Raw genomic sequence first — 72,089 nt, 5'->3', positions numbered from 1 at the left:
TTGCATGGATGTTTAATGTTTGGATCCTGTCGTGTTATTGTCTCAGAATCAGTCAGTTGCCATACCCACTTATTAGCTTGGGCCCCTAGGGGCTGTGTGTGTACGTGCCGTAACATTTCACATTTGTCATTAATAAACATGTTTCTATATTTCAACCAACCCTTTGAATGACTTTTTATTGTAGTTCAATCATTCTTCACTTTTAATTATTAAAATGTGAATCAGAGTAAATTGTCATAGATTTTTAATTTCTATTAAATAAAAAATTTTATTTCATTGAAATTACGTTGAACCAATGTGGAATAGACGTTGAATTGACATATGAGCCCAGTGGGATGTGATTTATTTATAATCATATCAAGTAATATGCTGTCCACAAGAAACCGCAAGAGAACTGATATTTAAAAATAATTGTATAAACAAGGTAACGGGAGTATAGTACAGTAATAAACCAACGTCATTATGATTATACTAATATAATCGCCATAATCGTTATTAACTCAGGTGATCTTATGTTCACCAATATGACGAAGAATAACACTGAGTGTAGTGATTGTTTAGAAATCTTATTTCTGGCAGAGGTGGGATTTAAACTGGGGACCTCCGGGTCCACTCGTCCCATTCCTCAAACATACAGTAGGAAAAAACATTGGTTGTTTTTCAGCTAAATAATGAATAATAAACACATATCATAAAGAACCCAACATTTCTTCCCCCCTAACATGCTATTTTTCTCCAGCTTTGCCACTTGCAATTATGGCGCTTGTGATTAAGATGACTTATAATATTTGAGAGGGCGAAACAGGCATAAATGCTTGGACCCCAGGTCATTGCTGCTTGCAGCTATATTTATTATCATTTTAACAGGCTCCAAGTTTTTTAAATGTTGTGAAAACTGACTTCAAGTGATTGAGGGATCTAGTTCTAGATTAAACTTCAAAAAAAAGTTTTATTATGTGGAGGTTGTCACGACCGTTGTGAGGAGGAGACCAAGGTGCAGCGTGGTATTCGTACATTCCTCTTTAACGAAGAACGAATCACTGAACAAACTGATACATGAAGCTAATATGGATAGTGCAGACAGGCAACTAAACATAGAACAAGAACCCACAAATACCCAAGTGAAATGGCTACCTAAATGTGGTCCCCAATCAGAGACAACGATAAACAGCTGCCTCTGATTGGGAACCATAATCAGGCCACCATAGACATACAAATACCTAGACCTACTAAACCCCTAGACTTACAAAAACCCTAGACAATACAAACTAGCATACCCACCCTCGTCACACCCTGACCTAACCAAAATAATAAAGAAGACAGAGATAACTGAGGTCATGGTGTGACAGAGGTTTTATTCAGGTATCTCTGTTTATCTAAATACTATGTTTGTGTTCAGTAGGAGAGAGACCAGGCTCTTGCTCTGACAGCGGGAGGAGTCCTTCAAAGGATCCAGACTCAGATACATCCAAACCAGCAAAACCACACCACTGCTCCCACTGTGGAAAGAGTTTTACTAAGATATGGAACCTAAAAGAGTGTGATAGGATATACACAAAGGAGAAAAGCCTTTCCAAAGTTCCCAGTGTGGAAATAGTTTCATCCGGTTTAGAGCCTTAAATGGACATGACAGGACACACACAGGAGGGGATAAGACCATTAGGGAGCCTGAAAATACATAAAGGCATACACTCCGGAGAGAAGCCTTACCCCTGCTCACTGTAAGGAATTACTTTTACCTGGTTAGGGAGGATGAAAATTCACAAGGTCACACATACAAGAAAAGCCCTACCATTGTTCCCACTATTCAAAGAGTTCTACCTGGTTAGGTGGCCTGAATGAGCAGGAGAGAATACCCTGCGGAGTGAAGCCTTACCACTGTTACCATTGTAAAAAATAGTTTTAAGTCGTTAGGGACCCTAAAAATGCATGAGAGGATACATACAAGAAAAACCCTACCAACAGACAAACACAACACATTTTCCAAGTCAGAGGACCTGCAATCACATGCGATTAGAGAAGCTGTGTCCTGACTTGTGTTTTAGACTGAGAATGTGTTTTTGTTTGTGCCACATGAAATAAAATTGTATGTATGAAAGCTTTTTCAAAAATAGGTCTACTTCACTGGTGTACCAGACACCTCCTAAAGGGGGGGGGGGGGGGGGGGGGGGGGTCCACGTGCTCTGGGTGCCGTGCTCCTGTCATCCATGTCTATTTTGATTTATTTAATAAATCATTGACAGTAATCCTCCAAAAAGGCATTCATAAAGTTTTTAATTTCCACATGTACTTGGGCTTCAGGACTGTGACTGAAAAGGTGAAAAATAAAAAAGAAACTGATTGAAAGTATGAGGGGCTATCAGTGAACAAATGCCTGTGATCCAGGCTATGCCAGCGCCAGTGCAAAGAGTGGAGCATATTCTGGTATTTTAAAGCGCAGCCCGAGAGCCTAATGCTTATTATGGTAGTTCTGTATGAGTTTTAGCTTAGAAAACAATCTCTCCAAGGAAGCCACAGTTACAGAGATGGAAAAAAAACAGCTTGATTACCGTGGCAACATCAGGGAAATTGGGCAGAAGGGAGTTGTGCTTAAAATACAGCAGTTCTCCTTAATTTCCGGCCTCAACACCTTATGGACAGATAAACTGTATGAGAAGCTGTGGGGTCGTCTGGATACTGGACAGCTAATAAATTGGCAGATTTGAACAAAAAATGCCGTTTGCGATTTCGTTCATACATGATGAACCCGCGTTTGAGTTGAGTGGTTGCATATCAACAGTCCTTTATCGCTGGTGTAGTTAAAATGTTGTGCAGCGCAATACAGTCGGGCTCGTAACCTGGACCTTACAGGACCTTACAGGTCGTGGTGAAAACATTTGAAGCCTATTTGTGTAGGTTATTAGCCAGACAAAACCCGCTGAGTTCAACAATTTTTCCCCCTTATTGTTAGGCTATTTGATGTCCTTTTTATAAAAAGTGTATAAATAGTAGCCGTATACTGTAGGTAGAAGATCCTCCCGTGTATGATAGTTTTTAATTAAATAGTGTGTGATAAGGACATACAGGTGTGTGTGAACAGGTGATTAGAATGCAGGTGATTGGGATCTGGAGAGTGAGCTGCGTTCAGGGGATCTACGTGTTTGAGAGTGTGAGTTGGAAGCAGACGTTACAATATAGGAAAAAATAATAATCCGCTACTGCTGGCTGGGTATTCCTGTGGTTCACCTCAATAGTCTGATTTGTCTTACTCTTCTCGTCGTTGCATCCATAACTCTGGACTGATTAACACATGCTTCATTTTGTACGTTTCCAAATAATAATTTTAGTTAATGAAACACTTTTTGTCAGAAAATAAATACATATAAATTACCAACTGCGTTACCCACTCTAGTCAGCAGATGGCAATGTGCGTCTTTCAGGCGATGCTGCTAGTCTGACGTATAATCTAGTGGACGGGACGATTGTTCAACAACAACAAAATCTGGTCAACCATCTCGGTAGCTTGCTAGCCAACATAGCCGAAATATTGGAGCTCTTTAGACGCTTTCGGTGATTATTAGCCACTGTGTTTGAAACATTTCCGTCTTATCTACTAGTTGCCCCATTTAATTGCAATTGTTGTTGTTAGTCAGCTAACTTTACTGTCTGGTTACAGTAGAACTAGGCTAGTCGCTAGCTAACTAACATCATCGACCATGAGCTCACTAATGTACTACCCCCCTGCTAAAGAAGAGGTCTGTTGGACGGAGAAAGAAACTATCGTGAAAGTGGAGAACGAAGAAGAAGCCGTCACCGTAAAAAAAGAGGTAGAGGGTGAGTCTGTTACAGTGAAAGATGAAGAGAAAGAAGTTGCAGTGAAAGAAGAGAACGAAGCTTTCCAAGTGAAAGAGGAGGACGTTACTGTGAAAGAAGACAAAGAGGAAAAGAGAAATGAGGATGCCGTTTTTGGAGTTAATGAGGAAGAGAATGATATGACTGTCGCAGTGAAGGAAGAGCAATACGTTTTTGGAGTGAAGGAGGGGGAGATTACTGTCACATTGGAGGAGGAGACTGGCGATCTGATTAGCACCAGTAAGTACTGTCTCAAAAACTTTGCAGTTGTTGAATGTGTGGTTTAAAAGGGTCATTCTACTGACGTTTTACTGTACTATTTTGTTAAAGCTACAAAGAGTGGGGACCACCAACAAAACATAACAATGTATCAAATACATACAAAATAGCACTTTATGCTTTCTATGATAAAGGTAGCTATCATATTTGAATTCCTGCACACTGTATGAATATAATAGTTGTTTATTCATACTAGTTTAATTTCTATGTACCAAAACGAGGGTAATGTTCATAGAATATTACACATGCTACGTGTTAGAATAGAGCCAATACCAGACTTGGTTTTCATCTGTTGCAGTTTGTCTTTGTTGTAGTGAAAAAACTGGCCTCAGACTATTGAGGAATCTGATTTGGATTAAACCTCACAGGAAGACAGGTTTATCATATGAATGTTTCATTCAGGGTCATATTCATTAGTGCACAACGTAGCAAAACGTTTTGCAACTTAAAAGGAAAACAAGCATTTCTTATTAGACAAGATCAGGTAGTTGCCCCCCCTCCATTTCGGTCTGTTTGCTTCCGTTTACACAACCCTGATCTCTCTGGAGTCATTCTACCTTACAAAAGCACAAGAAATAGGATTTCGACCCCCACCATCTCAGATTGTTCTGAATTATGTTATGTTGTTAGAAACAGACAAGTTTAGCATTCCTGAAACCATTTATTTTGTTTAAATATAATATGATCTCTGAGGAATCAAATCAAATGTTATTGGTCACATACACATATTTAGCAGATGTTATTGCGGGTGTAGCGAAATGCCTGTGTTCCTAGCTCCAACAGTGCAGTAGTATCTAACAATTCACAACAATACACAAATCTAAAAGTAAAAGAATGGAATTAAGAAATATATAAATATTAGGACAAGCAATGTTGGAGTGGCATTGACTAAATACAGTTGAATAGAATACAGTATATACATATGAGATGAGTAAAGCAATATGTAAACATTATTAAAGTGACTATTGTTCCATTCCTTAAAGTGGCCACTGATTTCTAGTCTATGCCTATAGGCAGAAGCCTCTAATGTGCTAGTGATGACTGTTTAACAGTTTGATGGTCTTGAGATAGAAGCTGTTTTTCAGTCTCTTGGTCCCAGCTTTGATGCACCTGTACTGACCTCGCCTTCTGCACGATAGCGGGGTGAACAGACTGTGGCTCGGGTGGTTGATGTCCTTGATGATCTTTTTGCCTGTGACATCGGGTGCTGTAGGTGTCCTGGAGGGCAAGCAATGTGCCCCCGGTGTTGTGTTGTGCAGATCGTACCACCCTCTGGAGAGCCCTGCGGTTATGGGCGGTGCAGTTGCTGTACCAAGCGGTGATACAGCCCGGCAGGATGCTCTCAATTGTGCATCTGTAAAAGTTTCTGAGGGTCTTAGGGGCCAACCTGAATTTCTTCAGCCTCTTGAGTTTGAAGAGGCACTGTTGCGCCTTCTTTACCACAATGTCTGTGTGGGTGGACCATTTCAGATTGTTAGTGATGTGTACGCCGAGGAACTTGAAGCTTTCCACCTTCTCCACTGCGGTTCTGTCGATGTGGATAGAGGCGTGCTTCCTCTGCTTTTTCCTAAAGTCCACAATCAGCTAATTGATTGCACCCAAATTGATTCCACACAAATTGGCCATATTAATTTATGCAATTCTTATCTTATAATCTTAAATAAATATAGTACCTAACATCTGATTTGCCAATGAGTAAGACATGAGGAATCCAATAAAATGATCAATAGCCCTCCCCCAACAACCAGTATACAGTATCAGTTCTCTATCTCTGACAAGTAGTATGGAGCTCCAGCTTGAAGTATTGCTTTTTCAACCTTCGTAATGTATCCCCTGTGAATCTGGTGATGTTTTTCCCTCTGTTCAGAGAAATTAGCCATTGAAGTTGCTTGCATTCTTTACCGTAAATATGTTTGAAAGTACCATGTTTTGCACATTAGAGGCCACTGTTCCTTCTACTGCCACCACACCCTTTTATCCATTTAGCTTGTCTCTTGTGTTTATTAAATGGATCATCACATTTTCTTTGCAACTTTGGGTGAAAAAACAATAGCTTTGGCTCATTTCTCAGAGATCAAATTATATTTAAAAAATATATGTTTCAAGAATGCTAAACTTATCTGTTTCTAACCACAGAAACGATTTCAGGACAATCTGAGATGGTGGGCGACATGGCTTGCTGAAATGACATGGAAAGACCCTCTGTTTAACTAAATACTCTGTTTTACTTTGGCAGGGGAGAGACCAGGCTCTTACTCTGAAAGTGGGACGAGTCCCTCAGAGGAACCAGACCCAGAGACGTCCAAACCAGCAAGACCACATCACTGCTTTCAGTGTGGAAAGAGATTTATCCAGTTAGGGCACCTGAAAGAACATAAGAGAATGCACACAGGGGAGAAGCCTTACCACTGCTCCCAATGTGAAAAGAGATTTTCCTCATCAGGGTCCCTGAAATCACACGAGAGAACACACTCAGGAGAGAAGCCTTTCCAATGCTCCCAGTGTGGAAAGAGTTTTACCCGGTTAGGGAGCCTGAAAAAACATGAGAGAATACACACAGGAGAGAAGCCCTATCAATGTGCTGAGTGTGTAAAGAGTTTTAGCTGGTTAGAGCATCTAGAAGAACATAAAAGAATACACTCATGTGAAAAGCCCTACCAATGCTCCCAATGTGGAAATAGTTTTACCCGGTTAGGGCATCTGGAAGAACATACAAGAATACACTCAGGAGAGAAACCCTACCAATGCTCCCAGTGTGGCAAGAGTTTTACCCGGTTAGGGAGCCTGAAAAAACACGAGAGAATACACTCAGGAGAGAAGCCCTACCAATGCTCCCAGTGTGGAAAGAGTTTTACCCAGTTAGGGAACCTAAAAGACCATAAGAGAATACACACAGGAGAGAAGCCTTTCCATTGCTCTCAGTGTGGAAAGGGTTTTACCCAAGCAGGGTACCTGAAGTCACATAAGAGGACACACACAGGAGAAAAGCCTTACCATTGTTCCCAGTGTGGAAATCACTTCTCCACATCAAGTAACCTGAAAAAACATGAACGGATACACTCAGTAGAGAAGCCATTCCACTGTTTTCATTGTGAAAAGACTTTTAAGAAGTTAGGGAAACTGAAACAACATGAGCAAAGACACACAAGCGAGAAACCTATTTCAACTGCTCCTCCTGTGGATTGAAATGTACCTGTTTAAAGCAACTGCAATCACATAAAATAATCCACACTAGAGAGAAAATGTATCAATGCTCCCAGTAGCTAGGTTTCCATCCAATTTGTGACAGATTTTCATGCGAATATTCAAAAATATGCATGAAAATATTCACATTTTCCCAACAGAGGTGCATTTCCATCAAACTGACTTGTTGCAAATAAAAAGCTATATTTGATGACATAGTGCACATAAAAAGCACTAAGTCGTATAACTTTTAATTTAGGCCTACCAAATAAATAAAAAAATGTAATGTTTCCATCCCATTTTTATCTCTATCTCAAGATCATTTTTATTTGTCAATTGGCAGCCAAGCACCGATCATCATGTCGCCAGCATACAAATTAAGACACACAATATTTATTGGACAGCATCAAGCTCATCACCGTGCACTTTCACCACCATGGTAATTCAATCATAACTTATTTCATGTGTAGCCTAATAAATTGCATGCTTTTTGAAGTCGTGATGCACAACATATCATCATGTCACTGCAACTTTGCTTCGACATGATGGTTATTCTATCAATATTTGTGCATAAAAGTGTTTTCACCAGAATTGTTCCGTAGTTAATTTTACAGACACAAAAAATCCCACCAAGTTGAACAAACAAGTTGTCCATCGGAATTTATGAAATTGTACCAACACTCCCTGTTTCTATCACATCTGTTTTGAATTTGTTTTTATATGGCATGACTTTACTCGCATAAAAATATTGGATGAAAACATTGTTAGTGTGGAGTTATATTTACCCAGTTAGGGAACCTGAAAGACCATGAGGTAATAAACACAGGGGAGATGCCTTACCACTGCTCCCAGTGTGGGATGGAATATATCACATCAAATGGACTTCAAGTTCATGAGAAAACACATATGCTGCTCCCACACTTATCACATATTTTTGACTGAGAAATTGTGCTTTTGTTGATGTCACATGAAATCAAATTGTATAAAGCTGACTTAAAAATGCAGCTGTATTTTATTTATTTTTTAAACATGAACTAAATATGGAGTATGTCAGTTTGAATGTCAGTTTGAACGGCCTCCCGCTGTCTTATTTTATTGAGTTTCAATGGACTGTGTCATTCCAGTGAGTGTGCATAAAGTCGGTGTAAGAGAGTTAGTGCAAAAAAGGGTCAATGCAAATAGTCCGGGTAGCCATATCATGAACTGTTCAGTAGTCTTATGGCTTGGGGTTAGAAGCTGTTCAGGTGGCTTTTTGTCCCAGACTTTACACTCTGGTTCCCCTTGCTGTACGGTAGCAGGGTGTCACGGTCTTCCTCCTCTTCATCTGAAGAGGGGAGGCGAGCAGGATCAGAGGACCAATACGCGGCGTGGTGTGTGTTCATAGTGAATTTTAATAAAGAGAACACTGAACACTATACAAAAGAGTAACAAAAAAACAATAAACCAAATACGACCGTGAAGCTACAAAATGAGACCTGTGCTGACACAAGCCACTAACATAGACAATCACCCACAAACAAACAGTGCAACCCAGGCTACCTAAGTATGATTCTCAATCAGAGACAACTAATGACACCTGCCTCTGATTGAGAACCATACTAGGCCGAAACATAGAAATGCCCCAAAACATAGAAAAACAAACATAGACTGCCCACCCAACTCACGCCCTGACCATACTAACTAAATACAAAAACAAAGGAAATGAAGGTCAGAACGTGACACAGGGTGAACAGTCTATGGCTTAGGTGGCTGGGATCTTTGACACCGTGTGGTATAGAGGTCCTGGATGGCATGGAGCTCGCCCCCAGTGAAATACTGGACCATCCACACCACCCTCTGTAGTACCTTGCGATCGAGGGTGGTGCAAGCGGTATTATACAATGCATTCGGAAACTATTCAGACCCCATTTCTTTTTACAGATTTTGTTATGTTAGTAATATTCTAAAATAGATTTTTTTGTTTTAATTCCTTATCAATCTACACACAAAACCCCATGATGATAAAGCAAATGTTTTATTTTATCAAATATTCTGAAAGTCAATAACACTGAATTATCACATTTACATAAGTATTCAGACCCTTTACTCAGTACTTTGTTGAATCACCTTTGGCAGCAATTACAGCCTCGAGTCTACTTGGCATACATGTATTTAGGGAGTTTCTCACATTCTTCTCTGAAGATCCTCTCAAGCTCTGTCAGGTTGGATGGGGAGTGTCATGACAAAGCTATTTTCAGGTCTCTCCAGAGATTTCGATCTGGTTCAAATCCGGGCTCTGGCTCAGCCACTCAAGGCCATTCAGAGACTTGTCCCGAAGCAATTCCTGCGTTGTCTTGGCTGTGTGCTTAGGGTTGTTCTCCTGTAGTTGGGTGAACCTTCGCCCCAGTCCTGAGCACTCTGGAACAGGTTTTCATCAATGCTCTCTCTGTACTTTGCTCCGTTCAGCTTTCCCTCGATTCTGACTAGTCTCCCAGTCCTTGCCGCTGAAAAACATCTCCACAGCATGATGTTTCCACCACCATGCTTCATCGTAGGGATGGTGCCAGGTTTCTTCCAGACGTGATGCTTCGAATTCAGGCCAAATAGTTCAATCTTGGTTTCATCAGACAAGAGAATCTTGTTTCTCATTTTCTGAGAGTCCTTAGGTGCCTTTTGGCAAACTCCAAGCGGGCTGTCATGTGCCTTTTTACTGAGGAGTGGCTACCGTCTGGCCATTCTACCATGAAGGCCTGATTGATTGGTGGAGTGCTGCCCTCCAGGACACCTACAGCACCCAATGTCAGAAAGGCCAAAAAGATCATCAAGGACAACAACCACCCGAGCCACTGCCTGTTCACCCCGCTGCCATCCAGAATACGAGGTCAGTACAGGTGCATAAAAGCTGGGACCAAGAGATTGAAAAATAGCTTCTATCTCAAGGCCATCAGACTGTTAAACAGCCATCACTAGCACAGTAGAGGCTGCTGCCTACATACAGACTTTTAAATCATTGGCCACTTTAATAAATGGATCATTAGTCACTTTAATAATGCCAATTTAATAATGTTTACACATCTTGCATTACTCATCTCATATGTATATAGGGTATTTAATACCATCAATTGCATTTTGCCTATGCCGCTCGGTCATCGCTCATCCATGTATTTATATGTATATATTCTTATTCCATCCCTTTACTTAGATTTGTGTGTGTTAGGTAGTGTTGGAGAATTGTTCGATTACTGTTAGATATTACTACACTGTCTGAACTAGAAGCACAAGCATTTTGCTACACTCACAATAACATCTGCTAACCATGTGTATGTGACCAATACAATTCGATTTGATTTGTTCTGATAACATTGAAAAGTTTACATGAAAAACATTCACTAACTCATGAATATTCCCATCGTTATTATTCCACTATGTCAGAGAAAACTTGTGCTGATTGTAAAAAAGGATTTGAATACTGGAGTATTTTTATCTGAATATAAATAAATGCAATATTTTTGTGTTAGCCACTAATCAATGTTTATTTTATGGTGATTTCCATGTAAAAGGACCCATGAGCACCAACGTGAAGTTTATAGGAGCATATCAAATTTTGTGTCAAATGACAGCGAAGAGTCTATATTTTGGGGGGTATTAGAAATGCCTCAAAACATTTTGAAGTAAAGGCCCCTGCCAACTAATATCAACATTTATATTTAATTTTGCATCAATTATTTGCCTTCTGTAAGTTTAAGAAATATTGCGTAGTGTCTTGTTACCAAAAACCCACATATCTTTGAGATATTCTCTAATTTATGTCCCTCATGAGGGAGGATTTCACAGAAGTAACAAGTAAAGATAGACCATCGAATTAGTTTGTGTTTTTACTGATAACAATTTTGTTTATGAATTATAAAGTGATTCAAATGTGTCATTCTGGTACAAAATTGGTAACAGAGTGACTGAAAAATCTGTAACAGAATGACTGCAACTGAATTGGACGCAACGGGTATTCACAAACCACAGTTACAGTACAGTAGAGTACAATTTAGTAAAAAGTAGAGTATAGTTAAGTACAGAAGACTAGAGCACACATGAGTAGAGTGCAGTATAATGTAATATACTCTACTCGTCTGTACTGAACTATACTCTTTACTGTACTGTACTCTACTGTGCACTACTGTACTTTTCTCTACTGTTCTGTACTGTAAAAGAGACCTTGGTCTCAGCATGACTACTTGTCAAAATAAAGATTAAATAAAATATTCTACTCTATTTTACTGTACTCTACTGAACTCTAATATACTTTGCTGTGATGTCCAAACTTGTGAAACATAGATGTCTATGATTGGTACAGATTTGGTCCTGTAATTACAATAATAGCCAGTGTGTAGAGTAATACCTAAACATGCAAAAGGAGGATATTAAATTGTTCTACATTTGTGTACCTATTCAGGACACATCACCATGAAGAGAAGGGCATTCATAATTATGCATCTCTGTTTAGTACAGATCAAGGACCCATGACGTGAGTCTCCGCGTTACTCTGGTACCGTGAAATTGTCTACATACTATGCCTTCAGAAAGTATTCATACCCCTTGACCTATTTCACATTTTGTTGCCACAGCCTGAACTCAAAATTGATAAAATAGTTTTTTTCTTACCCATCTACACACAATACCTCGAAGTGAAAACATGTTTTTAGACATGTTTGTTAATTTATTGACCATGCAATACAGAAATATCTCATTTATATAAATATTCACACCCCTGACTCAATACTTTGTAGAAGCACCTTTGGCAGCGATTACAGCTGTGAGTCTTTCTGGGTATGTTTTCCACACCTGGATTGTGCAACATTTGCAAAGTATTATTTTCAAAATTCTTCAAAGCTCTGTCAAATTGTATGTTGTTCATTGCTAGACAACCATTTTCAGGTCTTGACATAGATTTTCAAGTAGATTTAGTGTAACTTGGCCACTGACAAACATTCACTGTCTTCTTGGTAAGCAACTCCAGTGTAGATTTAGCCTTTTGTTCAATGTTTTCATCCTGCTGAAAGGTGAATTCCTCTACTAGTGTCTGGTTGAAAGCAGACTGAACCAGGTTTTCCTCTAGTATTTTGCCTGTGGTTAGCTCCATTCCGTTTCTTTTTATCCTGAAAAACTCCTCAGTCCTTAACGATTACAAGCATACCCACAACAATATGCAGCCACCACTATGCTTGAAAGTATGAAGAGTGGTACTCAGTAATGTGTTTTATAGGATTTGCCCCAAATATAACACTTAATATTCAGGACAAAAAGTTAATTGCTTTGCCACATTTTTTGCAGTATTACTTTAGTGCCTTGTTGCAAACAGGATGCATTCTTTATCTTGGCCAGGTCGCAGTTGCAAATGAGAACTTGTTCTCAACTAGCCTACCTGGTTAAATAAAGGTGAAATAAAAAAATGTTTTGGAATATTTTTATTCTGTGCAGGCTTCCATTTTATCAATCTGTCAATTAGGTTAGTATTGTGGAGTAATGACAATGTTGTTGATCCATTCTCCGTTTTCTCTTATCACTGCCATTAAACTGTAACGGTTTAAAAGCCACTCCGGCAACTGAATTAGGAAGACATATATATCTTTGTAGTGATTGGTAGTATTGATACACCATCCAAAGTGTAATTAAATCTCCCTCATTCACTTTCATTTCACATCCAGAGCTCGTTCTGGCGGACATCTCACTCTGTCTGTACTTGACCGCAGTCTCATTCGACACATCATCTCCCTTTTTATCGTAATTGTCATCAAATTCAGATTCAACTTCTGCTTTCCTAATTCTCCTCGACCACTTTTTCCTCCTCTTTCGAAATCCACCTTTTCATGTCCCTGTCCCAATATTCCTCTTCTCCCGGCTTTGCGGCATACCGATTTAACTCTTATCTCATAATTGTCCCATCGTCTAGGAGTGATGTGCATTCCTGGTAATACACTCATATCCCCCATGGACCGGTTCATACATACGCAAGGAAGTTCAACATCCTAAATTGTCTGAAAATCCAAAAATGGAGGTGGAAATTGTTTTATTAAGACAGTACATATATTTGGTATATATTTTTTTTCAGCGTCTCGCCATTAAAGCTAGCTAAGGAGGAAAAATATGCCTATGCAGCCTGATTGGAGGATGCTTTATGTATGAGCCTAGTATTACCGGGAATGACATTCAGCGATTGTCATTCGGTCTATACTCCTGTAGCCTGAATGAATTTATGAGTCTTGCTGACAAATTGACCGTTTTATGTAGAAAGAAAAGTTGGGATTTTAGGGGGACTCATTCAGGTGGTCTCGTTCTCTCCAGCAGGTGGCAGCAGCATAACAGAGTGTGAAGTCCCTCGAAATGACAAACCCAGGCCCAGTTCCATTTCAGTCCCTAGTACCTACGTCTTTTGGGGTTACTGATCTGGGAGGACTGGTATATATAATAATAATAATAATAATAGAAAGGGTAGGGTGAAGGTGAAAGGGTAAGGTGCAGAACTGTATTAGTACCAGTCTTGTTCTTTTTCATTGCGCAGGCTCTGCTGGCTTAATTGTTACCAGTGAGGAGGTATTCTAGACAAAGGCAGATTGTTATTTTTGATTTTCTGAAAAACTTAACTGACCAAAAATAGAAATTCAATATGTAGTGTTAGTCCCATGTTTAATAAGCTAATATAAAAGATCCCAGAAATATTCCATATGGACAAAAAGCTTATTTCGCTCAAATGTTGTGCACTAATTTGTTTACATCCCTGTTAGTGAGCATACCACCCATGGTGACACCCCTGCTCAGTCATGTGAAATCCATAGATTAGTGCCTAATGAATTTATTTCCATTGACTGATTTCCTTAAATGAACTGTAACTCAGTAAAATGTTTGAAATTATTGCATTATTTCTGTTCAGTATATAACAGACTGCACTAGCTCAGTGTTCCTCTGTGTATTCTAAAGTTTATGTAGTCCACTGCTTCATGTGTATTTCAATGCTTCATATCTCAAGTAAACTTCTATAACAATAGACTTACCTGAAACAAATTCACAGGAGATTAAGATACTTACATATTTTTAAGAATGCAGAGCACTATTTCATCTCACAAAAAGAGGATATAATCATTCTAATGGTAGCACACAACTTTCTGGGACCGTATGCATCGAGCATCTCAGAGTAGCAGGGCTGATCTAGGATCAGCCCCCCCCCCCCCTGTCCATGGTGATCTAAAAGACTAAATGTATCCTAAACAGCACTCCTACTCTGAGACGCTGATACATATGGCCCCAGGTCTAGAAGACAGTCACAGCCATTAGTTTGCAAAGTATTTTATTGTAAATGTTTACAATTCTCCACGTGAGGTTATAGTTTTGACGAGACAAAAACAAATGATAATAAGGTAACAAAAAATAAATACATCTGTTGAGTAAGACAGTGGGAAGGGTGGAGGCGAGTTGATGCAGAATTCCTTACTATGAATGAACAGATTAACTGAGTTTTCATTCAATTAAACCTGCTTGAGAGATTTTAAGGAAAGACATCCTTGTCTGCCATTGTAACCATGAATCTTTTGCCATCTCTTACTCTTCAATCAAAAGCTACACAGGTATAACAGGTGTAAAAATGTCTCTTGAAGTTTAGTCTCATCCTTCCTACATGGCTAAATGGTCCAAATGAATTGTGTGGACATCATTTCAGCAACAGAAAACATGGATTCGACAAGTGAGTTAGTTTCAGAGGAATGCTCATTGTGACAATAGCACAACCGCAGTACAATTAGGTTTGTTATATCTCAACCATAAAGCCAGTGTAGAGAAACATAATGAGCGATGCTAATAATCTGCTCACATAGAAAACATATCACAGGCTATATTGGCATCATAAAAGAACAAGAGTCAATAGCAATTGCTAAATCAACAGTGGCATAGGCTAAATTTTGCCAACCATTAGCATTATACACCCCCCCCCCCCCCCCCCCCCCCCCAATTTGATAAGCTGAACAGTGGTAATAGCGCTACACACACATTAACTCTTGCCAATACAGTAGGGTCAATGCTGAAACATGGGTTAAACATTTTAGTTACACAGAGGGACACGGCCACTAAAAACAGGAAATGACAAGCAGACCGAGCCCCCACAGGGATTGTCGAGGTAACAGAATAACTGTTCAGACAGAATGTCACGCATCACCAAACATTACACTCATTCATTCACTCACCTAATACTCTCTTCAGCTCCAGCTCTTTCTAACAGGGTTAAAATTAAATAATAACCCAGAAGAAAACACAGTTTGAAAGACTATTTAGAAGTGTAAAAATCACCTTTCTACATAAAAATACTGTTTGTTCCATTTATCCCCAGAGTTCCGATCAATATAACTGCAGATACTTAAATCTGATCTGAAAATAATATGACGAACATGTAGAGAAACATAATGCCTTTAGTGCCTTATACACACATAGTGGTCTGAAAAATCCACGTGGAAAACCTCTTCTGCTGGTATATAAAAGTGCCACAGTCGGGCCATAGAGTCAGTGGTTATAGGCCCGCCTGACAAGTAGTGTTCATAGGTCAGTTTAAAATCCTTCAAGTGGTTTGGTCTTTCAATGCTTCTTCATGTGATTGTTGGCATGTCCTTGTAAAGTCCTGTTAAAGCCTGCATGGATCTCCATATCAATTGTTGTCTCAATCGTCTCGACTGGCTCCCTTCCCTTGCCTCATTTCATCCATCCTCACTGATGTGAAAGAGCTGGCAAAGTGAGATCAAATTACCCTGGAACCTTTTAACACATTACTAGTACCCATCGTGACATGACAGGTCAGAGCAGATGAAGCAGAGAAAGACGAGGAGAGAAAGCTACTGTGGACCACTTAGGTTGCATTTAGACAGGCATTTCTTTTCTTCACCATTTGGTATTTTGACCAATCAGATCAGCTCTGAAAAAGTTCTGATGTGAAAAGATCTGATGTGATTGGTCAAAAGACCAATTAGTGGAAAAAAATATTAGAATTGGGCTGCCTATGTAAACATAGCCTAAGATGCAGACCGTGTCCAGTTCAGGATGAGCCGGTCTAAGCCAGGCTTCTCTGTCTGGGCTTGATTCTTGGGTAAAGCTGTTGAGAAAGACACACATACTGCTTATTAGATACATTGGAACATTATCAAACAATAATGAACCTCTTAATGCAAAGTTATTCAGTAAGGTTTAACTTGAGGAAACTCAGTTGTGACACTGGGACTCACCCCCAGAAGGTTCCGAGGGATGTACCCCTCGGTGTCGCCCATGCGCGCCCACCACCACTCGATCTCGTCCTCGTCCTCCCGGCGAACGATGGTCATGCAGTCACCCTCGCGGAACGCCAGCTCATCAGAATTGTCATCGGAGTAGTCCCACAGGCCGTAGACTACGGCCCTGTTCATAATGCCCATCTTCTCCTGCACTCCTGGAGGAAAGAGGAGAAAGAGGGTTTAGCAGAGCAAGAACACATACACTCATACAAAAATGTACAAAGCATACACACACAGAGATATATGCACGCATACACTCACACTTTCCCCAGACATAACACTCAAGGCTATAGGATCAGTAGATATGTTGAGCTACTAACCGTAGAGGAACTGGGAGCACTGGGTGTATCCCTCCTCCATCTCCTCACACTTATCCGCTGCCGTCTGCATGTCACTGTAGGTCATAGCAAACACCGCTGCTCCCGACTCAACCAGGAACTTACACACCTGCACGTTATTACAGGAGGCCGCGCAGTGCAGCGGAGTCCTGAGAGAGAACGAGAGAGGGAAAAGAAGAAAGAGAAATGGAGGAAAAAGGAGTGTGATATTAAGAGAAAAAAATATATATATTCCAAAATACTTTCAAGTAAGAGTTCAAGTTGGACTGCAGTTTACAACACTCCTATCACTGACTGCAGTTTACAACACTCCTATCACTGACTGCAGTAAGAATCACAATCAGAGGTGTTGGTAGAATAGGGTCCACTCACCATCCATCACTGTCGGCTGCGTTGACGTTGACACCAAACTGCACCAAGAACTTGACGATCTCCGTGTGTCCAGCACAGACTGCGTTGTGGAGGGCTGTGATCCCCTCATCATTTGGCAGACTAGGGTCCTCCACCTGAGAGGGGAGAGAGAGGTGCATACAATTTCACAACTCACTTTACACACAGAATATTTTACACCCACTTAATGAAAATTATAATCAGCTAAGACTACAAAACAAACATTAAGACTACAGTACTTCACTTTGAGAGGGATGGTTTACCAGCTGCCATTCTGCCTGCTATTACAAAAACAACTTTACACATGTTCCTTCACTACACACAAGCCTGTTAAAAAATCACTTGTAAGCACTGTTCGTCTATGAAAATCTTTGCTTACAAAATACCTTAATAGAGAGCCGCTTTAGGGAATAATGTACAGTATACATCTATACATACACAGACATAGTCTTACCTCGTAGATGATCCTCTGGACCAGGTCAAACTCTCCCTCCAGAGAGGAGTCCAGGAGCAGGGCCAGGGGGTTAAACTTCACCCTCATACCGTGGTCAATCCTTTCTGAGCCAGTCTTACGCAGGTTGGTCCTCTTCCCCTAATACAGACACACGGAGGTGACTACACTTTTCAAACAACGTCATGCCTTGATGAAGTCCCACAGCCACTGACACACACTCAAAAGGAAGTGTCTACAGATTTCAGCTAGTGCCCGGTCCCATCTGTGCTCAAACGGATAGAGAGATGATATATGGAGGTCCTTGAGCCACATTCCAAATCAATGCTCAGTTCATATGAATGGCCCACAATGCAACACCATGCTAAAGAATAATAAACACGTTGCAAAAACGATTCGATAGAGCATCCAGAGTATCCATTGAATGTGAATACCCTGGCTTAAAAGAGAGAAAAGGTATGAGTGACCTGTTCCTTCAGCTCCTAGCTCAGTACTGAGCTTATTGTGACGGGACCAAATCAGTGAAAAAACAACTGGTTTCACTAAGCAACCTGATTATTACTCAACCAGATTATGGTTATTACTGGCACCATGAAAGAAAGGGCCCTTTTTGGGTCTTAACAGGGGCCCATTGGGTTCAGTGGAAGAGAGGTTCAGTGGAAGAGAGCAGGGACTGGGAGGCAAAAATGGATCAGACCATTCATCAACACTCCTAGGGTAGGACCTATTACTGACCTGTTACTGGGTAGTATACCGTATTTTTACAATTTACAGGTAGTGATGCACGGACAGGTTTGGGTTTTTACTTTACCTTCTATAACAGTATTTGAATGTTTGTTTAAATGTGGTACGTTGTGTGTAACGTCAATTTTTATAGTTCACTTCACTACTTGAGTCATCTCTCTACGCTCTCTTTCTCCATGTCGCTTTTCACACAGACCTAGCCTTGTCCCGTGACTCAAGGAGAACATTTGTTGTTCCTCGACCATGAGACACTTGAGTTCAGTCTGCATGGTCAATGCAGCACATGCAACAATGTTGATGACAACGATGCTGTTTCACTTTGCTTTTTAATATAAATCCACAAGTGTTGTATAATTACACTATTAGTTTGTGTTTCTTACATCTGCAAACAGCTAGTTAGTATTTTCTTTTTTAGAACTCATTGCATTTTTCTCTCCAATTTTTATCTTGTCTCATCGCTGCAACTCCCCAATGGGCTCAGGAGGTGAAGGTCGAGTCATACGTCCTCTGAAACATGAACTGCCAAACCACACCTCTTAACACCCGCTCCCTTAACCCGGATGCCGGCTGCACCAATGTGTCGGAGGAAACACTGTTCAACTGACGACCAAGGTCAGCCTGTAGGTGCCCGGGCCACCACAAGGAGTCGCTAGAGCGCGATGAGCCTTGTAAAGCGACGAGCCTTGTAAATCGCAATTGCAACATTTGGTTAAAAATAAGGCTTGGATTGTTTGCCTACATCTGCTCTACGTGGCAGTGCGGAAATGATCTCAAATAAGTGCAGGAAATGTAGAAATTGAAAATAATTTTTGGTTGAATTGAACAGTAAAACAATCAGAATGGAGAAGACCCATTAAAATCACTTAGAATGTGTTGACACCCTAGGGTCACGCACTACTCAAAGCAAATTTAGAACTTTTGTTATTCAACACCGTCAAATAGTCATACCATCCATTTTTTTTATTTAAATACTGTGATATGATATTTTGGCCATATCGCCCAGCCTTAGTAGGACCCCACTGATAAACCAGCTTAGATGGGATCAACAATGGAATGCAGCATGTTGTTTACTTACATGGCTAGAAAATAACCAAAGCTCATTTCATTGTCACCCTTGGACGGGCGAAGATTGAATAGGTTCTACTTCCTACTGCACTCGATCAGGATTAATGTATTAATGTAGAGTACAGTCGGCTACTGTTAATACATGCTATGGCTTAAGACGTAGAGTGGATGTGTTTGATTTGCTACTGGTGTTAAATGTGTCTGATTGCGAGCTGATGTTTATGAATGTCATGGAAGGCACTTAAAATGAAATGTATCATTATCATTAAAACAACAGTGTAACTTAGGTTTCTTACAGGTGGCAATGTGACCTGTCCGGTGACCTCTGGTGCCTGCATGCTGAGAGTGTCCTCCCCCAGGCTCTCCTGTCCAGTCCCGCTGGGGTAGGGTGGTGGGGGGTAGGGGGGGAACTCCTCCGTGAAACTCTCTGGAGGAGGGGTCAGGCTGGGTGGGGTGGGCTCCTCCATGCCAACAGCAGCAACAGGGGGCGGTGCAGGGAGCAGGGGCTGGTCTGGTCGCGGTGCAGGATGGGCCGGATGGGGAGGCGGAGTGAACTCCTCTCGGTCTTTCTTTGGGATGGCTGGTGGGGGAGTGTGCTCTGCGGGGAGTGGGGGGAGGAGGTTAGGGGAAGGGGGCAGGACTTCACAAGCCTCAAGTGTTACACTCTCCGGTTGGATGCTATCCCCACCAATCTGGGCCCCTGGAACATCAGGCCCTGCCCCTCCCTCCTCCTTCACAGCCTCGGGCGTGGTGGGCGTGGTGAGGATGGTCTCCATAGCAGCCAGTGTGGTCTTCTGGTATAGCAGTTTCTGGATGTTGGGCCCCGCGGGGCCCTCGGGCTCTGTGATAGAGCTGCGTTTCTTCAAGGGCCGCGGGGCGTTGTACAGCTTCTTCCTGAGGGCCTCCAGGTCCCCATCGCTCTGGTGGCGGTAAGGGTTGGAGATGAAGGGCAACAGCTTGGTGGGGCTGAGGGGACGAGGGGTGCGCTCTGTCTCCCCCTGCTGGCCCTCGGTGGGGGGGACATGGGGGGCCCCGTGGTCCACCTCAGAGTGCTGGTCTGGGGAGTGTCGCTGCTCGCAGTAAGGGTTCTCTGGGTGCTGGGGGCCTCCGCTGGGGATCACGGGCTTACCGTACACTTCACACACAGAGAGAGACACAGAAATAAAAAGAGAGAATCGGTTAGGATTTAATGCAAGCTTTATAAAAACAACAAAGAGACAACCTTTTTTCCTGCTAATAAACAATGACACACCAGGACCACAGTTGGAGAACATGTAACATTTGAATATTTTAAGAATATCATCCAGGCAGTCTATAAAATAATTTAAAAAATATGTTTTATTGTCACACACACACAGGTGTAGTGAAATGTATTGTTTTACAGGAAAGCCATAGTAGTATGTCGCCTCTTGAGCAAATTAGGGTTAAGTGCCTTGCTCAAGGGCACACTGACAGTTTTTTACATGCCACTGGACCCGGACCCTATCTGTTAAGGACCATGTGGTTGCTGCCCTTGTATCAGTCTCCCGAGATTAACAGAAGCATCGCTGGGCCCCGAGGGACCTCCTTCAAGCTAATGAGCAGTCATTCTGACTGCAAAATTTAAAAACATGAAGACATGAACTCACTAATAAAAACAGCAGCTCTGCTGTATTCTTTGACAGTCTCTCTCTGGTCATGGTTTTAAATGACCAGAAATCTCACATATGCCAGTATCAAACTTTGCAGTGGCCGGGGTCGTGATTTGAGCTATTCGATTAATCAGCGCAGTAGGCACACTCAATTTAGCCACAGATCTCCCAGTGTGCCGGGTAGGTGGAGTGAATCTTTTCAGAAAAATGAAATGCATCAAAATGGGGACACTTTGCCTACCTGGTGCGCATGTCTTCTGAAACAAGTGCACCTACTGCCAACAGCGCAACACGAATAACACGGAAAAAAGAGCACAAGCCTTTACGCCTTCATCATTGGCTTTTCTACAGAAATGTTTATTGATCGACTAGGAGTGCCTTGAAGATTAACCAGTTGATAGTGATTAACCGTTTGGTGACCACAGTACTAGCATCTTTTTCCTCCTCCGTTCTTCTCCCCTTTGTCCTCTGTACACATGCTGCTTTTCCTTCAGAAAAACATGCATCACTACTTTGTTCAATTGCACAATGTGTCTTATTCACTTTCACTTGTAAATGTCCATCCACACTCACAAAAATGACATTAGGTAGCTACTAGCTATGCTTGTATAACTTTATGAACTGGATTTACCCATTTTTGCAATAAGTTTGTTCATTTTCGCTCGTTAGCATTTAGCTAACAGCGTGCATGTGATTTTGCTATTAGTTTGTGATAATTGTTAGCATTCTGGTAACAGAGGCCCAATGGGTTTTCTTGTATTTTTAGCACCCCACCACATACATGCCCTGCTCCTGAAGATCTGGGACAAGGAAAAACTACCCCAAGAGCTCATGGATGCTCTGATAGTGACAATCTTCAAAAAGGGAGACAAGGCAGAGTGTGGGAACTACAGAGGCATCTCCCTCCTGTAAACCACATGCAAAGTAGTTGCACATGTCCTTGCCAACCGACTGCTAGGCCAGTCTGAGGAAGTACTCCCAGAATCGCAGTGTGGCTTCCGCCCATCCAGTGGAACTGCAGATATGATCATCACAGCACGCTAACAACAGAAATGGTTGGAACAAAAGCTGCCATTGTAAATGGCCTTCATAGACCTGTCTGTCGGCCCTGCATTAACCTGTTTGGGATAGGGGGCAGCATTTTCACGTTTGGATGAAAAGTGTGCCCAGAGTAAACTGCCTGCTACTCAGTCCCAGTTGCTAATATATGCATATAATTAGAAGATTTGGATATAATACACTCTGAAATTTCTAAAACTGGTTGAATGATGTCTGTGAGTATAACAGAACTCATATGGCAGGCGATAACCTGAGAAATATCCAACCAGGAAGTGGGAAAGAGGTTTGTAGTTTATGAAAATGTATGTTAAAAACATCCTAAAGATTGATTCTATACATCGTTTGACATGTTTCTACGGACTGTAACGGAACTTTTTGACTTTTCGTCTGCTCGTGCGTCATGAAGTTGGATTACTGGGCTGAACGTGCTGACAACAAGGAGCTATTTGGACATAAATTATTAACTTTATCGAACAAATCAAACATTTATTGTGGAACTGGGATTCCTGAGAGTGCATTCTGATGAAGATCATCAAAGGTAAGTGAATATTTATAATGCTATTTCTGACTTCTGTTGACTCCACAACATGGCGGATATCTCTTTGGCTTGTTTTGTCGTCTGAGCGCCGTACTCAGATTATTGCATGGTTTGCTTTTTCCGTAAAGTTTTTTTGAAATCTGACACAGCGGTTGCATTAAGGAGAAGTATATCTTTAATTCTGTGAATAACACTTGTATCTTATATTAAAGTTTATGATGACTATTTCTGTAAATTGATGTGGCTGTCTGCAAAATCACCAGATGTTGTGGAAGCAAAACATTACTGGATGTAACACGCCAATGTAAACTGAGATTTTTGGATATAAATATGCACTGTATTGAACAAATCATACATGTATTGTGTAACATGATGTCCTATGAGTGTCATCTGACAAAGATCATCAAAGGTTAGTGATTCCTTTTATCTATATTTCTGCTTTTTGTGACTCCTCTCTTTGGCTGGAAAAATGGCTGTGTGTTTTTGTGACTTGGCTCTGACCTAACATAATCATATGTTGTTCTTTCGCTGTAAAGCCTTTTTGAAATCGGACACGATGGGTAGATTAACAAGAGGTTTATCTTTCATTTGGTATATTGCACTTGTTAATGTGTGAAAGTTAAATATTTCTAACAAATATTTTTGAATTTTGCGCGCTGCTATTTCAGCGGAATGTTGTCGAGAAGTGTTAAAGACCAAATTGGCTAAAGAAAAGTGTAATAAATGAAACTGGTATATTTTTTTTATTTAAGGACAAACAAATGTACAGCCGTGCCATATAGATTGCAAAATAGTTGGGAAGAGATGTTCGATGTACCGATTCCATGGTTTATGAACTGATACACAAAACAATACTGTAAACAACGCTGTATTCAAAATGTAGAGTTTTTTCAATTGAAATGATTATACAAAATTATTGCAACCAATAGAATGTTATACAGCGGGGAGAACAAGTATTTGATACACTGCCGATTTTGCAAGTTCTTACTTACTAAGCACGTAGAGGTCTGTAATTTTTATCATAGTTACACTTCAACTCAGAGACGGAATCTAAAACAAAATTCCAGAAAATCACATTGTATGATTTTTAAGTAATTAATTTGCATATATAAATTATTCATATATATAAATTAAACAAAAACAAAAAAAAACTAGGAGCACGCTGCATTAAAACAGAGGGAGCTGCCCTACACTAAAAAGATCTTCAACGTGTCGCAGAGGACAAGCGGCAGCTATCGAAGGAGAGACTCAACACATGGAAGACCCCATGGAGGACAATCATACTCGATGGAGATGGAGATGATGTGGTGTGTCAACATGTCAGGTTGGTGGCTTTGCCCTGAAGGAGTTCCACAGGGATGACAGGCTTATGGACTCTTAATAAATTGTGCAAGCACACTAAAAACCTCACTTCTGAAGATTGAGACAAAGCCAGTCTCCGATAGGACCAAGGGTTTATTCTGATCATGTGACCTGACCAGTAATACCTCTAGGTGCTCGTCAGATCCTAAAAGTAGTTTGTCTTATCATAACCAGGGCATCAAGTTTTTCCTGGCCAGAGCAGAGCAGATCCCAGAGAGTTCATGTCCTCTGTTTCACTCTAGAGGAGAAATTCCACAGGTGACACTAACTCATTACAAACCTAGTCAGACATATCTGCATATGCAAACCGGTAATAGTAACAGGGTGATGATGAGGATCACTTTGATATTTTACTTAATGATTGCCATGCCTCGGGGATTATTACCTTTAATTAGATTCACTAACTGCAGCTTGTTCTGAGTCAGGACCCTCTCTTCTCCACTGGCTAAATTCAATGACCGTACTCTCCTTTGTACTTAACATAAGACTGACGGCAGCCTGCTTTAACCTCTCTGTTAGGAGTTACTATTGTAGTAAGTGTAAAACAGAGAAAAGAACAGAAACAAGACTGGTTCTAGTACTCTGGTGTTCAGTGAAATGCTTTGGAGCCATGGTTCACACATCTTTCTTGATTGACAAAGTCTTAATACAAATAGCCAAATGACTCCAGACAGACTGTAGCCATGATAAAGTCAACAGGAACAGAAGAGGAACCAGAAGGTAGTCTTACCACTGACAAATCCGTTGCCGCGGCTCTGGCTCCTGTTGAGAGCCCCCTGCAAGGCCGGTGGGAAGGGCTTGCCTGGGGTGGGCTGCTGAGTGTACATGGAGTAGATGGAGCTGGCTGTCAGGGTCTGGGGCTTGATCAGGTCTTTAGGCAGCTCTGGGGTGAAGGGTCTGACGGTGGCGGCCGGAGGGGGGTCCTGCTTTGAGGGCAGAGGCAGGGTCTGGCTCTGGGAGGGGGGCAGAGAGACATGGGCCTGTGGGCCCCCCTGGGATTGCTGGTGCTGGCTGGGAGGCTTGGCCTTGGGGAAGGTGCCTGTGTTGAAGCCTGGCTTGCCATAGGGGGCACCACTGGGGGCTTTGGGTTTACTGGCAACGGGTGGGGGAACCTTAACTGGGGGTTTAGCAGCAGACTGGGGAAAGGAGGATAGAGAGGAGCTGGTTAGACCACAGAGGAATGGCATGCACACACACACAACTGATCAAGGACAACTCCTGATGTTAAGTGTTCATGTTTAAGAAATGTTCAGTTTTCTGACATTCTGGGCACCATCCATTGGGTCTGCAGTAAAAATAGCTAAGGGGCATTTTTGTTGAGATCCACAGTTCTTACCTGGGTGTCTCTGACCAGGTCGTCACTGCTCTGGTTCTTGCGGAGGGAGGCGGTGGGCACCTCAGTGGGCTCAAACATGGAAAAGGGACGCACCCTCCTGTCCTTCTTCATCCCCTCAGTCTCATCTACACACACACAACAACACAGGTGTAAAACATAACTATGCAAACATACAGGGAAAACAATAGCAAAACCCTATCTGGACTGTGTAAGTAATTAAGTGCATATTCAAGGAAAGTGGCAATTTGAGTCTTCATGTTTGGGTGGGTTCGCGGATATGATTTGGCCACTACATATCTGGTCATCGTGTTGTCGAGTCTACAGTCATACTTATGTGTGGTTGTTGTGCTGTGGGGTGGTTACCTTGCTCTGTGTTGGGGTTGGGGTGAGAGGTCATTCTGGGCAGTGTGGAGGATGACCCATGAATACTGCTGTTGGGCTCTGGTCCAGAAGGGCCCCACTCTGACAATTTAGCTGAGAGAGGGGGGTGAGGGTGGTGGTTAGGAAGTTGTGGTTTAAGGGGTGTTTTCTAAAAATACTTTCAATTGAAACCAATGGAAGGCAAAATTATATTTAGAAAGGGTCTGGCCAAAGCTGGGTTATATAGGAATACCCTGTGGCAGGATCTTCTCTTTTCTCAGCAGAATTAAGACAGTACAGGAGCGCAAAATGTGGTAGAACTAGCTAGTTCTTTCCATCTTTCTAATTTCCTCAGTAACTGATTTAGACCTGATCGGGCCAGTCCGAAACCACATGGTTGTCAGACTGTCAGTTCTGCTGGAGATAATGTGTTCGTTCCAACGGACCCATTTAGAATGCTGCCGAATCCAGAGTGGAAGGAGAATAGAAACAGGCACGGTTTAATACAACAAACAGGCAGTATTGCCTCACAGCAACACATACAACAACAGAGATCTGGCAGAAAGAGAGATGACGATGACAATACTAAAGAAAAATGTTTCTTCCATAACAAACATACCCACTCAAAGCGTATTTCCACGCCCACACAACTCTCTCTCTCTGCCCACATAGAATCTCCTGAAAGGGTAACAAACCGCAAGCACAAGCGGACACACTCAACCGGAGCACACCACACCAGAGGGAGTGTGTACTTTTTATCTCAGCCCGCAGCTCTTTTAGAGGCTTAAGCAAGAACATGGATTCTAAAATAACCAAAAATGCACGAGAGACAAAAAGCAGAGGAGCCTTAGATATCCAGATATCTAGTGTTAAAGATTCGGTCCGTTATAGGCCAGAGCAGGGGGCCCAGTGTGAAGGTAACTGCCAAAATAATGGAAACACGAGTACATTATGGATACAACGTTTTTGAAAGCAGGGGCTTCCACACAGGTGTGGTTCCTGAGTTAATTAAGCAATTAACATCCTATCATGCATAAAAATGTTGGGCAGGCCATTATTTTGGCTATGCCCCCATAGGATGACAATGCCCCCATCCACAGGGCACGAGTGGTCACTGAATGGTTTGATGAGCATGTCAACGATGTAAACCATATGCCATGACCGTCTTAGTCACCAGATTTCAACACAATTGAACACTTATGGGAGATTCTGGAGCTAGGCCTGAGACAGAATATTCCACCACCATCAACAAAACACCAAATTATGGAATTTCTCAGGGAAGAATGGTGTTACATCCAACAGTGTTCCAGACACTTGAAGAATCTGGGCATTGAAGCTGTTTTGGCCCATCCTATTAAGACTATGTTGGTGTTTCCTTTATTTTACCTGTAGATTAGGTAAATTCATAGTAGCTATTTGACCAATCTGAAGAGGATACTACCGAGCTTTCCCTGTTTCAACCTCTGAATGCACAATCACACAGCAACATGAGGGCTGGTATTCCACCCTGACAGACATAAGTCACCATTTAGTTGCTGAAGAATTATGGATAAGGAGAAGGTAGGCTACCATCTCAGACGGGCACCACAACACAGCAACATAACCACTGATTCGAGGTCTGGTATCTTTTCAATCCCCTGAATGGTTCAGGTTCAAATTAGCAGGGTAATGCGATCCTAGATCTATGGTTAGGGGCATTGGTAGAGGAAGTAGCCACACCAGAGCACCAAGTCCATAGGTTACCTTCTGACCTCAGAGTCACTTTACAACCGGAGCCCATCTACCAACCGGGGTATCTCAGAATCCTCAACTCCTGTTAAGGGTTGGGAACTCAGTCACATGTCAAACCTCGTACAAGCTCGTCATCTGGATTTTATGCATCACTAAGCTGAGGTAGAGATATAGAGTACCTTAATTAAAAGGAGACTGTGAGCGTAAGAGGTGGAGTGGAGACTTCAGCAGAAGAATTGTCAGGCAAACATTTGCCAGGGCCAAGAGGTAGGAAGTGAGAGGGGAAAGGTGAAATGAACATGTGTAAGGTTAAGGTCACTGTCGCACCTGTGTTGGCCTTGCCCTGGGGATCTGGTTGTGCAGGCATGTTAGCGGTGCCGTCGGGGTAGACAGCAGGTTTGACCAGCAGCTCGTGTCTCACTGGGCCGCGAGGCATGGTGGACGACTGGATGTACGGGCCGACAGCCGCCACACGAGAAGGACCCTGATGCTGCTGCTGACTCCCCGGACAATCAGAGGGCAGCTAGAGGGAGAAAGAGAGATGGAGGGAGGGAGAGAGAGAGTTAGACAGACAGTTCAGAGCAAGCCAAACACGCAGATCCAGCTTGTCATCAGTGTGGAGGAACAACAGGGTCACTCACTGACAGACACCGTATGTAAAGAGTGAAAAGTACAGCACAAAAACATAAATAATACATTTTTTAAGCATCTCCCTCAGCTTGGTAGTAGATTAAGCTGTTAGTCTATTTGCCACTATCCTAAATACACAAGTTATGGATGAAAATATGATAAAAGCTCATTTAAGGGAGCTAAACAGTGTTGAAAAATACTCCAACTACCCCACATAAAGCCTGATCAAGTTGAACTTTGAAACATTTAGAAAAAAAAAACAGACCAAACTATGAGCTCTCTTTTACGTTCCAATATAACCAAAGTCTTTCTCCGAACGTTTTTGGTTCAGAAAACAAACTTTAGCAGTTGTGTAAAATGAGGTATTACGCAACGGAGCAGATTAAATAAGTCAAGCCCAAGCCCTTTAAAACAAGATCAAATCAACTGCACTCCGCTACTGGAAACAGAAATGCAGATAATCCTACGGCTGCTGCTGCTCTACCAAGTCATGCTGAAGAGATCAGTGTGTGTCTATGTCAGGTCCAGCTCTGCCATTAGTTACTGTACCTGGGGATGAGTGTCTTTTGAAGCCCTCTCCTTACCAGGGTAGCCATTCTTGAGAAAACAAAAACACAAAATGCAACAGCAGTTGAACACACTAGTAGTCAAACCCCATACAAGAACATAAGTCGCTATTGATCAGTTCCTCCCATATGTTCAGACAGAGCAGGGTGAGGTGATTCTAGGCTGACATCTTTCAGGCTAGCGTTTCTCAACCAATGTGTTTGAAACATGCCTTCCAGGTGATGTCAGACAGACCCTTGCTGTGTCGTTGGCCAGAGAGAAGGGTAAATGTAACAGCTCTTTGTGGCCGCCTGAAAAAGCCCTGCTCATTATAATTCGAGGCAGACTGTCACTAAATCCCCTCCTCAAAGAGTCCTGCTCTATTCAGCCTTCAGCTTCTCTGCTTTCATCTGTAATAACTACAGTACATACATATTACACTTTTACCTCTTCAGCTCTCTCCCTTTCTTTACCTCAGCTCTTCCCTTCAACATAGGAGGACTTCAAAAGATGGTGGACTTCTTTAATAATGTATTACATTATTTTCTACTGGTTGTAACTGACAATTAACCTGTCAGTCTATGGTTTTTTTTGTTGCTTGAATTGCTTACGTGTTCGCTATGTGGGGGAAATGGTAAGACAAGCGGAACTACGTGTAACAGGGATTATTATCGTAGCAACACACTTGTCGAGTGAATGCAATCCCACGCTGGGTTAGCTAGGTTTTTCATGTCTTCGGGTGTTGTTCGTAAAGGTTGAAGCGTGTATGTTAGGATTGTAACGTTATAATAATTAAGGATGAAGCGTACATTCATGCCAGGAATAAAAAGTGGTTTTGATTTTCTCCCTTCTGTAATAAGCAGCCAATGAAGTATTTTTCCTTTATTCATGTGTTTAATCTGATACTGTTATGTCCAGCTAAACGTTTTTGATGTATGTAAGCACTTGTAAGCACTCAAGCTAATAAGTAACTCATAAGACAAGACAGTTGTAAGTGTGCTTAACTGTATTTTCATTTATTTTATAGTTCTAATGGAAGGTGATAATTCTGACTAAAACTACAGAATAAAACCGCCAGTTAAAATCAAGGAACAGTTGTGCTCGTGGTTACTGGAGGGAGCTACAGTGAGAACTCAATGCTCTTCACAAGCAAGAGAGAAAGAAGAATCTCACCCAGCTGTAAAATGTCTACAAGATTCCCAATTCCTGGCAAGCCCTGTCATCTGCCAGATAAGAGTTTTGCACCTACCTGCAACCTAAGAAGAAAATCTCCACATAAGGAAGTGTCGTGAAGCAGCATAAGGTCAATGCTAACAGGAAGGTCAGACAAGCAAGTACAAGTCAAGGTGTTTGAAGGTGGTCCTATCCTTGTGAACTGCTAATAAGAGGCTAAGTTTACAATTCGTATGGGAGATAGTTGTGTATTTCATCAAGACTTGCTGGTATTATGCATCTGCTCTATCTATCTGAATGTATCACTGGTATGTGTATTACTGGAAAAAATATTATTTGATACTTACTAAAGAAAATATATATATATATATAGCTACAAAACATTAAGGGTTAGCGTACACCTATTAATTATATTTTCACCTGTAAGTTAAGTGTAATTGTTTGGTAAAGTGTTTGTTCAAGCTTTTGTTAAAAGTGTTATAAGTGTTTATATCACGTACCGAGGTTTAAATTACAGTGAATTAGAGTATAAATTACATACTTATCCAAACCTTATCTAGAATGTCAGTAAGAGGTAGTTTCACTAAAAGTGACAGGGGATGGGATGGGTCAAGTTGAGCAGCCGCAGCAACACCTCGGGAACATCAAACCTTCATCACAACAAACAGAGCAGCAGAAAGAGACCCAGACCAGTGTGGAGTCATGGCTGCCAGCGAATGATGATACAGAGGCTGCTAATGAGACATCACAACAAGAGCCACGAAGAGGTGAGAGGGTCCGCAGGTTAACTGAAACGGGCAGAGAACTGAGTGACGAAAGGTGGAGCCAGCTTAAACATTGTTTCAGGGTCAGCTATGAGAAGTGGAAGGCCCTGGTAAAAGGAGGCAAAACGGTCACTGACAGGCTGTTGCTCTGAAGACCTACTACAAGACCTCCTAAGAAAGTTTAGCCATACCTCTACAGAGCTAAACCTTGCCTATGTAAATTTGCGTCAAATCGACATTCCCGACTATGATATACGCCGCAGAGTTGATACTTGCGAAGCTATTACAAGGTCTATTATCAAGACTGTAAGGTGTCAGTTAGAAAGCAGGGAAGAAGGTCAAAGTAACCAAATAGAAGAGCTGCACTGGAATGAGAGCAATTCCTTGTGCATGTCCGAACTCTCACATAAGACAAGTCTCAACTATCAGCACTCAATTGCTTCCTCCCAGACTCAAAGCAACTCAAAAGGTCACCTCCGGATGCTCAAGTGTGTCATCTGTCAAGAGACAAGAGGTTGGGGCAGAAGTTGCTGCTAACCAAGCAGCTTTAGAAGTACTGGTTAAGCAAGAATGCCAACTAATAGAGCTTCAGAGACTTGAAGATGAAGATTAGAAGAGGACAGCGGAGTGTATCAGCAAGATGAATACTCAGAGGACGAGAAGAGAGAACTACTCTAACTGCAAATCTGTGAAAGAGAAAGAGGTCATGCACAGAAGTTGCTCATTTCAGAGTCTCTCACCACAACATGCTGTGACAAGCAGACAACAAGAAAATGGCACCAAGACCATGGTCAGGTTACTAACGGAATCCATCAGTGTAAGCCGCCTCCCCATACCAGAACCAGTAACATTCAACGGAGAACCACTCTCTTTCACAGACTGGAAGGTCTCTTTTTAGACTCATACCAGCAACTGAGAAAATATACTACTTAAGAAAATATGTTGGTGGGCCTGCCAAGAAGACCATCGCAGTTACTTTCGGTTAGGAACACAGTCAGCCTATCATGCTGTGTGGACCATTCTTGAAGAAAGGTACGTAAACAAATTCCTTATCGCCAAGTCCTTCAGAGATAAGCTCAAAGCATGGCCTAAGATAGGATCCAAGGACAGTATTGAACTTAGAAACCTTGTAGACTTTCTTCGCAGCTGTGAGGCTGCTATGTCTCAGAATAAGGGCCTTGAGGTGGTTAATGACTGTAATGAAAACCAAAAGATCCTCGCTAAACTTCCAGATTGGCTAACTTCAAGATGGAATACAAAGGTCATAGACATCTTAGAAGAAACTGAGACCTTTCCTAGCTTCAGCCAGTTTGAGAGAAGCCAATATCGCTTGCAATCCTGTAACATCCCTATACGCTTTGAAACCAAGTGAAGATGGGAAACCTAAGACGCCAAGGATTCAAAGCCCTGGAGCAAGGGTATTAGCAACTAACTCTGATGAAAAAGGTACTGTTACTAGTTGTGTCTTCTGTGAGAAGTCAGGTCACAGTCTCCACAAATGTTGGAAGTTCTTGGATAAGCCCACCACAGAGCGACAGAAGTTTGTTCAAGGAAATAAATTGTGCTTTGGCTGTTTAAGGCCTGGGCATCGTTTGAAAGATTGTGATAACAGGAACACCTGTGACATGTGTCGGAGGAGGCATCCATCCTGCATGAACGAAGATCGTACTAAAGAAAGGTCAAGGGATAAGAAAGAGCCCCCACAAGATAAGGGGACAAGAGCGTCAAGTGAGGCCATATCTAACAGAGTCGTAAGGGCCATTAACACCACTCAAACCTCCACAATCATTCCAGTATGGGTGTCAACCACAAGCGAGCCAGATTGTGAAGTTCTCATGTACGCACATCTTGACACCCAGAGCGACACCACTGTTATCTTTGAAGAGGCAACAAAAGCTCTCAATACAAAGAAGGAGCCAGTACAACTGAAACCTCTACAATGGCTTCAGGGAATACCATTGTGCCCTGCCAGAAGCTGTCTGGTTTGCAGGTTAGAGGGTTTTTCTTGGAGAAGAAAATCCCTCTGCCAACGACCTACTCGAGAGAGTTTATTACCGCAAACAGAGATCATATTCCCACTCCAGAGACTGCAAGAACACGGTCTCATCTTGAACACATTGCAGAGGAGATTGCTCCTCAACAGAGCTGTGATGTCGGCCTCTTAATTGGCTACAACTGCTCCCAGGCTCTCCTTCTAAGATAACTTGTGTCTGTAAGGGAAATCAGCCTTTTGCTCAGAGAACAGACCTTGGCTGGAGCCATGCATCGACTATGGCGATGCTATTGGAGTGAGTCATCGGGTTATCGTTAGACAGGTGATGCCAAGCCTTCAATCTTCTTCCAACCTCACATATCAAGTACACTATTTTTGTAGAACACACGTAAGATAGGTAATGACAGCACTGGACATTATCAAGACGCTTGAATCTGACTTCAACATGAGAGCCACAGAAGAGGACCTCATATCTCAAGAGGATATCTGGTTCCTGACAAAAATGAAAGCAGGCATCAGATGCAAGGACAATGGACATTACGAGATGCCTATGCCGTTTAAAGAAGAAAGACCCAACCTGACGAACAATAAGACATGTGCAGTTCACCGTCTCAAGTGCCGTGAAAGGAGGATAAGGACAAGCAGTACTACAAGGACTACACAACCTTCATGGAAGAGACCATAGCTTGTGGAGATGCTGAGAAGGTCTCAGAGGATGAAATTAACAAGCATCCAGCATGGTACATCCCGCACCATGGGGTTTATCACCCACAAAAGCCTGGGAAGATACAAGTCATCTTTGACTGCTCAGAGAAGTTTAGAGAGACGTCCTTGAATGACCATCTCCTTACTGGTCCAGAGTTGACAAACACATTGCTGGTGTCCTTTGCCGTTTCCGTAAGGGTCCAGTCACAATCATGTGTGACGTGGAGCGCATGTTTCACTAGTTTCATGTGAAAGCAGAAGACCAAGATTATCTGCATTCCCTTTGGTGGGAGAACGGAGATCTAGAGTCTCAAACCTCAGTGTATCGTATGAAGGTCCACTTGTTCGGCGCAGCTTCATCTCCTGGTTGTGCCAACTACGGTCTCAAACATATTGCTGCCAAAGGACGAGGAAGCTTCAGCGAGGAGTCTATCCAGTTTATAGAAAGGAACTTTTATGTTGATGATGGGTTGATGAGCATATCGTCTGTAGCTGAAGCGGCCCAGCTGGTGAAAGAAGCAAGGGAGCTTTGCAGCATCGGCAAACTTTGGTTGCACAAGTTTATCGCCAACAGCAATGAATTTATAGCTACAATACAAGAGGGTATCAAAGACCTGGATATGGCTCTGGGTGAAACACACACGGAGAGAGCACTTGGTGAACTCTGGTGTGTCGCATCAGACAAGTTCCAGAGTGCTCATACCTCAGAACAATCAGCACAGCAGGATAAGTTCATTGCTCCCTAGTTATGGGGAAGCGGAGAGTCGCCCCTTCCAAGGTTACGACCATACCACAACTGGAACTTTCAGCAGCGGTGGTAGCTGTTCGGACAAGTGACATACTCAAAAAGGAGCTAGAAAAACAAGGTCTACAGGAATACTTCTGGACAGACTCGAATGTATTTCTTGGCTACATCAACAATGAAGCCAGAAGATTCCACATCTTTGTAGCTAACCGTATTCAACGCATTAAGCAAAGAACAGATCCTGAAGAATGGAGATATGTGACCTCTCAAGAGAATCCTGTGGATCACGCTTCCAGAGGTCTCACATCAGAACAGCTCATGGCTTCCAACTGGTTCACAGGTACAGACTTTCTTTGGCAGGAGAAACTTCCCAAAGGACAAATCAAGGTGGGAGAGATGACAATGACCCAGAACCCCTTCACAGAAATCCCAGGTGATTGGTGGGAGTGTAACTGACAATTAACCTGTCAGTCTATGTCGTTGTTTTTTTGTTTGAATTGTTTACGTGTTGGCTATGCAAGGGAAATGGTAAGACAAGCAGAACTACGTGGCCAAGAACTGTTGTAACAGAGATTATTATTGTAGCCACACACTTGTTGAGTGAAGGCAATCTCACGCTGGGTTAGCTAGGTTTTTCATGTCTTCGGGTGTAGTTCGTAAAGATTGAAGCGAGTATGTTAGGATGGTAACGTTATAATAATTAAGGATGAAGCGTGAATTCATGCCAGGAATAAGAGGTGTGAAGTTTGATTTCCTCCCTTATGTAATAAGCATCCAATGAAGTATTTTTTCTTTATTCAATAATCTGATACTGTTATCTCCAGCTAAACGTTTTTTTTAAATGTATGTAAGCACTTCAGAGTTATATCAAGCTAATAAGTGACTCATGAGACAACACAGTTGTAAGAGTGTGCTTAACTGTATTTTCATTTATTTTATAGTTCTCACGGAAGATGAGGATTAATTCCACTACGGTATGTGGTTGAATTATTCATTCTGTGAGTTTTAGCACTGCAGATTGGAGGGGGGTCTAATGGCATAGAATGTGTTTTGCTTAGTATACACTTTCATCCAAAGCAGTTTACAAAGCAGACTATTTGTGACTCGTTTCAGGAAACTACGTCACTACTTCACAGCATTTGAACGTAAACATTTATTTTTTGATCAGAATGCGTTTTTTGGCAGAAATGCCTTGATAACAAACTTGTATTCCATCAATAAATATGAAAACAATTATTAAAATTACGAGCCTAGTTGGTTTAGCCATGGATAAATACAGGAACCTTCCTGCTAGCCATGATTGGCTGAGATAATGAATGGGCTGGACATGTTAAGAGATGAGTTTGGATTGGTCTGCCATGTAGCATGCTTCTGTCTATAACATGAGTGTTGACAGTCGTTTCTACCTCGCTGTTTTTGAAAGATATAAAGTTAACTTTTGTAGTTCTCAATGGCTTTCTACTTTCCTCAACAACATATATGCCCTGAATTTAGCCGGCGCTATCGACAGATCAGTTGGAAAATGTAATAGGCTACTTTCTGCACATACCACAGTCAATGTGAACCGGAGTGACTTGACACAACGCTGGTCAAACAATTTGTAGCTACAAACAAAATGGAGTTAAATGGTTCCAGTCTGCCGTGAAGCATTCATCCATGAATATGGGTAAGAGTCTAGCTATATTTTCAGATATGTTTATAATTTTGTCAGAAAGTCGTTTTTATTGCAAGTTAAAGCAGTTAGTTAGCGAGGAAACCTTAGCTTGCTTGCTCACTATCTAACATTACTTGTATGATATGTGTAGTAATATGTTTTAAATCAGAAACACATTTGCATTAATAGTTATAGCCTAATGTTAGCTAGCTAACATTGAACCTACTTTGTTAGCTTTAGCTGCCTGCAAATTCATACAACATCTATGACAATGTTTGTATGACTTGGGATTATGCAGGTTCGTTGATTAGCTAGCTACCTAGCTAGCTACATGTCTAAACAAAAATACTCCACTTCAAATGGATTATTACATGACCCATCAAATTAGCCAGGTGTGTCTGGGGTTGATTGCGGCCATCTACTGGATTTCATGAACATGTGTACAAGTGTAACCCATCCATTTAGCTAGATGTGTATGGGGGGTGGTTATAGCATTTCCTTCAGATGACCCATCAATTTAGTGTGTTGGGTAAGCGTCATCTATTAATAATAAAATATTTATAAAATATTTTTATCTGGACACTTCTGTTTTTGATATTGCTACTATGCAAGTAAACACTTCACTGTACCGCTGACACCTGTATCCTGTGCATGTGACAAATTAACATAGATTTTATTTGATTACCACATGGCCTCACATGTGAATCCTTAAAGAGTTGGGTGGGGCTTAAGAGGGTGTGAACGATACTGAATGGGTTTAGACAAAGAGATCTGCAGTAGGTGTACCAAAACATTCAAGGGACATTTTCTCAAAAGTGGGGTTACAAGTTTATCAACTTTAAAACCAGAATTACTTTCCCATTGTTCCTCAACTGCAGTGTGCGATATACCATGTTCTAGCTCTGAGTCTATTTTATCTATTGTAAAAAAAAAACACTTTCTAATTTTGCTACATAAGACTGAATCAAGGCAGTCGGTCACATTTGCACATATACAGCTTAATATATACTTTATGACATTCTCTATGCAAATATCATATGAACCAGGCAATATTGTGATCCGTAGCATGCACACTTTTAAGGAAACATTTTCAACTTCATCATCTCCAGCAACATACCAAAATGTGAAAATGGTGCGTTTCTATGTTAAGTAAAAAAAAAACAAGAGGTTAAGTGTTTCTGATGACACCATCTGTGTGTCACTGCATCCTGTGATTTAACCAACTATGAGTAGACAAAGGTTAGTAGTAGTTGGTTAAAATCACATAATACACACCAGATGGTTTTCCGATGACATTATCTAAAAACACTTTGTGTGTATCTTTATGACTACAACACATAGAATCCTGGCATTTTCACATAATATTATGTTGATGTTTGGGTGGTGCAGGAGATTAACATTCGGGGAATGTCCCTTTAAATTCTAAAACTTGGATTAGTAGGCATAAAGTTACTCAACTGGACAGATAAAGTGCCTTCAGAAAGTATTCACACCCATTTACTTTTCCACCATTTGTCGTGTTACAACCTGAATTGAAAATGGATTCAATTTAGATTTGTCTTTGTCACTGGCCTACACACACACACGCACAACATGCTTGTAATTGTTAAGGACTGGGGAATGTTTCAGGATTTTTTTTAAAGAATGAGTTAATGAGAATGAGAATGAGAATGAGTTAAGCACAGGCAAAATCCTAGAGGAAACCTGGTTCAGTCTGCTCACCATCTGACACTGGAGGATGAATTCACCTTTCAGCAGGACAATAACCTAAAACAAAAGGTCAAATCTACACTAGAGTTGTTTACCAAAAAGACAGGATGTTCATGAGTGGCTGAGTTACAGTTTTGACTTAAATCTACAAGAAAACCTAAGACTTGAAAATGGTTGTCAAGCAATGATCAAAAACCAATGGCAGAGCTTGAATACATTTCAAAGGAATAAATGGGCAAATGTTGCAGCTTCCAGGTGTTGAAAGCTCCTTAAGACTTACCCAGAAAGACTCACAGCTGTAATCGCTGCAAAAGGTGCTTCAACAAAGTATTGACTCAGGGGTGTGAATACTTACAGTGCCTTGCGAAAGTATTCGGCCCCCTTGAACTTTGCGACCTTTTGCCACATTTCAGGCTTCAAACATAAAGATATAAAACTGTATTTTTTTGTGAAGAATCAACAACAAGTGGGACACAATCATGAAGTGGAACGACATTTATTGGATATTTCAAACTTTTTTAACAAATCAAAAACTGAAAAATTGGGCGTGCAAAATTATTCAGCCCCTTTACTTTCAGTGCAGCAAACTCTCTCCAGAAGTTCAGTGAGGATCTCTGAATGATCCAATGTTGACCTAAATGACTAATGATGATAAATACAATCCACCTGTGCGTAATCAAGTCTCCGTATAAATGCACCTACACTGTGATAGTCTCAGAGGTCCGTTAAAAGCGCAGAGAGCATCATGAAGAACAAGGAACACACCAGGCAGGTCCGAGATACTGTTGTGAAGAAGTTTAAAGCCGGATTTGGATACAAAAAGATTTCCCAAGCTTTAAACATCCCAAGGAGCACTGTGCAAGCGATAATATTGAAATGGAAGGAGTATCAGACCACTGCAAATCTACCAAGACCTGGCTGTCCATCTAAACTTTCAGCTCATACAAGGAGAAGACTGATCAGAGATGCAGCCAAGAGGCCCATGATCACTCTGGATGAACTGCAGAGATCTACAGCTGAGGTGGGAGACTCTGTCCATAGGACAACAATCAGTCGTATATTGCACAAATCTGGCCTTTATGGAAGAGTGGCAAGAAAGCCATTTCTTAAAGATATCCATAAAAAGTGTTGGTTAAAGTTTGCCACAAGCCACCTGGGAGACACACCAAACATGTGGAAGAAGGTGCTCTGGTCAGATGAAACCAAAATTGAACTTTTTGGCAACAATGCAAAACGTTATGTTTGGCGTAAAAGCAACACAGCTGAACACACCATCCCCACTGTCAAACATGGTGGTGGCAGCATCATGGTTTGGGCCTGCTTTTCTTCAGCAGGGACAGAGAAGATGGTTAAAATTGATGGGAAGATGGATGGAGCCAAATACAGGACCATTCTGGAAGAACCTGATGGAGTCTGCAAAAGACCTGAGACTGGGACGGAGATTTGTCTTCCAACAAGACAATGATCCAAAACATAAAGCAAAATCTACAATGGAATGGTTCAAAAATAAACATATCCAGGTGTTAGAATGGCCAAGTCAAAGTCCAGACCTGAATCCAATCGAGAATCTGTGGAAAGAACTGAAAACTGCTGTTCACAAATGCTCTCCATCCAACCTCACTGAGCTTGAGCTGTTTTGCAAGGAGGAATGGGAAAAAATTTCAGTCTCTCGATGTGCAAAACTGATAGAGACATACCCCAAGCGACTTACAGCTGTAATCGCAGCAAAAGGTGGCGCTACAAAGTATTAACTTAAGGGGGCTGAATAATTTTCCACGCCCAATTTTTCAGTTTTTGATTTGTTAAAAAAGTTTGAAATATCCAATAAATGTCGTTCCACTTCATGATTGTGTCCCACTTGTTGTTGATTCTTCACAAAAAAATACAGTTTTATATCTTTATGTTTGAAGCCTGAAATGTGGCAAAAGGTCGCAAAGTTCAAGGGGGCCGAATACTTTCGCAAGGCACTGTATGTAAAATAGATATTTCTATATTTCATTTTCAATACATTTGCCAACATTTCTAAAAACATTTGTTCAGTTTGTAGTTATGGGGTATTGTGTGTAGATGGGTAAAAAAATATATATATATTTAATGAATTTTGAATTCAGGTTCTAACAACAAAATGTGGAATAAGTCAAGGGGTATGAATACTTTTTGAAGGCACTGTAAATCTAGACTCCCCACATTAAGTTAGTTTGATTGAGATACAACATGATAGAGTTATCAAGGAGGGAAGTAAAGGGTGTTGGCTATTCATTTGACAGTGGTTTTGTTTCTCTATTAAAATACCAATGATCGAGGATAGATTTTGTAAATTGCTCACCACATGAAACATGTGAAATCATAATAAATCATGCCTGGGATTTACTAACACAATTTAAGATTTTGAGTGCCTGAGCAAATCATCCACAACCACTCTGAGTTTCTATTTGACAAACACTCCTCGCTCTTACACGTTGTTCTAGTACACTAATAGCTACAGCAAATCTCCTGTGTCCAGACAATTTCCTCACAAAATCTTTCAAAGACAGATTAAAAAGTTCCATGTTTACATAGATTAAAAAGTGCAGTGGAAACCACAGGAGTCAAAAACAATTCAGAGGAAGAGGGGCAGAGAGATACCAGGCAGTGATACCATCTCCTCTGGCATTCCTGTCTGTTTGCCTGCCTAAGCTCTAGTCTCCTCCCCTCTCCTGGAGTTGTTTTTGCCAAGTTGGGCTGAAGAGATGGAATGTTGAGTGTAAACTGAGATAGAAAAATCAAACCCGTGACAAGGATCAAAACAATGATTCATTCCATGCCATTCATGTCCTTCAATCCTGATCTTTGGGAGCCACCGGGGTGCAGGCTTTTGCTCCAGCCAAGCACTAAAATACCTTGATCAGGTGTTAGTACTGGGCTGGGAAAAGCATCTCCCCACTATGTGGGTCCCAGGGACGAGGGTTGAAGAACGCTGAATAGAGAGAGATTGAAAAAGTTAACTGTGGAAGGAGATATCTGAGTGTATTTCAGTCCTGTGGGTCAGTGATTTGTTTGTCAGTGCAGAAAGGCAACAAGAGACAGGTTTGAGGCATCTTACTTTTTTGATAGAGGCTGGCTCTGAGGGCCAGGGCATCTGGGGCTTTCAGAGGTAAACAAAATACAGTTGTGTTCATACTCTGCAGCCCCAAGGGGGCGCTCAGGTTATCAATTTTGATAGGGTGTGCTTCATGATAAACATTTCCATTTCTTTCACAAAGTCTTGAGATGTCAAAGTAGTAGTTCTGCACTCATCTGTGCGTGTGTTTGTGTGTGTGTGTGTACACTGTGTGTGTGTGTGTGTGTGTGTGTGTGTGTGTACACTGTGTGTGTGTGTGTGTGTGTGTGTGTGTGTGTGTGTGTACACTCACAGGCAGGTTCTCTTTCTGCTGCAGAGCGGCCTTCTTCTTCCAGAGACGGTCTCGGAGCTCACTGACCCTTTTGTCCATAGACACCACCTCCAGGTTGCGCTTGTTCAGACTCTCTCTCTGATGCTGCAGCTTTGAGTTCTGCTCCTGGTTCAGCTTGTTACGCAGCTAGAGGGGACAAGAGATGACATGTCAGAGAGCTGAACTAGGATGGAGGACAGGGTAGAGGACATACAGTGCGCCATCAGAAGTATTTATACACCTTGACTTATTCCACATTTTGTTGTGTTACAGTCTGAATTAAAAAAATGCTAAAATGTATTTTGCTTCTCACCCATCTACATCCAATACCACATAATGACAAAGTAAAACATGTTTTTAGAAATGTTAGCAAATTTACTGAAAATGAAATACAGAAATATATGATTTACATGTATTCAGACCACTGAGTCAATAAATGTTAGAATCCCCTTTAGCAGCGATTACAGCTGTGAGTCTCTGGGTAAGTCTCTAAGAGCTTTGCACACCTGGACTGTACAATACAATTGCACATTATTCTTTTAAAAAAATCTTCAAGCTCTGTCAAGTTGGTTGCTGATCATTGCTAGACAGCAATTTTCAAGTCTTGCCATAGATTTTCAAGACGTTTTAAGTCAAAACTGTAACTAGGCCACTCAGGAACATTCAATGTCGTCTTAGTAAGCAACTCCAGTGTATATTTGGGCTTGTGATTTAGGCTTTCCTTCTGAAAGGTGAATTTGTTTCCCAGTGTTTGTTGGAAGGTAGACTGAACTAGGTTTTTAGGAAGGACGCCTGTATGTTTGTGGTGACTGAGTGTATTGCTACAGCATCCAAAGTGTAATTAATAACTTCACCATGCTCAAATGGATATTCAATGTCTGCTTTTTTTTGTTTTGTTTTACCCATTTACCAATAGGTGCGCTTCTCTGCGAGGCATTGGAAACCTCCCTGGTCTGTGTTTGAAATGTACTGCTTGAACGAGGGACCTTACAGATAATTGTATGTGTGGAGTATAGAGATGAGGTAGTCATTCAAATATCATGTTAAACACTCTTATTGCACAAAGAGTGAGTCCATGCAACTTATGTGATTTGTTAAGCACATTATTACTCTTCAATTTATTTAAGCTGGCCATAACAAAGGGGTTGAATACTTATTAACTCAAGACATTTCAGCTCATTTTTAATTCATTTGTAAACATTTCGAAAAACATTATTCCACTTTGACATCATGGTAATGTGTGTAGGCCAGTGACCAAAAATAAAAGAATAATCGCAATTTAATTTTAAATTCAGGCTGTAAAAGAACAAAATGTCGAAAAAGTCAAGGGGTGTGAATACTTTCTGAAGGCACTGTATGAGGCTATGAACCAGTGGTTCTGATGGCTCATTTGATTAGTTAGGGCATGGTAGTAAAGATAGTTCAGGGTTTGAGTCCCACACAAGCCACATACAAAATGTACGTGATTTGAAATCAGACCTGGGCTAAATAGCCTGCATATGTAAAACACTTTCTAACAACTGAGCTCCTGGGATTTAGTTCAAGTACAATGGAATTTTAAATTGTCCCACATCTGCAAACTCCAATCATACACACCTGCAGCTCTTTGTAGAGGAGGTCCAGTTCAGCCACAGAGCTCTGGTTGTCGTGGAAGGAGTCCATCTTGCCGTTCTTGAGCATCTCCAGCTGTCTGCTGAGCTCCTCCACCTTGGACACAGCCACCACCAGCTCCTTCTGCTTCTGTTGGAACAGACTGTTCATCTGCTCTATCTCCTCCACTAAAGACGAGAGAGAGGAGGTTAGAACCAATCGATCAGTCAGTCATCCTACACAAATCCACCAATCAATTCACCGCTCAGTCAATCCAAACAACAACCAATCCCTTGCCCATTCATAGCAGCACTGTGCTCACCTAGCTTGCCGTTGCTGAGGCGTTTTTGCTCCACCTGGCCCTTGAGGGCCCGGACCTTCTTCAGCCTGGTCTCCTGGTTCTCCACATTCTCCTTGAGACGCTGCAACTTCTCCTGCTCGGACGCTTGCTGCTGCTGCCTCATGTAGCGCAGACGCTGCTCCTAAAGACAGGAGGAGTAGGGAGGAGAGATTGCGTTATTACAGTGTTTTTGCTGCCTCTGCTGTGGCTTCAGGTAGCAGACACTGCTCCTGTGGAGGGGAGAGTAAGAGAAAAGAAAGAGGATGGTTACGGAGGCCTGATGTTTTATAAACCATAGCAGCTGCTCCTACACCTTCCCCGAACAAAGTCATTTTTTTTACTTCACCATTTAATTGACAGCCTACTATATAATTTTAAATGCATGTACATTTTGGTGTATCTATGACCTGTTTTCAATTATATTAAATGCTGCTTTTATGGCATGCTATCCTGTCAAACATACAGTACCTGTCATTGGTTATAATTGAACATTTGAATATGACTACAGTCAAAGTTTAACAATGAACTACTCATTGTGCCATAAACGTGACATGTATTTCCTGAGAAAGGTTATACTTTAAAACAGTAGTGTATTTTCCAGCAAGGCATGTTAACTTGGCCGCTCTCCTGGTTAATCAAATCAAATCTATATTTATTCTTACAGCACATTTCAGACATGTAATGCAGTAAGGCATGGATGAGATGCAGAAAATAGTACAAATAAAGAAAAACCCTTGAATGAGTAGGTGTGTCTGAACTTTTGACTAGTACTGGACATGCCAACTTGCTCTCTCAGAATAGCATAACGGACCTGCAACTTTGACTTTCTCCACTTCCGCTCTGCCTTTCTGCAATTTCTCTTAAATGGATTAGTTTCCTCACACAACCAAGTGTTTGGATGTGGCCTTTTTCAACTTTACTGGAGCTATGGCATCAATGGTGGCCCTTAATTTGATATTAAAGTGATCAATTAAATCATCACAAGAGGAAGGTGGAGTATTGTTCATACACTAAAAATCTGCAGCAACTTCAGAGGTAAGATAGCATTTCTTAATGATGCATTCAGTATTATCCTGTGCTATGGGCATCAAGGTAGTAAACAATACACATTGGTGAGCAGGTAAAGCAACAAACAATAGAGGACATGTCAATAGAAAGCCCATTGGTAATAACCAGGCCTTGTTTATGGGTGGGCACAGTAACATGTTGGATAAAGTCCATAGAGCTCAAAAGATTCATAAATTCAATGGCCTTGGAGTCGGTCTCTTTGTCAACATGAATATTAAAATCACTCAAGACAATGACTTTGGCATAGTTCTTAAGGACAATAGACAATAGTTCAGATACATCAGTAAAGAAAGTGGGTTAGTGCCTTGGCGGCCTATACAGGGTGATGGCCAGTACTGGTGGCTGACATTTAAACAGTAAAACATGATGCTTAAAACACCCAAAGTTGCCAAACGAAATGTCCTTACAGAGGAGAGCATTAGTAAAAATAGAGGCTGACCCCACACCCTTTTCTGTTAGAATATGAAAAGCTGTAGTCCGGGGGGTAAGATTCAATAAGAGCAGCACAACAGTCTGATGACAGCCATGTTTCAGTGAGACACATGCAATCAACTTTGCACTCAGTAATGGAGGTCATTCACAAGAAAAGGTTTTAGTTGTGATTGCTCTAACATTTAAAAGCGGCATATTCAATGAGTGTGGGCCACTCTGCCTCGAGGGAACCAATGGAATAACAACCAAATTATTAATGTTACAACCACGTTTTCTGACAGTCTCCAATCTATCAAAATGGTAGGAGATGACAGTTTTTATAAACTCACTCGGACCCCCAAGCGATAAGACTGCTAAATAGTAAAATAATTGTTACCCAAACTATCTGCACTGACCCAACGCACACTCACTAGACTACTGTATATGCTGTATACACACAATACACACACAAATACATACATACATACATACATACATACATACATACATACATACATACATACATACATACATACATACATTACATACATACATACATACATACATACACACACATAAATACACACAGTACATACATACATACATACATACATACACACACATAAATACACACAGTACATACATACATACATACATATAAAGCTCCATTCTTGTGCATTTTATTTTATTCCTTGTCTTACTATTTTATTAAATGTTTTCTTTGTATTATTATTTGTTTTACTCTGCATTGTTGGGAAGGGATCATAAGCAAGCATTTCACTGTAAAGTCTACACCAGTTGTATTTGGTGCATGTGACATAACATGTTTTGATTTCCCTGTTTGTTACCTTCTCCATCACTCCACCTGCTCAAGGCCATCCCATGAACCAGCCCCTTCTCAACTTTTCTCTATCACTTTGTCCTTGTCTTTAATAGTCCCCTCCCTCTGTCTCACACCATCACTGTTTTTCAATCTCTCCATTTATTTCCATCACTTTACCCACCCTCTTTCACTTTCTCTTGCTCTCAGCATCTCCCTCTTTCATCTGACCCCACTTGCTCCCTCTTGCTTTCCTTCTTCATCCATGTCTCATTAGCCCCTTTCCACCCGCCTCTCTTTCTTTCTACCCTCCCTCCCTTGTTACCTTGGAGGCGAGGAGTTGTTGCTGTGCATCTATCTGCTGCTGCTGTCTGGCAGCCATTTCCTGCAGCTCAGCCAGAGTCATGTCCATCCGTGGGGCCGACACCTGCACAACAGACAGAGAGTCAGTTACACACGCCAACGCACACACACACACACGAGCGTTGGTAAAGTAAGACAAACACTGAATAGTCTACGTACAAACACCCTCTCTCTCTCACTCCAAACCAAGAGAAATATGTGTTTTGCATCTGTCAGGACAGGCCTGAAGCCAAGTAGAACAAGTACAGTCTCTGCATGTGGGTAAATAGCACAAGCTCAAATATAGGGATTTCTTTTTGCGCGATTGGTGACACAGGAGTAACCAAACCCGTTTTTCCCGCTCCTTGTCTTTGGAAGCTATAGCTGTTACAGGTTCAAAAGTCTGAAACTAACACCAGCATACCAAGAGCAGGGAGAGGAAATGGTCAAACATAGCCCAGTCCAACGAATCATAGGATAGGAAATGTACATGTACATTGAGTGAGTGAGTGACTGAATGAAAAACTGTTTTAAAAGGTCTCCAAGTGTTTGTCTAAAGTCAATGGTTTCTGAACTCACCCCGTTCTCCATCCGTCTATCTGAGGGGCTCTTCACTCCATTCCTCTTTGAGTCTGATCCTCGGGAGCCACCTGAAACACACCAAAACCTCAGTCAAAGACACTCGGAGAGAAGAGTAAAGTAGCAGAAGTTTTTTTGGGGACTGGAAACATTAAAACACCACCAAGTCTGCTTAGGAAACTATGAGAAACTTTCGCAAAGTGTTCGTTGGAATTACAGCTGATATGAGTGACTGAAAAAGAGACTGCTCGCTCAGATACCATACACTGACACACGTTCTGCAAAAGGTTCCTTCAGCTGGAGAGTAGGGTTCACAAAGAGGTTACACAAATACAGACTGGCCAGCATTAGCAACAAACTAAACCACTCAGCCAGCACAAAGAGATCAGTGTCGCCAGAGACAGGTCATAATCTCCAAATTTACTACAGCACTCTGGGTTTCTGAGGAGCTGCTCATAGAGTCAGAATGTGTGTAGGTGCACATGCGTAGCGTATTTGTGTGGTTGGGGAGGCTTTAGGGAGCCAATGAACCTGATCTAATCCCCGGCCCAAGATAAAGCCTTTACCAAGTAACTTAAATAAAAGTTTTGGACAACCTCTGTTACAATCATGGGCTATGCCTGGGGACTATTCTGGGGCAAAATAATACACTAAAACTAACTCTGGACAAATAAGTAGCCTACAAGGTAATGATATCACATTGGCAAATTAACTTAATAGGCTACTTAGTTAACTTAATGGAGCAAATAGCCATCTCTTTTGGTAGCTAGCTAAGCTCATTTTATGAGAAAAAAGAAAGGAGATGGGAGGGGAAAAAAGGCTAAGCCCTCTCTATAGGAGAAAACAAAATGCTTAGTTAGCGGATTATATCACAAGACTAACTAACAAGGCTAACTAACTCTTATCGGAAAGAACGCAATGGGAGCCAACTACGAAGACATGGCCTAAGTACAAACAAGCTAACAGTGTGGGGGAAAAAAAAGAACAGGCTAAAATGTCAAGAAAGGAAAACAGCCATCTAATCCCAGAGCCATATCCAAGCTGTGAGGGGTCAAGGGCTTAGTAGTTATGCAACGAGGGGCTGAGAGGATCCCCACCACCAGAGGACTAACTCATTTTTTAGAGATGTGATTTGAACACCCCTTCACAATGACAGCCCTGGAGCATTAGGTCAATGAAGGCTTGTCTGGAATTTGAAAACTTGTAATAGCAATCTGTAGGCATATGTGGATAAAGGGGGTTTTAGGCTTCTGTTGTACAATCCATGTCTTGTGGGGAGGGAGGGCCATCCGAGTTTCTACTTTCTAACAACTTGTCACGTAATTGATAACAGGGCTCGTGTGTTTATGAACATGTGTATATACAGTACAAGTCAAAAGTTTGGACACACCTACTCATTCAAGGGTTTCTTTATTTTTACTATTTTATACATTGTAGAATAATAGTGAAGACATTAAAACAACACATATAGTAACAAAATAAAAAGTGTTCAACAAATATATTTTACATTATTCAAAGTAGCCACCCTTTGCCTTGATGACAGTTTTGCACACTCTTGGCATTCTCTCAACCAGCTTTACCTGGAATGCTTTTCCAACAGTCTTGAAGGAGTTATATGCTGAGCACTTGGCTGCTTTTCTTTCACTCTGCGCTCTAACTCATCCCAAACCATCTCAATTGAGTTGAGGTCGGATGATTGTGGAGGCCAGGTCATCTGATGCAGTACTCCATCACTCTCCTTCTTGGTTAAATAGCCCTTACACAGCCTGGAGTGTTAGTCCAGCTAAGCGCAAACCAGATGGGATGCTGTATCGCTGTAAAATGCTGTTGTAGCCATGCTGGTTAAGTGTGCCTTGAATTCTAAATAAATCACAGACAGTGTCACCAGCAAAGCACCACTACAATATCACACCTTCTTCTCCGTGCTTCACGGTGGGAACCACACATGCAGAGATCATCCGTTCACCTACTCTGCGTCTCACAAAGACACGGCGGTTGAAGCCAAACTCATCAGATCAAAGGACAGATTTCCACCGGTCTAATGTCCATTGATCATGTTTCTTGGCCCAAGCAAGTCTCCTGTTCTTACTCATGTCCTTTAGTAGTGGTTACTTTGAAGAAATTTGACCATGAAGGCCTGATTCACGCAGTCTTCTCTGAACAGTTGATGTTGAGATGTGTCTTTTACTTGAACTCTGAAGCATTTATTTGGCCTGCAATTTCTGAGGCTGGTAACTCTAATGAACTTATCCTTTGCAGCAGAGGTAACTCTGGATCTTCCTTTCCTGTGGCGGTCCTCGTGAGAGCCAGTTTCAACACAGCGCTTAATGCTTTTTGCATCAAGATTGACTGACCTTCATGTCTTAAAGTAATGATGGACTTTCATTTCTCTTTTCTTACTTCTTCTTGCCATAACATGGACTTGGTATTTTGCCCAATAGGACTCTCTTCTCTATACCACCCCTATCTTGTCACAACACAACTGAGTGTCTCAAACGCATTAAGAATGAAAGAAATTCCACAAATTTTCAAGGCACACCTGCTACTTGAAAAACATTCTAGGTGACTACATCATGAAGCTGGTTGAGAGAAAGCCAATAGTGTGCAAAGCTGTTACCAAGGCAAAGGGTGGCAACTTTGAAGGATCTCAAACATAAACATTTATTTTGATTTAACACTTTTTTTGGTTACTAAATGATTCCATATGTGTTATTTAATAATTTTGATGTCTTCACTATAATTCTACAATGCAGAAAATAGTTTTAAAAAATATATTTAAAAAACCTTGAACGAGTAGGTGTGTCCAAACTTTTGACTGGTACTGTATGTGTGGTGTGTGGCATGCTGTTGTTCTTCTGTATCCATCTCATCCTGTTAGGTGGTTGGGAACTAACCTGATTCTCTGCTGGGCGCTCGGTCATGACGCAGGAAGAAGCGCACCTCTGCCCTGTGCTGTCCCCAGCGCTGAAGCACGTCCAGCATCCGCTCCCCATCTCCTACAGGTCGCTCTGATGGGGGGAGTGGAGGTGGGGAAGAGAAGAAGGGGTTAGACTAGAGAACACACACACACACACACAGGTTTAGGATGTTATGGAATCGAGTTAGTGGTGCTTGGGAAAACAATAAACCATAACAAATCATTGCACCCCCCAAGATTTGGAAATAATGACATGGGCACATCCTATAAAATAAAATAAATTAAAAAAGGTTAAACCCACCATCACCCCAAAAAATATCTGTGCTTTAATTCTAACCCTGCCTAGCAGTATCGATGTGTTTTACGTCGTTGGTTTAAAGTGACAAGAGTAGAAAAAATGTACACGCATGCGACTGCCAATCCAGCATCCATACATTGGACAAACATACAGCTGTAAATGTTAGTAATTTAGTCTCAAAAGAAAAGCAGTCAATGTGTGTGTCGTATGACACGTGTTGTGTGGTTTGTGAATCCGATCAGACCACACTGACTGGGGGAGGCTAGTCTACATTTTGAAGATATGCATTTAATCAAGACTTAAGTAGAAAAATTTGAAATTGTGTTTTCTTTTCTTTTTTTTACATTGGATAAAAGTAGAGACTCAGAGCTAGAAAATGGTACATCATACACTACAGCTGAGGAACACTGGGAAAGTAATTCTGCTTTGAAAGTTGAAAAACGTATAACCCACTTTTTAAAAAATGGCCCTTTGTCATGATTACACAGGGAGTCCTGGAAGCAGGTGCAGAAGGAGAGTTTAATAACAATGATGAAAGGCAAATGAACAAAACAGGAGCTGCGTACTGAACATGAAAACAAACCAATACTGCCTGAAGACTGAGGCTAATGAGGGCTAAATAAAAGGGGAAGTAATCAAGGTACTGATGAAGTCCAGGTGTGCATAACGATGGTTGCCAGGTGAGAATAATGTGGGTTGCATAACTGGTATATTTTAACGCCAATAAACCCATCTGTTTGAACATGAATTTAGTATATGTTAATCTAGCAAACCAGGCAACAAAATGCAACTTTCTAAGCAATGTTTTGGTTTGTTTCTAGCTTGTTAGCTAGCCAGCAAAATGTTAAGTTAGCAGGCTAGCCAGTTCAAATAATGACCGTATTATATAGCTGACAACATCTTAACTTCAGCTAATTTGTATTCATTATTACAGGGAAAATAACCTCACAACAAGATCATGATTTACAAGTTGATAGCAAGCAAATTACAGAAAATAGCTTACGGATGTGATCATGGCAAAATAAAAGCAGGGCATTCTCCTGGAGAATATTAGAACTTGGCCTAACGTGGTATCCTAACAAACACACACTATATCAACTAAAATCTAAATGCATTTGTCACAGGATACAGAAGGTGTAAACGGTACAGTGAAATGGTAACTTGCATAGTACTCCAGTATTTTGTTTAGACATGTAGCAATTCAAATGGCTCTGAGATACATGTATGATCTGTGAGTAATATTATTTGTAACTTTAGCTAGCGAGCCAGCTAGGTCATGTTAACTAGCTAGCTGACAGTACGCTTTAACTTGACGGAAACGACTTTCGGACAAAATTAGAGAAACTTATAATATCTGAAAATGTAGCTAACTAGACTCAATTACCCATAACCATGGATGAACTCTTCTCCCTCTCTGTCACGGATGCCATGGTTGCCCTTAGTTTGGAGATGTATAAAACACCTGTCTCCGGATTACAACAGCCTTCGTGTGTTCCCTTTGACTCCCTCCACATATTTGCAATCAAACGCAAGAATGTTCTCCATCTCCTTAGCTATCATACTCTGTTTCCACCGGGCATTTCACTGATTTCAAAACAGTCCTCCAGAAAGTGGAGAGCAACACTTTTGTAGTTAATTGTGATATCTTAAAAAAAAAGTGTTAGAAAGGATTACCTACACATAGAGTAGCCCTTTGTTATTAGGCAGAAGCATGCTGCATAGCAGACCAATCCGAACTCATCTCTCGGCATGTCCAGCCCATCCATTATCTCTACCAAGCATGGCTAGTGGGAAGGTTCCTGACTTTTACTGTGGCTAAACCAACTAGGCTCGTAAATGTAACAACTGTATTCATATTTACAGATGGCATACAAGTTTCTTATTAACTTCTTATGGCTGCAGGGGCAGAATTGAGTAGCTTGGATGAAAGGTGCCCAGAGTAAACGACCTGCTCCTCAGTCCCAGTTGCTAATATATGCATATTATTAGTAATATTGGATAGAAAACACTCTGAAGTTTCTAAAACTGTTTGAATGCTGTATGTGAGTATAACAGAACTCATATGGCAGGCAAAAACCTGAGAAGAAATCCAAAGAGGAAGTGGGAAATCTGAGGTTGGTCGATTTTCAACCCAGCCCCGATTGAATACACAGTGGGATATTGGTTATGTTGCACTTCCACTAGATGTCAACCGTCTTTAGAAACTTGTTTGGGGATACTACTGTGAAGTGGGACCGAATCAGAGAGGAATCAGTCAAGTCTACCATGAGCTGAACATGCTCTGACCATGCGCGTTCACATGAGCGGGAGTTCTGTTCCATTGCACTTCTGAAGACAATGGAAATCGCCGGTTGGACCATTATTGACGTTTTATGTTAAAAACATCTTAAAGATTGATTCCATACATTGTTTGACATGTTTCTACGGACAGGAACAGAACTTTTTGACATTTTGTCTGCAACTAGGGAACGCGCTTCATAACTTTGGATTTGTTCAACAAACGTGCCAACAAAAGTAGCTCTTTAGACATAAATGATGGACATTATCGAACTAAATCAAACATTTAATGTGGAACTGGGATTCCTGGGAGTGCATTCTGATGAAGATTATCAAGGATAATGGAATATTTTTAATGTTATTTCTGATTTCTGTTCTCCAACATGGCGGATATTTTTTTTTTCTGAGCGCCGTCTCAGATTATTGCATGGTTTGCTTTTTCCATAAAGTTTTTTTTATTTTTTTATCTGACACAGCGGTTGCATTATGGAGAGGTATATCTATATTTCCATGTCTAAAAATAGTATTTTCATCAACATTTATAATGAGTATTTCTGTAAAATGATGTGGCTCTCTGCACTTTCACTGGCTGTTGTCATACCAATCCCGTTAACGGGATTCCATTCATAAGAAGTTAAGGCAGTTCACGTTCCAGAAGGCATTTCTACCAAAAAACGCATTCTGATTAAAAAAAATACATATTTACATTCAAATGCCTCTTCAGTGAAGTAGTGACACGTGACATACACCTAGCTTCCTGAAACGAGTCACATGTTCACTTCATGTCCCAGAGAGGTGGTACCTCAGGGAAGGACAAAGATATGTTGTTGATGCTTTCAGCTGAGCTGGTTCTGATCCAACAGGCCTATTAGTCAACCACTCCACCCTTTAACACCCTCATCCATCTTTTCATTATACAGAAGTACTAATCACATAGTTGAGTATTGCACCAATGTATTTAGAATGTTCCAAACACATTGATCATGTTGTCACTCTTAACAAAAAATTACAGTCAAATAAACACACTAGGGTAGGGCAGTATCCAGATTGTCATACCGTCATACCGTTTCTGTATCATACCGGGGCATACGGTATTACCGGAATTGCACACAAGGTGTGCTAATGTTTTTGATGAATAAAACCATTTAGGCAACAGGGATCTTGATACAGGAGGCGTTTGAATGTCTCTGCTGTAACCAATAAGCTTGATCTTGACATCTAGCCACTTAGCTAGCAAACCAAATAATTTAGGGAAAAAAAACAGTATAAACAGTATATCTTCCAAGCCTAGAACGCACAGACAGTTTCACATCAGTGCAGACCGCAAAACAGTGTGCAACTGTTTTTTTAGGGAATAACACACCCAATTTATTAGCAACAGAGACACAGACAAAGTTGAGCTCTTCAGTAGAAGCATCAAGTCTGGCCAGTTGGCACACAGTCAGCACACCTCGCTTCTTTGTGTGCTTTCCAAAATAGTATTTTGTCTCAAAACTCTCCCTATTTATGTTTCATATGCTCTTGAAGTTTGATTAGAAGATTAGCCTAGATGTGTTTCCCTCAAGTAATCACTAGATCATAGATATTGTTACTGGTCCAGGTTCCTTATTTCACAGGCCTCTACAGGTGTTAGTTGTCAGATTGACAGGCATCTACAGTTGTAAAGGGGAGAAGGCTCACCAGATCCGCGCCACATCTCAGCCAGGTGGCATTCTGTCTCTCCGGGCTCCTTACACAGCTCCACCACGTCCCGGCACAGAGTCTCCGGGGTAACGGGCACCTCGGTAAAATGCTGGTCATTGTTACTGAGGTACACTGTCAAGAACATCTGGGGGGCAGAGAGAGACAAACACAAGATATTAACATGATGACATCCTTTAAAGAGAATCCCAGTATTTTTGTATTGTTTTTAGCCAGTAGTTCTGAAAGTAGCCCTCACGAACCAAAATAATGGAAAAACAATTAAATGAGGGATAATTAGTACATTGAAAGCATGGGGCTTCCACACAGGTGTGGTTCTTGAGTTAATTAAGCAAATAACAACCCATCATGCTTAGGCTCATGTATACAAATTCTGGGCAGGCCATCTTAATAATAATCTGAGATATCTACTGCAGCCCTCATCCTCCACGTACAACACCCGTTCTGCCAGTCACATTCTGCTAAAGGTCCTCAAAGCACACACATCCCTGAGTCGCTCGTCTTTTCAGTTCGCTGCAGCTACCGACTGGAACGAGCTGCAACAAACACTCAAACTGGACAGTTTTCTCTCAATCTCTTCATTCAAAGACTCAATCATGGACACTCTGACAGTTGTGGTTGCTTTGCGTGATGTATTGTCTACCTTCTTGCCCTTTGTGCTGCTGTCTGTGCTGAACAATGTTTGTACCCTGTTTTTGGCTGCTACCATGTTGTGGTGCTACCATGCTGTTTTGTCATGCGTTGCTGACTTGCCATGTTGTTGTCTAAGGTCTTTCTTGTTGTGATGTGTGTTTTGTCCTATATATATATATATATATATATATATATATATATATTTTATCCCAGCCCCCGTTCCCTAAGGAGGCCTTTTGCTTTTTGGTAGGCAGTCATTGTAAATAAGAATTTGTTATAAACTGACTTGCCTACTTAAATAAAATTAAACAAATAAATAAAAATAATGGATTGGCTTTATATAGCGTCTTTCTACCTACTGAGGAACTAAAAGTGCTTAACGTTGTAATTTTGACCATTATTTTGGCTTCCATGGCTATGCTCCCATAGGATGACAATTCCCAGATCCACGGGGCAAGAGTGGTCACTGAATGATTTGAAAACGATGTCAACCATATGCCATGGCTGTCTCAGGTACCAAATGTCAACCCAATTGTATGCTTATGGGAGAATCTAGAGCGGTGCTAGAGATAGTATTTCCACCACCATCAACAAAACACCAAATTTTGGAATATCTCGTGGCAGAATGGCATCGTATCCCTCCAATAAAATTCCAGACACTTGTAGAATCTATGCCAAGGTGCTTTTAAGCTGTTCTGGCTCGTGGTGTCCCAACGCCCTACTAAAGATACTTTATGTTGGTGTTTCCTTTATTTTGGCACTTACACACAGTGCAAGTCAAAAGTTTGGACACACCTACTCATTCAAGGGTTTTTCTTTATTTTTTACTATTTTCTACATTGTAGAAAAATAGTGATCACATCAAAACTATGAAATACCACATATAGAATCATGTAGTAACCAAAAAAGTATTAAACAAAATATATTTAAAATGTGAGATTCTTCAAAGTAGCCACCCTTTTCCTTGATGACAGCTTTGCACACACTTGGCATTCTCTCAACCAGCTTCACCTGGAATGCTTTTCCAACAGTCTTGAAGGAGTTTCCACATAAGCAGCCAACAAGTGCTCAGCATTTCTTTCACTCTGCAGTCCAACTCATCCCAAACCATCTCAAATGGGTTGATGTTGGGTGATTGTGGAGACCAGATAATCTGATGCAGCACTCCATCACTCTCATTCTTGGTCAAATAGCCCTTACACAGCCTGGAGGTGTGTTGGGGCATTGTCCTGTTGAAAAACAAATGATAGTCCCACTAAGCGCCAACTAGACAGGATGGCGTATCGCTGCAGAATGCTGTGGTGGCCATGCTGGTTATATGTGCCTTGAATTCTAAATAAATCACTGAGAATGTCACCAGCAAAGCACCCCCACACCATCACACCTCCTTCTCCATGCTTCACGGTGGGAACCACACATGCGGAGATCATCCGTTCACCTATCATCCGTCTCACAAAGATACACAGTTGGAACCAAAAATCTAACATTTGGACTCATCAGATCAATGGACAGATTTCCATCGGTCTAATGTCCATTGTTCATGTTTCTTGGCCCAAGCAAGTCTCTTCTTTTCATTGGTTTCCTTTAGTAGTGGTTTCTTTTCAGCAATTTGACCGTGAAGGCCCGATTCACACAGTCTACTCTGAACAGTTGATGTTGAGATCTGTTTGCTACTTGAACTCTATGAAGCATTTATTTGGGCTGCAATCTGAGGTGCAGTCAACTCGAATGAACTTATCCTCCGCAGCAGGGGTAACTCTGGGTATTCCTTTCCTGTGGCGGTTCTCATGAGAACCAGTTTCATCATAGCGCTGGATGGTTTTTGCAACTGCACTTGAAGAAACTTTAAACCTTCTTTTCCAGGCTGGACTTTTTCCAGATTGACTGAATTTCATGTCTTAAAGTAATGGACTGTCATTTCTCTTTGCTTATTTGAGTTGTTCTTGCCATAATATGGATTTGGTCTTTTACCAAATAGGGCTATCTTCTGTATTCCACCTCTACATTGTCACCGAATAACTGATTGACTCAAACACATTAAAAAGGAAAGAAATTCAACAAATTAACTTTTAACAAGGCACACCTGTTAAATGAAATGCTTTCCAGGTGACTACCTCATGAAGCTGGTTGAGATAATGTCAAGAGTGTAGAAAACTGTCATCGGGTGGCTACTTTGAAGAACCTCAAATATAAAATAGATTTTTATTTATTTAACACTTTTTTGGGTTACTACATGATTCCATGTGTTATTTCATATTTTTTTATGTGTTCACTATTACTCTACAATGTAGAAAATAGTCAAACTAAAGAAAAATCCTTAAATCAGTAGGTGTGTCCATATAAACACACTGAAAATTTAAAAAACATTAGGAACACCTTCCTAATATTGAGTTGCACTCCATTTTGGCTTTACAACAGCCTACATTTTCCCACAGTTGTGTCAAGTTGGCTGGTGGAACATTCTTGAGACACATGGGACACTCGAGTGTGTAAAACCCAGGACTGTTGCAGTTCTTGACACATTCAAACCAGTACACCTGACACCTACTACCATACCCCGTTCAAAGGCACTTAAATATTTTGTCTTGCCCATTCAACCTCTGAATGGGCACACATCCACAATCCATCTCTCAATTGTCTCAAGGCTTTAAATGACATCTTTAACCTGACTCCGCCATTTCATCTACACTGATTGAAGTGGATTTAACAGGTGACGTCAAAAAGGGATCACAGCTTTCACCTGGATAGTCAGTCATGGAAAGGGCAGGTGTTCTTAATGTTTGGTACACTAAGTGTATAGTGCATTCGGAATATATTCAGATCCATTCACTTTTCAATGTTTTTGTTACATTACAGCCTTATTCTAAAATGGATTAAATAGTTTTTTTTCATCAATCTACACACAATACACCATAAAGACAAAGCAACAAAAAAACGTTTGACATTTTTGCAAACGTATTAAAAATGTTAAACAGAAATAACTTATTAACATAAGTATTCACACCCTTTGCTCTGAAACTCGAAATTGAGCTTAGGTGCATCCTGTTTCCATTGGTCATCCTTGAGATGTTTCTACAACTTGATTTGAGTCCACCTGTGGTAAATTCAATTGATTGATTGGGCATGATTTGGAAAGGCACACACCTGTCTATATAAGGTCCTACAGTTGACAGTTCCCATAAGAGAACAGATGTGACGCTTGGCATTCAGGCCAAATAGTTCAATGTTGGTTTCATCAGACCAGAGAATCGTGTTTTTAGGTGCCTTTTGGCAAACTCCAAGCAGACAGTCATGTGCCTTTTACTGAAGAGGGGCTTCTGTCTGGTCCCTCTACCATAAAGACCTGAGTGGTGGAATACTGCAGAGATGGTTGTCCTTCTGGAAGGTTCTCCCATCTCCACAGAGGAAGGAGCTCTGTCAGAGTGACCATCGGGTTCTTCGTCACCTCCCCCACCTCCCTCTCCCTCGATTGCTCAGTTTGCCCGGGCTGCCAACTCTAAGAAGAGTCTTGGTGGTTCCAATCTGCTTCCATTTAAGAGTGATGGAGGCCACTGTGTTCTTGGGGACCTTAAATGCTGCAGAAAAATGTTTTGGTACCCTCCCCTGGACAATTCCTTCGACCTTATGGCTTGGTTTTTCTTCTGACATGCACTGTCAACAGTGGGACCTTATATTGACAGTTGTGTGCCTTTCCAAATCATGTCCAATCAATTGAATTTACAGGTGGACTCCAAGTTGTAGAAAAATCAAGGATAAACAATGGAAACAGGATGCACCTGAGCTCAATTGAGTCTCATAGCAAAGGGTCAGAATAATTATGTTAATACGGTATGATTTTTTTATGTTATAAATTAGCATACATTTCTAAATAACTTTTTGCTGTGTCATTATGGGGTATTGTGTGTAGAATGCTAGGGATGAAAAAATGTTTTGAATAAGGGTGTAATGTAACAAAATGTGGAAAAGTCAAGAGGTCTGAATACTTTCCGAAGGCACAATGTTCAAAGGAGTGGGCTCCACACACGTCACTGCATCTCAATGGTCTAAAATGGGTTCCTATCCTTGTGTGGCTTTATGTGAGAGCACCAGAACGGTTAGAGCAGATTCCAAAAAGGCATCAACTACATTCCATTCACTTATTCTGTCTTTTCAGAACACTGACATTGTCCTAACTAGGTAGCCATACTTCTAAGAGTCCATTCTAACCATAAATGTTCTCTCTTTTTAAATGTGCAGGTGTAAGTCATCAAAAGCAACCGCCCAATACAAACAATTAAAATCACTGCTGATGATGCAGATAATCTAGGTGGTCCAGACCTAACCAGTAGCTTTGGTAAATTAGGACGCAAATGTACACTATAAAACAATTAGGTAATAAACCATAGCTCATGCTTGGCTTACAACAGTAGGGTGATGGGGGGGTTGTAAATGAAAGGGTCACAGTGGTTTCAGTGATTCACGCCAACCCTACAAAGTACCACCCCAGATAAAGAGAAAGGGTTAACAATGACAGACAAATTTTTCACAAACGTCACCTAAAAGGGGAGCCCCCTGCCCTCATTAAGTTCCTCAACACTGAATAGTTTTAGTTGCTGTTGTTATTTTGTCCTGGTCCTAGATCTGTGCTTAAAGCTTATCCAAGATCTGTGCCAAATATCTGGGATCAGCCTTTGCTTAGAAGGGAAACCTCAACCTCGAGCCAGCACTCCACTTCTTTACAAGCATTTCACTACAACATCTGGTAAATGTGTGTATGTGACCAATAAAATTTGATTTGATTTTTGAACCACTGGACTACAGTGTGTGTGGATCATTCAACAGCTCTAGGAGAGTAGAAGCTTCAGCTTTGTAGGAGGGTTTTGCCAGATTTGCTCTGCAAGGTTTCAAATAACAATGACCCAGATACATGATCGTTTATGGCTGCTTGGTTGTTGTGTGGGGCAACAAATCATGTAAGACACGCATGGAGTTCCCTTTGACTCTTCAATGCAATAGAATAGCTATTTTTTTACAGGAGGGCTTTAAATCCCAGTAGGACAGGAAAAGTCACCCAGAAATCACTACAGGCAGCAGTTGACAACATCAGCTCATGCAAAGAATGTAGGACATCCAGAGGACCCTGTTAATGTTAGGAGAGAGGGATAGGGAGGGGGGGGGGAGAGTGAAATGAGAGAGAGAGAGAGCAAAAGAGTTGTGACATAAGGTAAAGCCCTCTGGGGCTCAGCACTAAAGTTAATGATCCAGACAGACCATGCCATTGCGCTCTCTTTCAGCCTACACTGCATGAGTTGGCACTTGGTGGCTTCTGCTCCTGACCTTCATCCACCTCCCTCCATCTCTCCCTCCCTATCACACAAAATACATTGTATGTAAAATACTTCTGAATATATCACGAGAGAGGAAGAGGAAGAGATTAGAGAGGAGTGGTGGATACTAAAAATATACAGTACTGCATATTATGGCCAGTATATTGCCCATTTGTTGCCAACAAGTAGCACATACAGTTAACTTGCCAAATTAAAGGAAACACGAGTAAATGAGGGAGACAAAGTATATTGAAAGCAGGTGCTTCCACACAGTTGTGGTTCCTGAGTTAATTCAGCAAATAACATCCCATCATGCTTAGGGTCATGTATAGAAATGCCCAGTTACCCATTTTTTTGGCTACCATGGCTAGGATAGATCTGTGACTTTCAAAGAGGGGTCTTAGGGTCGCCTAGTGGTTAGAGCGTTGGACTAGTAACCGGAAGGTTGCAAGTTCAAATCCCTGAGCTGACAAGGTACAAATCTGAACAGGCAGTAAACCCGCTGTTCCTTGGCCGTCATTGAAAATAAGAATTTGTTCTTAACTGACTTCCCTAGTTAAATAAAGGTTAAAAAAGGACCATAGGGGGTTTAAAGGGTGTGTGTGTCTCAATCACCAGATCAACCAAATTGAACAGTTACGGGAGATTCTGGAGCAGCGCCTGAGACAGCACTTTCCACCACCATCAACAAAACACCAAATTATGGAATTTCTCATGGGAGAATTGTGTCACATCCCTCCAATAGAGTTCCAGACACAATAATTTATGCCAAGGTACATTGAAGTTGTTCTGGCAGCTCGTGGTGGCCCAATGCCCTATTATGTCAAGTTGATAGCATTTCCTTTATTTTGGCAGTTACCTGTAAATTCCATTTATTTTCTCAATATCCTGATGAAACAATTTTCTATCACGCACATTCTCTCAGGTCAACATGATCTATAATAATGTTGAAGTTAATAGAAACGCTAGAGCAGAACGGGAGAGTGGAAGTGCAGTAGAAAATTGCACTAAACTGTGGAGAGTGGTGCTGAGACACTACCCCAGAGCTCATTAAAATATGAATTAATGCCACAGCCGGAGAAATAAGCACAGGTCAATAAAAACCTAATGAGTCGATTAAGAAATAACAAAACAGGATAACAGCTGTTTAACAAAGCAGAGCAAAACATATAGACACTTTCCCCCAAGCGAGAGTGCAGCAGCTACAGCATCACCGTAGATCTCCAGTAACACACAGGCCAAGGGTACCACGTGGCCTGAATGGAGAGAAGACACGTCAGGGACAAACACCTGCACAGGTCAGCAATCAGGAGCAATGACTAAGATACAATAGTTATACACTATCAAAAACATAGCCTAGTATATCAGCCCTGAAAGTGAAGGTTTAGTTTCAGTATCACAACCAAAAAAAGGGGGGATGGAACCAGATGCTGTGCTGCATTACCCGCTTGAGGAATATGGGTGCATTCTAATAATGTCCTAAAAGAGTGTGCCCGCTGCCAGTCAAATTATAGATAGCAGGTGCACACAATATCCTGTTGTGACTAGACAGGCATGGGTCTGTCTGATGAAAGCCGCTGGTAGCAGAACAACATCAAACCCTGTCTGTCTGTAATTCGTTTTATGAAAGCACTTCTGAGAGCAGGAGAGCAGCCACAGCCGATGACACTACCGTACCCTCTCAACACACACACACACACACACACACACACACCTTGTAGAGTCATGATGACCTAGCCCAATGGGATTGAGGTATTGACTGCCCTGATCTGAGATCAGACTGGTCTACTCCCAATCCTAATGTTAACCATTAAGGCAGATTGCTGGGGGAACGGCTTATCAGGCCTTTCCAGTGGTTTAGGCATGCTTTCAGATCTCCATAATGAACACGCTACCTACGACACATGTGGTGCTGCAAAAGAAATATGATTTGTCTAGGCTACAATGTCCCGCAAAATAAGGGTCAATACTACTGTATGGGGGGGGGGGTATCAAAACTGTCCCCTTAGCAGTTTCCATTAGCAGATCCCCAGGACTAAACACGAGGCACAGTAAGAGCTATAGACTTCAATGTCAAATTAACTAAAGGCCTGCTTAGAGAGCAAACATCAATACCACCGTGTGCACCTAGTCAGAGTTACCTACAACATGCTGCCAGGTCCCACACGCACATATGCAAGCACACACAGTCTCTGTCCATTACATATATTCTGGGGTGATAAAGCGATCCAGCTAGGTCTTGTTGAGCAAGCCCCCTCTAAGGAAGTCAATAGACCGCATCAAGACAGGCTGCATCGCTCGGTGTGTGCATCTGTTTTTCCGTCCTCTCTGCAGAACTCTGGGCCTGAAGACTTGGCTCTGCTCCAGCTGGGCAGTCCTTCAAAAACGAATTGCAAAATAATCTATACATTATTCCTTTTCATCTACTCATGGCAGAATACTCTTTACATTATTCCTTTTCATCTACGCATGGCAGAATACTCTGTGCATTAATCCTGTTCATCTACCTCCACTAAAGGGGAAGACAGAGGAGAGAAAGTCATTGGTGAGAGCGGTAGCTAACAACTTGTGCTGTAGTCTGCAGTAGGCTACGTCACTCCCTACTTATATTCAGCATAACCTCCAGTCTCTGTCTGCACTGCACCATGTTTCCCTCCAAACTCCTCCTTTCATGGTCTCTCCATTCTGCATATTATATTGTGATGCGAGGCAACTATGAGCCTTCTACAAGAGAAAAGAGAAATCAGAGAAATCAGAATGAGCCAACGAACAAGAATCTTATTCTTCCCTATCCTAGACAAACTGTTTTTTTATTTATTTAACTAGGCAAATGAGTTGAAGGGACAAGTTAACCTCAACGGGATCGGTTGAGCTAACGTGCACTAATGTAATTAGCATGACATTGTAAGTAACAGAAACATTTCATGGACATGTCTTATATGGGCAGAAAGCTTAAATTCTTGTTAATCTAACTGCACTGTCCAATATACAGTAGCTAGTACAGTGAAAAATGACCATGCTATTGTTTGAGGAGAGTGCACAACAACAACACATGTATCATGGCAACTGTTTTGATACATTCACCTCTGAAGGTAAATAATGTATTTACATACAGTAATCTTGCTCTGATTTGTCATCCTGAGGGTCCCAGAGATAAAATGTAGTATAGTTTTGATTGATAAAATCAATTTTTATATTCAAATATAAGAACTGGGTTCTACGGTTTGAATCCCTGCTGTCTCCACACCCACCACGCCCGGGCCATCTAGATGTGTGAAAGTTAGTGTATAAAGCTAATGATCCATCATGTATGACATTCCTGGTAGTGTGTAAACTTACATCTTGTATTACCATATCATTTTTGTATGTTCTCTATAGTTATGTACTTGAAAGCGTATCAACTGACTAATTCAGCACCAATTCTGCACAAATATGGTCCAGTATTGCAACGGATCACTGGATCAATCTGAAACATTGCGCAGTGGCCAAAATCTAAATTGCGCCTAAACTACAATATTATAGTAAGGCCTTTTTCTTGCATTTCAAAGATGGAGGAAAAAAACACTTTATTTCTTTGTATTATGTTTTACCAGATCTAATGTGTGATATTCTCCTACATTAAAACTTCACATTTCCACAAACTTCAAAGTGCTTCCTTTAAAATGGTATCAAGAATATGCATATCCTTGCTTCAAGTCCTGAGCTACAGGCAGTTAGCAAATTCTGTAATTTTAGGCGAAAATTGAAGAAAAAAAAGGGTCAGATCCTTAAGAGGTTTTAACCGCTTTATTAAACCGAATTTGGAATGAGCAGGATAAAGTATAACGAGATCATTGGCACAGGTGAGTGAGTGTGGGACCCAAATTCCTCTGACCAACCCTGGCTGTTGTATAGGTCCATCATCTTTTCTACATACTTTATATCTGTTTCAGTCTTTTACGTTTACACTGAAAGTGTCTTTCTGTCCCAAAATGTCTAGGGACACTCAAAGAGCGGCTATGTTCTCTGGAAAATAGTACTAGACGTGGAAAGTGTGTTCCACAACGCATGACCTTCCATGGCATTGCATTCTTTTCTAGAGAACACAGAGCCCTGAGTTGATTATCCCTTTGATACCATCGCTATAAATGAACATATTTGCCGTTAGAAATGTATTCATTTGCCAGTATAAAAGGTGACAACATCCACTGAAGTAGCTAATATGTTTACTAGCTAGAGTAGTTGCCTTGGTAACCATACAAAACAGACTTGCTAGTTCAGCTAACAAACCATCATCCTACCTCGCTAATATGAAGATCGAAATAACATATAAGCACTTCAAAACCATACAATTATACCGTGCATTAAATGGAAATAATACACGCTGTAGAATGCCATTCAAGCCAATCAGAAACTAGTATTCATAAATGCCATGTTATATGTCAGCCTTTAAAAAAAAAAAAAATGGGTCACGACGCAAAGTGGGTCGCAAACCTGTTAATGGTGGATCGCAACGTGTTACAATAAATGTATAAATATTTCATTAATTACTGGAATTGATTTTGGCCAAGTGCAACTGCACTCTGTTCCAGTGCGCTCTCTGCTTAGCAGCAGTGTCTCTGCTCAGTTTGGCAGCTGCGGGAGTGGGTGGAACATGCCGGTGTGCTTCGGTTTACCACAACTTTTTTCTGTAATTTTTTTTAGCAGCAGATGATGCGCTGTCAGCCACTGGCTTGTCATTCCCACTCGCCATCATGCAATGGACTCAAGTTAGCCACAAGTTCTGACTGAGCTCAATTGTCATGAAACTCAAATACAGCGATGTGTTTCTCTTGGTTAATACACACTTTGAGAAATAACGAGGAGCGCCCACAATGTTTTGTACAGGGAAGTGCTTAGTAATGAGTCTCTCAAAACGAACAGATTAAAATGACAGGTCCTGACCAAACATCCACAACATGACGGTAAACCCAGAGTTCTTTCAGAACAGGGCAGAATTCAGGAAACAGTGCTTCGACAGTGGAAAAGTAAATCAGCTGGCAAGGCATTTTTGTCATTTTATAACAGGTGACGGACGATAAGCAGAAGGGAGTACTATTTCTCATAGTAGTCGATGCGACTTTATCTTTCGAACAATCCCCTTGTACACAACTAATAGCTAGCTACCTAACTTTATCCAAAGCAAGCTATCTAGCTACTGCTAGTGTTCACTAAGTAACAGTACAGATGAAGATGGGAAAAAAACTGTTGCTGTTAAAATACAAGTAATAATTTTTATTCTGAACTGGAATACACTGATTGAGCAAGATGAGGCAAACACGCACAGTTATGGGTTGCTCATCTACAGCAGGAAGCAGTCTCCTGCCTAGCTGAGAAAGCAGTAGATGTTCTGATCCAGTTTGGCACCAGAAACCTATAAGAGTCAAGGTTCTCAACTCTGGCATAGTTAAGAAACAGACTCCATGCTGAGCATGACCTCAGAATTGCACTGTCAAAACCTGAGCCCAGAATATACCTGCTTGTTGAAAACTTCAACCAGCCACACATACCTCTCATTAGGACTGTGAGTGTGTTTTCTGGTCTACATCTGATTGATGTGATCAATCAGTTAGGAATTGTAATTATTTATTGCATTTTAACAGCAACAGTTCCAACCTAGACAGATAAGTAAGAGTGTTTCTAAGGGGGAAAAATAAACATGAATAGCTATTTATGGATATTTCATTTAATTGTTATTAGTCTGTTGCATTGTTAATGGGCATAAGGGCAATGAAATGTACCAATATGTACATATAGTTGCATGTTTTCGAAAACTTGGGTCCCAGGAAAACACAGAATTTCTAATTTGGGTCTCAGGCTTAAAGTTAATGAATATATTTATAAAACTGTGGTTGGAGCACAGTATACTGATTGGTTGAAAGCAGTGGTATATCAGACCGTATACCATGGATATGACAAAACATGTATTTTTACTCTTCTAATTACATTGGTAACCAGTTAATAATAGCAATAAGGCACCTCGGGGCTTGTGGTATATGGTGAATATACCACGGCTAAGGGCTGCTTCCAGGCAGAACAGCCCTTAGCCGTGGTATATTGGCCACAACACACCCCCTCGGGCCTTATTGCTTAAATATTTTACACTGTCTGGACTAAGACAATACAAATACATACAGCAAAGTAGAGCAGGGCTGCCCACATCATTACCTAATTTTCCCGCCCTTATATCACCACAAGCCTAGTTTGATGTGGTTGTTGTTTTGGTTGATTAAGACAATATGTTTAAGTCAACATTGAACACTTCCTTGCTGTTTAGGAACAAATGTGTATAGGTTTAAGAACTCATTGTAACAGTATACATTTTTTAATAATTCAACATGAGATTTGGCCAATAAAGAAAGTTAGGCTAACCAGAGTATTACCTCTGTACCCTCAAACTGTAACATGGCACTAACCTCCCTAAAATAAACCTGCAGAAAAACAAGCTTTGATTACAAAACGGTGTACACAGCTCAATACCAAATGTGTTAATCACTGCTAGCTGTGAGAGAAGGTAAATCAGAGTAAAACTATTGTGTGCAACTAGCCTACACCCACAATGGGCCAACAAATGGAGAGCATCTCTTTTCATAGACCGACAAGACACACATAATCACCTATTCCATACTATCATAAAGAGTCACTGCCCATTGTCTTAAGAAAACAGTTACCCCCTTTATCACCCTCCCCCACTCAAGCCAGCCACAATGCTGCTACATTCTAACTCCCACAGAGAACTGTACAAGCACAGACCATACCTCATGTTCTGTGGCTATATTGTGATAGGGATTATGCTGATCGTACTAATAGCACAGAGTAGATGCTAACACACCAAAAAGATGTGCACATACGGACACACCCCAGTGGGCCCAAGGTCTCCTATGCCTATAAAGAGCTACATGGTATGGTAAGAATAAGGATATATATATTGATCTCCATGTGAATGGAGGTTGGTGATAAATGGCTGGGTGTGAATAGTGGCGCTAGGTCATATCTAGCAGACGGGAGTCATCCTGAGAGTACTCTGTCACTGCTGCCTGACAACATGAATCATTCACTCACTCATCCAGTTACTGGAATGAGGGGGAGAGATGCACACACTGCAGGATACCTGTCTGTATAGTAAGTAATACTCAATTTCAATAAAAGTGATGAAAGATGGAGCTCAGCACTGCAGCAAAAGGAATGGATCTCTCATGTTGGCAGGGGTCCACATTACCAACTGGTATGTGTGGGAATGATCACTTCATCCCACTCCTGTCAGCAGCTTTTTATTCCGTACCCACTCGCTTTTTGTCCAACTCCCACCCGCGCCCGAACCCAACCACAGTCCTGCAATGTTATTTTAGGTGTATGTGACACAGCTCACTTGCCAACCATGGTCCCAGCAATTTTGCACCCTAAAGGCAAAATCAAAATGTGCCAACAGTAGTTTAGGTTAAATTAGGTTAAATTACCAGAGATTCTCACATGGCCCAATATATTAGGCTATCGGTATTACTGGGCTATATCAGCCAATAGGCTAGATGCAGTTTGAAGAGAGCAGAGTTTGAGAGAGAACGGACACTTGCACTTTCTCTTGAGATAGGCTATTTGCAAAACTTGTCTTTTAGTAGTGGGACGATTTTCAGATAGGGATCAATATTTATTTCTAGGCAATGTAGTTCACTATTGCCTAATCATTTGTTTAGTTAATTTCCTTTGAAAAGATAACTGCCACCTGATTCTACACCCATGCATAGACAAAGGCAGCCTACTCTTTCATCATATAGCCAGAGGAGAGGCAAAGCAAGAGGGTTCACTCTGTCCACTTTAAGCAGATAATTATTAAGCAAGCAGTTTTTGTATGGGGGGGGGGGGGGGGGGGCTGTTGTAATTTGAAGTTGTCTTTGCATATTCAGAAAGGTAGCATAACATCTCACTCTCCAAGGAACACAGACAGATGACGTCAACACCCCTCACCGAATATACAAAAGTATTCAAATGACAGGATGTATCTAACAATTCCAAGCTAGGAGTAGGCGTGAGTTTGACAGCCCGCCGTTCGCTCTGTGGTCAACAAATTCCATTCTTAGGGCGGAAACACAAGCATCTCGTCAGTATCTCTGATATAGCCGCACTCTAGGAGCTCCGATGCAATAATTGAATAACCAATGTTTCGACAGACTTCATCAGGCTATAATGGCTACTGAACTTGACGCAGCCAATTCTGAGTCTTTGAATAAAGGAACAGAGCAGCTTTTAAAACAATAGGTAGAAAAAAATTGTTTCATCCCAAAGTTCTGTCTGACCGCCCGTAGCATGTAAAAAAAGACCGCGCGGAAATGATCTGTTGGGACCTGCAATTAAATGTCGGGAATGCAGCCCTCTACTACAGAGTTGGTTGGTGACTTGTTCAAGGAAAAACAATAACTGCCACGTTCAAAATTATGTATCTGTGTCAAAACTATCCGATTAAATGAGCTTTTGAACAAAGATCGATGAGAAATGCTCAATCTCCTATGGACAAATGTAGACACTTGGGTGATTGATTATGCATTAGGCTTCTCTGCAAGTCCTTAGTGCTGTGGATGGGTTTTTCCAAGGTAAACAATAATAATAGCTTCCTAGTGAATAAATAATTAAAAGGCTTCCCACCATAAAACTTTTAGCCTAGCAGGCTCTACAAAAACATCAAGACTTGCCGTTTTTAAAAGAACGAACACTATCTGAAAATCTGTTAAATGTCTATACTTTGTCATGAATTAGGCAGCCTACCATTCATTTGAATCAACCCAACAGAAAGTCACACACAATACATACATACATACATAGAAAACGGTTTAAATTGTAATGTATAACGTGTAATGCAACCGGAGTGTTTCTTTATATCTGAAAACACATTGGTGGAGATCACAACAATGTAACCAACAGTATGGGTAGGCCCCATGTGTCAATTTAATGCCCGACGAGAACGCTACAATGTTGAGTTAGATATCTCTACCATAGAAGCAAATAGGCGAGTATAGTGACAACTTTTTTCAAGCAATTTAAGGCAGAAATTCTCACCGGCATCATTTTAGCCTCGTACCGCATTTAACCAGTTAAATAATTCCTTGTATCGTAGTATCTAGGAGAGCTGGTGGCGTTGTAGCTCAATGTATTTTTATTCCTGATCCTGTCCCGTAGCCTGTCCGATATAATCGTGTAGATGAGTTCTCTTCTTGTTGTTCAATTGTAAAAAAGGCCAAAGATAATACAATGTATTTCGTTGTCTAATTGCCTAATCAGTCTCCTCTCTTCCTATGCCGTGGACCTGTTGTAACAAAATGCAAGGCCTTCTGGAAAATAAAGTTTTTAGTGGCGATTGTATTGCTTAGAAGTTGGTAGTCGTGGACGGAAACGCATTGCGTTCGAATCTCAAATTATTGCCTGACCATTACCCAAACCGATCAAATAACACGGATATGTGCGATTATTTTTTATATATATATATTTTGCAATAGTTTTCCGAGGCCGTAGGTGCCTATCCAGCCCTGAAACACCGCTGACAGCGTACTAGTTCGGTGGAGTGCTAGCAGCCTATCCCAGAGTGACGTAGCAGGAGGAAACTCATCCCATTGGAATTTAAGCCCCGCCTCGTTTCGGACAATGATGGAGTTCGATTAAGCTGAACCGGGTGCAAGCAATGAGGAAGCACACTGCACCAAATTCCCTAGTTTCAGACGAATTATCCTTAAACCTCCGTAGACTCTAGCACCTTCCATGCCAGTCGGAATAACGGAAGTGTTATCTCTGAACACTCAAATTGGTTTCTCCATCGACTGTAGGATAAGGGGAACATGGTGCTTAAAATCAAAGCAAATCAAAATATGATTGGTCACATACACGTGTTTAACAGATGTTAGTGCGGGTGTAGCGAAATGCTTGCGCTTCAAGCTCCGACAGTGCAGTAATACCTAACAAGTAATAGTTAACAAATTACACTATATATACCCAATACACACAAATCTAAGTAGGAATGAATTAAGACTATATACATACATGGATGAGCGATGTCAGAGCAGTAAAGGACTAAGATACAGTAGAATAGCATAGAATACAGTATATACAAATTATGAGAAATGCAAGATATGTAAACATTATTAAGTGACTAAGATACCATAGAAGTATAGAATACAGTATACATATGAGGTGAGTAATGCCAGATATGTAAACATTATTAAGTGACTAAGATACCATAGAAGTATAGAATACAGTATACATATGAGGTGAGTAATGCCAGATATGTAAACATTATTAAGTGACTAAGATACCATAGAAGTATAGAATACAGTATACATATGAGATGAGTAATGCCAGATATGTAAACATTATTAAGTGACTAAGATACCATAGAAGTATAGAATACAGTATACATATGAGGTGAGTAATGCCAGATATGTAAACATTATTAAGTGACTAAGATACCATAGAAGTATAGAATACAGTATACATATGAGGTGAGTAATGCCAGATATGTAAACATTATTAAGTGTTCCATTCCTTAATAAAGTGGCCAGTGATTTCTAGTCTATGCCTATATGCAGCAGCCTCTAATGTGCTAGTGATGGCTGAACCTCTTAAGGATTGGACCCCTTTTTTCAAATTTCCCCTAAAATGACATACCCAAATCTAACTGCCTGTAGCTCAGGCCCTGAAGCAAGGATATGCATTATCTTGGTAACATTTGAAAGGAAACAATTTGAAGTCAGTAGTTGTCTCTGATTGAGAATCATACTTAGGTAGCCTGGGTTTCACTGTGTGTTTGTGGGTGATTGTTCCTGTCTCTGTGTTTTGCACCAGACAGGGCTGTTTTTGGTTTTCCACGTTTATTGTTTTGTAGTGTTTATCTTTGTTTATTAAACATGAATCAATATAATCACGCTGCGTTTTGGTCCGCCTCTACTTCACCACAGGAAAACCCTTACAGAGAGTGGAAAAACTGTGTCAGCTTGTATATTTAGCAATGAATTCACTGATAGGAACATCGCTGAAAGACGTCCAATGGGTCTATCAAACAAGGACAACCATATCTACACGCACAAAAACGTATAGTGTGATCTGTTTAACATAGAGCCTTCGCAAAATACCACAAAGCATGATTTTTCTCTCTCCAGATGTCGCCCCTCACCTGACTCTCAATTAATGCTTGTGTTATTTGCTGATTTTATTTTTGTTTCCCCCTGTTAAATATTTAGCTATCCTTCTGATCATGCATGCTGTTTTAATATAATTTTTTTTACATAGATTAGTACTTGTTACATTATGAATGCTTAGCAGGACAGGAAAATGGTCCAATTCACGCACTTATCAACAGAACATTCCTGGTCATCACTACTGCCTCTGATCTGGCTGACTCACTAATCATACATGCTTCGTTTGTAAATGATGCCTGAATGTTGGAGTGTGCCTCTGGCTATCCATTAAAAAAATATTTATTTTATATATACAGTGCCTTGCGAAAGTATTCGGACCCCTTGAACTTTGCGACCTTTTGCCACATTTCAGGCTTCAAACATAAAGATATAAAACTGTATTTTTTTGTGAAGAATCAACAACAAGTGGGACACAATCATGAAGTGGAACGACATTTATTGGATATTTCAAACTTTTTTAACAAATCAAAAACTGACAAATTGGGCGTGCAAAATTATTCAGCCCCCTTAAGTTAATACTTTGTAGCGCCACCTTTTGCTGCGATTACAGCTGTAAGTCGCTTGGGGTATGTCTCTATCAGTTTTGCACATCGAGAGACTGACATTTTTTCCCATTCCTCCTTGCAAAACAGCTCGAGCTCAGTGAGGTTGGATGGAGAGCATTTGTGAACAGCAGTTTTCAGTTCTTTCCACAGATTCTCGATTGGATTCAGGTCTGGACTTTGACTTGGCCATTCTAACACCTGGATATGTTTATTTTTGAACCATTCCATTGTAGATTTTGCTTTATGTTTTGGATCATTGTCTTGTTGGAAGACAAATCTCCGTCCCAGTCTCAGGTCTTTTGCAGACTCCATCAGGTTTTCTTCCAGAATGGTCCTGTATTTGGCTCCATCCATCTTCCCATCAATTTTAACCATCTTCCCTGTCCCTGCTGAAGAAAAGCAGGCCCAAACCATGATGCTGCCACCACCATGTTTGACAGTGGGGATGGTGTGTTCAGCTGTTTTGCTTTTACGCCAAACATAACGTTTTACATTGTTGCCAAAAGTTACATTTTGGTTTCATCTGACCAGAGCACCTTCTTCCACATGTTTGGTGTGTCTCCCAGGTGGCTTGTGGCAAACTTTAAACAACACTTTTTATGGATATCTTTAAGAAATGTCTTTCTTCTTGCCACTCTTCCATAAAGGCCAGATTTGTGCAATATACGACTGATTGTTGTCCTATGGACAGAGTCTCCCACCTCAGCTGTAGATCTCTGCAGTTCATCCAGAGTGATCATGGGCCTCTTGGCTGCATCTCTGATCAGTCTTCTCCTTGTATGAGCTGAAAGTTTAGAGGGACGGCCAGGTCTTGGTAGATTTGCAGTGGTCTGATACTCCTTCCATTTCAATATTATCGCTTGCACAGTGCTCCTTGGGATGTTTAAAGCTTGGGAAATCTTTTTGTATCCAAATCCGGCTTTAAACGTCTTCACAACAGTATCTCGGACCTGCCTGGTGTGTTCCTTGTTCTTCATGATGCTCTCTGCGCTTTTAACGGACCTCTGAGACTATCACAGTGCAGGTGCATTTATACGGAGACTTGATTACACACAGGTGGATTGTATTTATCATCATTAGTCATTTAGGTCAACATTGGATCATTCAGAGATCCTCACTGAACTTCTGGAGAGAGTTTGCTGCACTGAAAGTAAAGGGGCTGAA

The 72,089-nt window shown here is 41.2% G+C and overlaps 2 protein-coding genes across 5 annotated transcripts; one reads left to right on the top strand and one right to left on the bottom strand.

The window, feature by feature from the left end:
* The first annotated feature begins 3,207 nt into the window (after positions 1-3,207).
* Positions 3,208-8,052, top strand: LOC110502461 (zinc finger protein 436). Its single transcript, XM_021580487.2, has 2 exons — positions 3,208-4,071; positions 6,347-8,052. The coding sequence occupies exons 1-2, from the start codon at positions 3,696-3,698 to the stop codon at positions 7,294-7,296; spliced, it is 1,326 nt and encodes a 441-aa protein (XP_021436162.1). The 5' UTR covers positions 3,208-3,695; the 3' UTR covers positions 7,297-8,052.
* Positions 8,053-14,591: 6,539 nt separating this feature from the next.
* On the bottom strand, positions 14,592-68,759 carry LOC110502460 (apoptosis-stimulating of p53 protein 2). 4 transcript variants are annotated; one of them, XM_021580484.2, is made up of 19 exons: positions 68,252-68,759; positions 53,226-53,373; positions 48,948-49,061; positions 46,054-46,124; positions 45,458-45,559; positions 42,816-42,975; positions 42,500-42,681; positions 40,886-41,050; positions 28,753-28,800; positions 27,901-28,096; positions 25,846-25,956; positions 25,483-25,607; positions 24,877-25,282; positions 19,853-20,691; positions 17,751-17,888; positions 17,279-17,412; positions 16,889-17,055; positions 16,524-16,723; positions 14,592-16,393 (listed from the first exon to the last, which is right to left on the bottom strand). In XM_021580484.2, exons 1-19 carry the CDS (start codon positions 68,276-68,278, stop codon positions 16,352-16,354), a joined length of 3,375 nt encoding a protein of 1,124 aa, XP_021436159.2. In that variant the 5' UTR covers positions 68,279-68,759; the 3' UTR covers positions 14,592-16,351. The 4 variants fall into 4 exon arrangements, with proteins under 4 accessions (XP_021436159.2, XP_021436161.2, XP_036815852.1 ...); XM_021580486.2 differs by lacking the exon at positions 28,753-28,800; XM_036959957.1 differs by lacking the exons at positions 53,226-53,373; positions 68,252-68,759 and adding an exon at positions 49,722-50,311.
* Positions 68,760-72,089: the final 3,330 nt, after the last annotated feature.

The sequence above is a fragment of the Oncorhynchus mykiss genome, chromosome 23, assembly GCF_013265735.2.
Source record: "Oncorhynchus mykiss isolate Arlee chromosome 23, USDA_OmykA_1.1, whole genome shotgun sequence".
NCBI classification, from domain to species: Eukaryota; Metazoa; Chordata; class Actinopteri; order Salmoniformes; family Salmonidae; genus Oncorhynchus; species Oncorhynchus mykiss.
The sequence above is the reverse complement of the archived record's forward strand: the minus strand, read 5'-3'. Positions and strand labels throughout refer to the sequence as shown.

What these genes read in the sequence shown, in the direction of transcription:
- LOC110502461 (XM_021580487.2), top strand. Translation starts at nt 3,696, where the DNA reads ATGAGCTCACTAATGTACTACCCCCCTGCTAAAGAAGAGGTCTGTTGG. An exon ending in TGGCGATCTGATTAGCACCA is followed by an intron (nt 4,072 to 6,346) that starts GTAAGTACTGTC and finishes TTACTTTGGCAG; the next exon opens with GGGAGAGACCAGGCTCTTAC.
- LOC110502460 (XM_036959957.1), bottom strand. Translation starts at nt 50,013, where the DNA reads ATGTTCAAACAGATGGGTTTATTGGCGTTAAAATATACCAGTTATGCA. An exon ending in AGCGCCCAGCAGAGAATCAG is followed by an intron (nt 46,125 to 48,947) that starts GTTAGTTCCCAA and finishes GGTGTGTTTCAG; the next exon opens with GTGGCTCCCGAGGATCAGAC. An exon ending in CCTCAGCAACGGCAAGCTAG is followed by an intron (nt 42,682 to 42,815) that starts GTGAGCACAGTG and finishes TCTCGTCTTTAG; the next exon opens with TGGAGGAGATAGAGCAGATG.